Source organism: Coregonus clupeaformis, chromosome 26, assembly GCF_020615455.1.
Source record: "Coregonus clupeaformis isolate EN_2021a chromosome 26, ASM2061545v1, whole genome shotgun sequence".
Classification (NCBI taxonomy): Eukaryota; Metazoa; Chordata; class Actinopteri; order Salmoniformes; family Salmonidae; genus Coregonus; species Coregonus clupeaformis.
Window position 1 is genome coordinate 22,653,472 of NC_059217.1, and position 62,965 is coordinate 22,716,436.

General features: G+C 42.6%; 4 protein-coding genes across 16 annotated transcripts; all 4 read left to right on the forward strand.

Annotated features, from left to right (window-relative positions):
* Nucleotides 1-14,502: 14,502 nt before the first annotated feature.
* LOC121540265 (E3 ubiquitin-protein ligase RNF14) lies at nucleotides 14,503-22,158 on the forward strand. Of its 8 annotated transcripts, XM_041849013.2 has the most exons (12): nucleotides 14,503-14,866; nucleotides 15,103-15,233; nucleotides 15,346-15,885; nucleotides 16,031-16,328; nucleotides 16,693-16,865; nucleotides 16,958-16,997; nucleotides 19,696-19,888; nucleotides 20,184-20,382; nucleotides 20,641-20,772; nucleotides 20,926-21,048; nucleotides 21,486-21,574; nucleotides 21,877-22,158. In XM_041849013.2, the coding sequence occupies exons 1-7, from the start codon at nucleotides 14,716-14,718 to the stop codon at nucleotides 19,713-19,715; spliced, it is 1,353 nt and encodes a 450-aa protein (XP_041704947.1). In that variant the 5' UTR covers nucleotides 14,503-14,715; the 3' UTR covers nucleotides 19,716-19,888; nucleotides 20,184-20,382; nucleotides 20,641-20,772; nucleotides 20,926-21,048; nucleotides 21,486-21,574; nucleotides 21,877-22,158. The 8 variants fall into 8 exon arrangements, with proteins under 8 accessions (XP_041704947.1, XP_041704946.1, XP_041704944.1 ...); XM_041849012.2 differs by having other exon boundaries at nucleotides 20,184-20,426; nucleotides 20,926-21,574; XM_041849010.2 differs by having other exon boundaries at nucleotides 20,926-21,574.
* A 4,663-nt stretch (nucleotides 22,159-26,821) lies between these two features.
* Nucleotides 26,822-32,137, forward strand: LOC121539896 (leucine-rich repeat-containing protein 24-like). Its single transcript, XM_041848545.1, has 5 exons — nucleotides 26,822-26,860; nucleotides 28,945-29,137; nucleotides 29,354-29,632; nucleotides 29,849-30,017; nucleotides 30,220-32,137. The coding sequence occupies exons 2-5, from the start codon at nucleotides 28,985-28,987 to the stop codon at nucleotides 31,350-31,352; spliced, it is 1,734 nt and encodes a 577-aa protein (XP_041704479.1). The 5' UTR covers nucleotides 26,822-26,860; nucleotides 28,945-28,984; the 3' UTR covers nucleotides 31,353-32,137.
* Nucleotides 32,138-36,374: 4,237 nt separating this feature from the next.
* Nucleotides 36,375-41,937, forward strand: LOC121540264. The gene is made up of 11 exons (XM_041849006.2): nucleotides 36,375-37,531; nucleotides 37,712-37,948; nucleotides 38,126-38,446; nucleotides 38,608-38,742; nucleotides 38,855-38,898; nucleotides 39,065-39,155; nucleotides 39,227-39,441; nucleotides 39,568-39,832; nucleotides 39,934-40,079; nucleotides 40,479-40,723; nucleotides 40,946-41,937. Exons 1-11 carry the CDS (start codon nucleotides 37,433-37,435, stop codon nucleotides 41,272-41,274), a joined length of 2,127 nt encoding a protein of 708 aa, XP_041704940.1. The 5' UTR covers nucleotides 36,375-37,432; the 3' UTR covers nucleotides 41,275-41,937.
* A 3,454-nt stretch (nucleotides 41,938-45,391) lies between these two features.
* LOC121540263 (tetratricopeptide repeat protein 14-like) lies at nucleotides 45,392-57,903 on the forward strand. 6 transcript variants are annotated; one of them, XM_041849000.1, is made up of 13 exons: nucleotides 45,392-45,519; nucleotides 45,727-45,912; nucleotides 46,039-46,163; nucleotides 46,242-46,441; nucleotides 46,537-46,621; nucleotides 46,737-46,866; nucleotides 46,961-47,116; nucleotides 47,232-47,303; nucleotides 55,087-55,206; nucleotides 55,395-55,517; nucleotides 55,621-55,738; nucleotides 56,280-56,386; nucleotides 56,566-57,903. In XM_041849000.1, the coding sequence occupies exons 2-13, from the start codon at nucleotides 45,779-45,781 to the stop codon at nucleotides 57,461-57,463; spliced, it is 2,268 nt and encodes a 755-aa protein (XP_041704934.1). In that variant the 5' UTR covers nucleotides 45,392-45,519; nucleotides 45,727-45,778; the 3' UTR covers nucleotides 57,464-57,903. The 6 variants fall into 6 exon arrangements, with proteins under 6 accessions (XP_041704934.1, XP_041704936.1, XP_041704937.1 ...); XM_041849002.1 differs by having other exon boundaries at nucleotides 56,299-56,386; nucleotides 56,566-56,701; XM_041849003.1 differs by having other exon boundaries at nucleotides 56,302-56,386; nucleotides 56,566-56,701.
* The last annotated feature ends 5,062 nt before the right edge of the window (nucleotides 57,904-62,965 follow it).

Sequence of the window (62,965 nt, forward strand, 5' to 3'; positions counted from 1 at the left end):
CAAAGTATTGACTTTGCTTATGCACACAGTATGAGCCAAAGCCCATGGTTTTGATCATAGTAACCCTGTATGAGTCCTTATGCACGCTAAAGTTTTCTGTTTTTTTGTCTTATTTCTTGTTTGTTTCACAAAAAAATATATTCTGCATCTTCAAAGTGGTAGGCATGTTGTGTAAATCAAATGATACAAACCCCTCAAAAAACAATTTTAATTCCAGGTTGTAAGGCAACAAAGTAGGAAAAATGCCAAGGGGGTGAATACTTTCGCAAGCCACTGTAAACCACTGGGCTTGTTTTAGATATATAACATGTCCAACCATACCGGGGCCCCCAACCCCCACCAGCTAAGCTAAGCAGTACAACTCCCCTGTTGGTGTCTCAGTAAATGGTATTCGTTGAACATTTTCAAATTTCTCACAATGGAGGCTTATTAACAACAGAGAAATTAACATGATACAGGCCTACATTCGGAGCTCAGGCCTACATTGTCCATACAAATTAAACGTAAAAAAAGTACAAAATAAAGATTCACAATTGTCCATTCAACACGCTACAGTTCAAAAGTATCTTCAAACTTTACAGCGGCCCACTGAAGCGCACATTCCTGTCCTCTAATCGGCCGCAACCATTCATGCATTTTGGCACGGTAAATTTGTTCCGTGGCAGGAAAACGATTCAATCCTATATGTCCATGAAGTAATCCAATCTCCTTGAGAGATAGGCCTACATTATTTATTTTGTAGTGCAAAACAAACCACTTAAAACATACATCTTTTGGTATTTTTGCTCATTTTATAAGCAGCAAAGATAAAAACATAGTGAGAATGACATACAGGTAGATGTCCTTATCTTAGGTGCATATCATAGTTGTTAACAAGAACTGTATGGTCTCCATACCTGTGCATGTCTACTTCCTGGTCATCTGTGTGCCTAAGGAGGCGCAACATATGCACTCAGGCTGGCCCTGTAGTGCACAAATTAAATGGAATATACAAAGACAGACAACAACAACCACATAAGTAGGGCAAAATTGCTTATGCACACAGTATGAGCCAAAGGCCATGGTTTTGATCATAGTAACCCTGTATGAGTCCTTACTGCTTAGTGTGTCTGTACGTTTACTCAGACACCAGTTACAAAAATTTAATTACACATGTAAAGATGTCATTCATCATGCTATCAATTTACAGGGAGGAAAGTGTCCAGGCGATGGATGACTCTCTCCCCACAGCAGTGTGCAGGACACTGTAGTGGACTGGAGCATCTTAAAGCCATGCGGGGTGATTACCATGTAATTTACCCAGACACACTTGGTGTGAGAGTTTGTCTGCATTATGCATAAGCTGCTGCAGGGTCTGGCTGGCCTGTGGTTGTAGCACTGTGGTGTATACACAGCACACACCACTAGGAGTGTGTTGTTCTAGGAGAGAATGATTATCTTTTACCTGGCAAGTACTTTTATTTGAGTATTTGAATGGTTATTTGTAAAAACCAAATAGTCTACCAAGTTGTATTAGAGTATTTTCAAATACTTATTTAAAATACTATACTGAACAAAAATATAAACGCACATGTAAAGTGTTGGTCCCATGTTTCATGAGCTGAAATAAACTGTCCCAGAAATGTTCCATTCGCACAAAAAGCTTATTTCTCTCAAATGTTGTGCACAAATTTTTTTACATCCCTGTTAGTGAGCATTTCTCCTTTGCCAAGATAATCCATCCACCTGACAGGTGTGGCATATCAAGAAGCTGATTAAACAGCATGATCATTACACAGGTGCACCTTGTGCTGGGGACAATAAAAGGCCACTCTATAATGTGCAGTTTTGTCACACAACACAATGCCACAGATGTCTCAATTTGTGAGTGAGCGTACAATTGGCATGCTGACTGCAGGAATGTCCACCAGAGCTGTTGCCAGAGAATTGTATGTTCATTCCTCTACCATAAGCCGACTCCAACATCGTTTTAGAGAATTTGGCAGTACATACAACTGGTCTCACAACCGCAGACCACATGTAACCACGCCAGCCCAGGACCTCCACATCTGGCTTCTTCACTTGAGGGATCGGCTGAGACCAGCCACCTGGACAGTTGAGGAAACAGGAGTATTTCTGTTTGCAATAAAGCCCTTTTGTGGGGAAAAACTCATTCTGATTGGCTGGGTCTGGCCCCCCAGTGGGTGGACCTTGATCCCAAGTGGGTGGGCCTATGCCCTCCCAGGCCCACCCATGGCTGCGCCCCTGCCCAGTCATGTGAAATCCATAGATTAGGGCCTAATTAATGTATCTAAATTGACTAATTTCCTTATGAACTGTAACTCAGTAAAATTGTTGAAATTGTTGCATGTTGCGTTTATATTTTTGTTCAGTATATTTTTATATACCTGGGTTAAGTGCATGGGAGTGTGTTTGAGTCAGTGTGTTTGAGTATTTTCAAATACTTTCCAAGTGTATTTCCAAATACATTAAAATGTTCAACTACTTGTCTTTTCAAATATTATATATCTGAATACTTACTTCGACTGTGTGAAAGTAATTGAGATATTTGAAATTGTACAGTATTTGAACCCAAGTCTGGGAGAGACCTTTCAGTTTAGCCAGGAAAAGTGCAAGGTTTATCTCAGTCATGAATTCACCAATTAAATGATAACCATATTAGTTGCTGTGATTTTGTATCACACCTGCATTCAAACCGTCCAACACCCCTCATTACAAATTCTGTATGCAATATATGGGTAAGTAAATATTGAGTATTAGATAAGGGTTATTATGCCATGATAAGAGGAAACTACCCAAAGTAATGTTCAGTAAATTATGTTCAGTAACCCCCCACTGTAAATCTGAGTATAATATAAAGAGAAAATGTTTCAACATTAAAAACAGTAGCATTGTTACTCATTGCTTCATTTTCTGAATAATGCATGAATTTTGGGCAGTGGCATCCAAGCTTTCCTTGCATTGTAATGCTTGGATTGACCTCTCTCTTATACAATCAATCATGCCCGCCTGGGTGCCATTGTTCCACTCCTGGGTTATAAATACTTATCTGGCAGGTGAGCGGCCTGGAAGTGGGTGGAGGTCAAATCTTTAGCAGAATTATCATGCCACTTTGTTATAATGTTAACTCTGTACATTATTGATTAGTGCCAACAGTATTGGTGCATCATGAGCAGGAAGTAAGAGGAGGCTTACACATTATTGTCTGTCATTATCTTATACAGTATTTCTGCATGCAGGAAATGGTAAAGTGGCAATGACATTCAGATATTCAAAATGTATACGGGCACACACATAACCACAGTGATGCTCAACCACTGCACGTCTGCCCGTGCACGCACACGCACACACACACACACACAGTTTGAAAGTCTGAACATCCCTTCCACACTAGACTCTTCCTTCAGGGGCTATATTAGAGCTTTTAAGTGCCAACTTCAAAGAGGCTTTTAAAAATAGCCTTTGGGGTAAAAAAGTTAAGTTGCATTGAGTTTGTCTCTCTGGGCAAGGTCATGGAATGTCTGAGACTGTCTTCAACGCTCTGCCCCACTAGTACACCCCTTCCCTCTCTGTCTTTCTGGGCTATAACTCACTCATCCTATGCATTGGGGATCACACCTTTTGTAGATGCTCTGGAGATGTGAGAGTTGGCTAATATCATAATATGTTACCCTCAGTATGACCATTTTATCCCAACCAAAAATGTTGGTCACAGAAGGCCATTTATTTTTACAACCTAAGGGGGTAGACTAATCAAGTTGACCTGCTAAATTACTGTAATTGACCACTGCTTAATTCATCAAGACCACTCAATAAGGAGTTATCAGTATTCCTTTACTAACTGAAAACAAGATTTCAGCCTCCTTACAGTTACTGGGAAAATACACTACATTCCAAAATCATGGGCATTAATATGGAGTTGGTCCCCCCTTTGCTGCTATAACAGCCTCCACTCTTCTGGGAAGGCTTTCCACTAGATGTTGGAACATTGCTGCGGGGACTTGCTTCCATTCAGCTACGTGAGCATTAGTGAGGTCGGGCACTGATGTTGGGCAATTAGGCCTGGCTCGCAGTCGGCGTTCCAATTCATCCCAAAGGTGTTCGATGGGGTTGAGGTCAGGGCTCTGTGCAGGCCAGTCAAGTTCTTCCACACCAATCTCGAGAAACCATTTCTATATGGACCTCGCTTTGTCTACACGGGCATTGTCATGCTGAAACAGGAAAGGGCCTTCCCCCAAACTGTTGGAAGCACAGAATGTCATTGTATGCTGTAGCGTTAAGATTCCCCTTCACTGGAACTAAGGGGCCTAGCCCGAACCGTGAAAAACAGCCCCAGACCATTATTCCTCCTCCACCAAACTTTACAGTTGGCACTATGCAATCGGGCAGGTAGCGTTCTCCTGGCATCCGCCAAACCCAGATTTGTTCGTCAGACTGCCAGATGGTGAAGTGTTTCCACTGCTCCAGAGTCCAATGGCGGCAGGCTTTACACCACTCCAGCTGACGCTCGGCATTGCGCATGGTGATCTTAGGCTTGTGTGCGGCTGCTCGGCCATGGAAACCCATTTCATGAAGCTCCCGATGAACAGTTCTTGTGCTGACGTTGCTTCCAGAGGCAGTTTGGAACTTGGTAGTGAGTGTTGGAACCGAGGACAGGCGATTTTTACGAGCTACACGCTTCAGCACTCGGCAGTCCCGTTCTGTGAGCTTGTGTGACCTACCACTTCGTGGCTGAGCCGTTGTTGCTCCTAGATGATTCCACTTCACAATAACAGCACTTACAGTTGACCAGGGCAGCTCTAGCAGGGCAGAAATTTTATGAACTGACTTGTTAAAAAGGTGGCATCCTATGACGGTGCCACGTTGAAAGTCACTGAGCTCTTCAGTACGGGCCATTCTACTGCCAATGTTTGTCTATGGAGAATGCATGGCTGTGTGCTCGATTTTATACACCTGACAGCAACGGGTGTGGCTGAAATAGCCAAATCCACTAATTTGAAGGGGTGTCCACATAACATATAGTGTAAGACAAGAATAAGAATAGAATATTGATATGACCAACCACTGTACTGTCTTTTATAATGTTGTACAGGAGACTCCTAATGGATTCCAAGATGGCATGTGCAATACTCCTTTACTCCTGTGAACTGAGAGAAGAGAGAATAATAAGGGATGAGAGAGGAAAAGAGAATACAGTAAGAGAGTGTTGAGACAGATATTGGAAATGCCATTTCCTCCACCTTCCTCCTCCACAATCAAAGGGAATCCTCTATGACTCCTGGGAGCAGAGTCACCCGGGTAAAAACAGTTCCACTGTAAATGCAAATCTCTCTACCCCCTATATCCCTCTCCTTCCCTCTTTCTTTATTTTTCTCCATCCCCTGTTCTCTGTTATGGTTGCAGCACACTGCACAATCAATATCAGGGGAGCTGTCCAGTGATGGGAGAAGGAATTAAATTGGATAACAATTAGCCCTGAACTCCCAGGCTCCCTGTGAAGAGAAAGAAGGATATAGGATGAAGGGATGAGGAGGCGGAATATGAAGTTCTCAAGCTAACCCCTAGTTCTAGATGCAGCATTTAACAAGAAGCACTTTGAAGTAAAAGGCGAGAGTAGTGACTCCAAAACTGTTTTTACTGCATCGTCAACATCACTAAAGAGCCATCTTTTGAGCGAAGCAGATTACTTTTAAATCACATCAAAGGAGGTCTTTAAACTTTTGTCTCTTCCTCTACTGAGCAAGCCTGCAGAACATCCTGACATCCTTATCTCTCCCAACCAGACCCTGCTGCAAACACATCAGTTGGCTGCAGCGACACACACCACAGTCAGCATGATCTTTTTATTTTTTTAACTGTCTGTTTATTACATATGCAATGCGTTTTGGCATAACCAGGCTGGTTTCCAACTAACTGCAATCTCTCTTTTGACTTGGCAAGGAACAGACATGCAAATTGTTTGCTAAACATGAGATAAGTAATACAGCTCTTTGCAGGCAGAGCTCTGCATCTGATCAGGATCCATAAAACGCTCCCACAGTCCTGTGGGTTTAAGGTTTAGTATAGTATTTTATTAGGATCCCAAGCGGCTACTCTTCCTGGGGTCCAAACAGGAAACAAAACACAACAAATAAAATACATCATATACTGTACATAACACTACATAATACAATACAAAATATATCAGAATGTCTGTGTCTCTTCACAGTACCCGTCGTGCCGTAAGGTGTTCTTTAATCTGGTTTTTTAATCTGGTTTTATTGCTAGTTTGAGTTACCTGGGGTGGTAGAGAGTTCCATGTAGTCATCATGGCTTTATTTAATACTGTGTGTTTCCCATCCTCTGTTCTAGACCTGGGGACTGTGAAGAGACGTCTGGCTGCATGTCTTGTGTGGTACCGATGAGTGTCCGAACTGTATGCCAACTGCTTGGACAGACAGTTCAGTAGCTTTAACCATCAACAACTCGCACACAATTTTGAGCCAGGAGAGATTGACATGCATACCACTGACATTCACCCTATGTGTACATCTAAGTGCAACACTTGCTGCTCTGTTCTGGACCAACTGCAATTTACCTATGTCCTTCTTTGCCGCACATGACCACACAACTGGGCAGTAGTCCAGGTGCAACAAAACTAGGGCCTGTAGGACCTGTCTGGTTGATTTTAGATGTCAAGAAGGCAGAGCAACAGACCTGTTCCCGTTTTAGCAACCATTGAGTCTATATGTTTTGACCATGGCAGCTTGCTATCTAGGGTTACACCCAGCAGTTTCCTCAACTTGCTCAATCGGCACATTATTCAGCAATAGATCTAGATGAGGTTTAGGGTTGAGTGAGGGATTTGTCCCAAAAACGATGCTTTTAGTATGAAATTTAGCACCAGCCTATTGCTAGTTAACCATTCTAAAACTGACTGGACCTCTATGTTAAGGGTGTCAGCTATTTATTTTAATGTCATAGCTGACGTGTACATACATTAGTGTCAGTGTACACAGACACACAGGCTTTATTCAAGTTCAGTGGAAGGTCATTATTAAAAACAGAAAACAATAATGGCCTTAGCCGGCTGGCCTGCGGTACACCACACTCAACCGAATTTGCATTAGATAGGCTTCCATTTAAGAAAACCCCTCTGTGTTCTATTAGATAGGTAACTCTCAATCCATGATAAGAAAGAGGATGTAAATCCATAACAGCTACAATACCGGTCAAAAGTTTTAGAAGACCTACTCATTGTGGAATAATAGTGAAGACATCAAAACTATGAAATAACACACATGGAATCATGTAGTAACCAAAAAAAGTGTTAAACAAATTAAAATATTTTATATTTGAGATTCTTCAAATAGCCACCCTTTGTCTTGATGACAGCTTTGAACAATATTGGCATTCTCTCAACTAGCTTCACCAGAAATGCTTTTCCAAACAGTCTTGAAGGAGTTCCCACATATTCTGAGCACTTGTTGGCTGCTTTTCCTTCACTCTGCGGTCCGACTCATCCCAAACCATCTCAATTTGGTTGAGGTCGGGGATTGTGGAGGCCTGGTCATCTGATGCAGCACTCCATCACTCTCCTTCTTGGTAAAATAGCCCTTACACAGCCTGGAGGTGTGTTGGGTCATTGTCCTGTTGAAAAACAAATAATAGTCCCACTAAGCCAGAACCAGATGGGACGGCGTATCGCTGCAATATGCTGTGGTAGCCATGCTGGTTAAGTGTGCCTTGAATTCTAAATAAATTACAGACAGTGTCACCAGCAAAGCACCCCCACACCATAACACCTCCTCCTACATGCTTTACAGTGGGAAATACACATGCAGAGATCATCCGTTCACCCACACCGCGTCTCACAAAGATACGGCGGTTGGAACAAAAAATATCAAATTTGGACTCCAGATCAAAGGACACATTTCCACCAGTCTAATGTCCATTGCTCATGTTTCTTGTCCCAAGCAAGACTCTTCTTATTATTGGTGTCCTTTAGTAGTGGTTTCTTTGCAGCAATTCGACCATGAAGGCCTGATTCACACAGTCTCCTCTGAACAGTTGATGTTGAGATCTGTCTGTTACTTGAACTCTGTGAAGCATTTATTTGGGCTGCAATTTCTGAGGCTGATAACTCTAATGAGCTTATCCTCTGCAGCAGAGGAAACTCTGGGTCTTCCATTTTTATGGCGGTCAGTTTAATCATAGCGCTTGATGGTTTTTGCGACTGCACTTGAAGAAACTTTAAAAGTTCTTGAAATGTTCTGTATTGACTGACCTTCTTGTCTTATAGTAATGATGGACTGTCATTTCTCTTTGCTTATTTGAGCTGTTATTGGTCTTTTACCAAATAGGGCTATCTTCTGTCTACCTTGTCACAACACAACAAGATTGGCTCAAACGCATTAAGAAGGAAAGAAATTCCACAAATTAACTAAGAAGGCACACCTGTTAATTGAAATGCATTCCAGGTGTCTACCTCATGAAGATGGTTGAGAGAATGCCAAGAGTGTGCAAAGCTGTCAAGGCAAAGGGTGACTATTTGAAGAAGCTCAAATATAAAATATATTTTTATTTGTTTAACACTTTTTTGGTTACTACATGATTCCATATGTGTTATTTCCAGAGGTGTGGACTCGAGTCATGTGACTTGGACTCGAGTCAGACTCGAGTCATGAATTTGATGACTTCAGACTCGACTCGACAAAATGTACAAAGACTTGCAACTCGACTTGGACTTTAACATCAATGACTCGTGACTTGACTTGGACTTGCGCCTTATGACTCGAGAAGACTTGCTACGAGGACTTGTAATGACTTGCAAAGGCTTGCTAAGAGGACTTGAAATGACTCGAAACTAAAATGTAGGACTTTGGACTCGACTTGAGACTTGATGGCTTTGACTTTTGACTCGACTTGGGACTTGCCTCATCTTTGACTCGACTTGACTCGGGACTCGAGGGCAAAGACTTGAGACTTACTTGTGACTTGCATAACAATGACTTTGTCCCACCTCTGGTTATTTCATAGTTTATGTCTTCACTATTATTCTACAATGTCGAAAATAGTAAAAAATAAAGAAAAACCCTTGAATGAGTAGGTGTTCTAAAACTTTTGACCGACAGTGTAGGTTTTTTCAGCAATAGGTTATGATCAATGATATCAAAAGCTGCACTGAAATCTAACAAAACAGCTCCCACAATCTTATTATCAATTTTCTTCAGCCAATCATCAGTTATTTGTGTCAGTGCAGAGCATGTTGAGTGCCCTTCCCTATAAGCATGCTGTAAGTTTGTTGTTCATTTGTATTCTGTAAAATAACATTGTATTTGGTCAAACACCATTTTTTCCAAAAGTTTGCTAAGCACCGGTAACAGGCTGATTGGTCGGCTGTTTGAACTATTAAAGGGTGTTTTGCTATTCTTGGGCAGCAGAATGACCATGGCTTCCCTCCAGGCCTGAGGGCACACACCATCTTCTAGGCAAACAGGAGTAGCAATATATTCCGATACCAACTTCAGCAATTTACCATTCAGGTTGTCGGTACCTGGTGGCTTCTCCTTATTTGTAGATAGCAATTTTTTCACCTCTTCCTCACCAACTTTGCGAAACTCAGAACTACAGCACTTGTCTTTCATTATTCGGTCCATTATGCATAAATATGAAGGCTCAGCGTTTGTTGTTTGCATGTCATGCCTAAGTTTGCTAATCTTGTCAACAAAACAGTTACTAAAGTAGTTGGTAATATCAAAGAGTTTTGTTATGAACAAGCCATCTGCCTCAATGAAGGATGGAGCTGAGTTCGCTTTTTTATAATTATTAGACAATCTTTTATTTATTTTTATTTTTTTATGAATATTTAAAACATACAATCTACTTGCAGTGAAGCCGCTCAACATCTACATCACATTAGTCATCTAACAGACTCCCATCCAGAGCGACCCACAGGAGCAACCAGGGTCAACACCCTGCTCAAGGGTACGTCAACAGATCTCCCACAAGGTCAAAAACGGGGAACCGAACCAGCGACCCATCAGCCACCTGCCCAAGCTCCCAACCACCAGGTCACCAGCCCTCCAAGATCCCCCCCACAGTTCCCCAAGAGCTGCCCCTCAACCATACTTGTGTGTGTGTGTGTCCGTGTATGTGCACGTGTGTGCATTTGAATGAGAGTGTGTGTATATGCATGTGTACAAACACCTGTGGGGCATCAACCTCAGACAAACAAGCATTATCTGTAACAACACTGCCCCTCAGTGTGATTCAAACTTACTTTTTGTTATGTTTAATTTAGACTACATTTTTTTTACTTTTATCTTTGACTGTCATTCTATACCCTGCCCAGTCTCCAATTCCACATCCCCAACCCTCAGTTCGCTTTTTTTGCCTAGAATTTAATTTAAGGTACTGCAGAGCTTTTTACTGTCATTCTTTATATAATTTATCCTTGTTCCATAGTAAAGTGTCTTCTTCTTTTTGTTTAGTTGCGTGATTTCTTAATTTACTGTATGTTTGCCAATCTGCTGTGTTGTCAGACTTTTGCTATTCCCTTTGCCTCATCCCTCTCAGCCATACAGTTTTTCAATTCATTATCTATCCATGGGGATTTGGCAGTTCTAACAGTCAGTTTCTCGATGGGCGCGGATAAAGAAATTTCATAAATGCTTCAAGTGCGGCATCAGGTTGTTCCTCATTACACACATCAGACCAGGTTTTTCCGTTAGAAGAAAAAAAGGTCTGGTATTTCAGACTGTTGACACCAGCTTGTGTCCATTTGTCATGAGTGGCCGTTTGCTCCTCTATGGCTCTGTGCTTAATGCCTTGGTGTATGAGTCAGCATATCGTGAGGATGTTAGAACGCACTGCACATGCAGAAAACTGGCAAATGTTACTCATGACACACCTTCTGAATTTTGATCATTTCAAGCACCCATCTCTGTATTTGACTGTTTGTGAAATAAATGGATTTGATTTGGCTGTAATACTTCACAGTTGATGGCCAGTTGGCCACATCTCACAGGTACAGTGTTCTAGTCTAGTTTCCTGTGACGGGGCACCACAGTCATCTAGTGGGGATAGGTGGTAATACTTCTGTAGAGGCACCGCTCTCTGGTACCATTCCAGGAGAGCAGTGTCAATGTGCTGCTTGCTGTAGTCTAGAAGAGGAGGAGGAGGAGTTGCAGGGGACTGAATACATTTCCTGTGGAGAATGTGTACGTCAAAGCAGAGCCGTCAGTCCGTCCGCTGTCATTAATCAGCAAGGCTTTGTGTTGGCTAACCCCGGGGGACACCAGCCTTCCTCTCTGCTCGGGTGTTATCCTCAAACAGACACCTTACATTTCTCCTCCGAGCGTGATCTCTCTCTGCCGTGGCAGGAAGTAACACGGGCTACAATGCAGATACACAACTCTCTCTGTGAGGAGGGGGAATGATGATTATTTTTAGGCAAGGGGAATTCAGGAGGAATGTGCTATTCTCATATACCACATGCAGCACCTTTTAACAGTGCTAATGCTTCAAATATTTCACCTAACCAGTACTACTACAGGTTCGGAAAACTTTTTCAGAATTTAAGTTTTACTAAACTGACCTTTTCAGATATAGGAATAAACAGAAAGCAAAGTGAGATGTAAAGGGTGATGGTATACAGTAAGTAAATCAGTAGCATACTGTACCTTTCCAAATGTTTCTGGGATTGATTTGCGAAAGCAGTTAAACTGTTATGAATATTACAAAAATAATTTGTAATTTGAGAATTCAATTTACAAGAAAATATAATATATGGTTTAAATACATACCTATTTAGTACAGGTCTTGCACTTTTCTGCATTTCCAAATGCATCCTCTTGTGTTAATGAGAATCAGTACTACTTACAGTACCTTCCAAAAGTATTCATCCCCCTTGGCGTTTTTCCTATTTTGTTGCATTACAACCTGTAATTTAAATGGATTTTTATTTGGATTTCATGTAATGGACATACACAAAATAGTCCAAATTGGTGAAGTGAAATGAAAATAATACTGTAACTTGTTTAAAAAAATTATAAAAAATAAATAACTGAAAAGTGGTGCGTGCTATGAAGCCCTTAATTAAGATCTGGTGCAACCAATTACCTTCAGAAGTCATTAGTTAAATAAAGTCCACCTGTCTGCAATCTAAGTGTCACGTGATTTGTCACATGATCTCAGTATATACACCTGTTCTGAAAGGCCCCAGTGTCTACAACACCACTAAGCAAGGGTCACCACCAAGCAAGTGGCACCATGAAGACCAAGGAGCTCTCCAAACAGGTCAGGGACAAAGTTGTGGAGAAGTTCAGATCAGGGTTGGGTTATAAAGAATTATATCCGAAACTTTGAACATCCCACTGATGTGAATAGTTATGCACGCTCAATAGGCATGTTGTGTAAATCAAATGATACAAACTCCTAAAAAAATCAATTTTAATTCCAGGTTGTAAGGCAACAAAATAGCAAAAATGCCAAGGGGGGTGAACACTTTTGCAAGCCACTGTAAGTCGTTTTTTGGGGTATCTGTACTTTACTATTTCTATTTTTGACTACTTTTAGTTAACTACATTCCTAAAGAAAATAATGTACTTTTTACTCCATACATTTTCCCTGACACCCAAAAGTACTCGTTACATTTTTTATGCTTAGCAGGAAAGGAAAATTGTCAATTTCACGCACTTATCAATTTAACATCCCTGGTCATCTCTACGGACTCTGATCTGGCAGACTCACTAAACACAAACGCTTCGTATGTAAATAATGTCTGAGTGTTGGAGTGTGCCCCTGGCTATCCGTAAAAAAAAGTTTTTATTTTTTATTTTGCCATCTGATTAGCTTAATATAAGGAATTTTAAATGATTTGTACTTTTACTTTCGATACTTAAGTATATTTAAAACCAAATACTTTTAGACTTCTACACAAGTACTATTTTGCTGTGTGACTTTCACTTTTACTTGAGTCATTTTCTATTAAGGTATCTTAACTTTTACTCAAGTATGACAATTGGGTACTTTTTCCACCACAGAGTGTTGTTAATCCTATTTCCACAAGGCTAATCCTGCTAAAACTCTTAAAAACACGATGGGAGGCATTCATGGAGTGATCTCACTGACTGATGGGATGGGGTAGCCTCCCTTTGACCCTCTTCTTGTAACAGATCTGTAAACAGGGTTTCCCAAACGAGGGGGCGCGTTCCAATGTGGGGTCGCCTGATTTGAAAATGGGGTCGCAAGAGAAAATTAGAGCTTGGTTCATAGAACCGGGGTTAAGTCAGTAACCTCTGGTAGCTGCGGTTTATGTTTTCTTCCTACAAATGTGTCTCTATCCTTTGAATGGTTTAAGCTACAAAATAGTATGACCCCATCACTGAAAGATAAGACTCTCAGGAACAAGTACATACTAAAGGAGGCTGCTGAGGGGAGGACGGCTCATAAAAATGGCTGGAATAAAGTAAATTGAATGGTATCAACCAAATGGAAACCATGTGTTTGATTCCGATTCCATTGATTCCGTTCCAGCCATTAATATGAGCCCGTCCTCACCATATTAACGTGCCACTAACCTCCTGTGGTGCCTATGTACATACCTACTGTTTCCCTCTACTATGCCAACAAGACATTATAACCTAGTGGACAAGACCAAGCACTAAATCAGACTGTGGGAAAAATAACATAATTAATGATGATGTTCTTTTCTACACAGAAGACCATAAACCATTATTGCTTGATGATCTTCTGAACTTCCCAATACCTTTCTGATGCATTTCAGTCACTTTTTAATGTATTTATTAGGATCCCCATTAGCCGACGCCAATGGCTACAGCTAGTCTTACTGGGGTCCGACATATAACGAAAAATACATTACACTTCAAACCATACAGTCTTCAGATTGAAATACTGTCAAAATTACTGTCAGACTGATTTGTAATAGACTGTCATAGCCCAAATGTAAAAAGTAAACATTGATTACATCACTTTTTTTAATGGTGGGGTATTGATATCAAAATGGGGTCGAGGGCCAAAAAAGTTTGCGAACCCCTGCCTGTGTAACATGATCCAAGGGGGAAATCAATCAAAGTGATTGGGGTTTGTTGGCTCAATTTGCTTCGCCAACACTATTACTTGTTCTTATTCACTCTTGCATCAGGCTACTCTGTCACTTTAACGTAGAACGATAATAGTATGGGCTGCGGATCCAAGAAGTGACGCACAGGGATTCCGATTTTGTGCTGCTTTCAAGACAACTTGGAAACCCGTATACCCTCTGAGTAAAAAGTTATTTACGTTTCCTATTGGTTCCTAAAGTTTTTGGAGTACAGCTTTCTATTGATTGATTCTGATACTTTCCAAGCGGGAAACTCGGAGTACCCACTTGGGAGGTATCAGAATCAACCAATAGGAAGCTCTACGCAAATAAGTTACGTTTATTTTAACTCTGAGTTCCCGACTTTCCGACATGACATGAATGGGGCATGAGTTTCCCACTGGAAGGTATCAAAATCAACTAATAGGAAGCTCTACGTTTCCGTGTTACAAGGTTTCCTATAGGCGGGCACAACAACATTAGTGCTTCGGAGGTAATAGAAGTACATTTACGGTAGTAAAAGAGCTAAACCAACTCGAAGGAAGTATTATATCTAGTGTAGGCCTATTATTCTCATAAACGTAGCTATAATAATACGTTTAGAAAATTTAGTGAAGTGACGCTAGAGTGCTATGAACGCGGACTTGGAAGCTCAAGAGGATGAACTGCTGGCGCTCGCGAGTATCTACGGTAAGGAGTTCCGACCGGCTGTGTCAGGATTGGGTGGAGAAATCCGGGTCTCTTTGGACCTACCTCGGGACTTCAGTGTGATTGTCAAAGCAGGTTTGGATTAAAATAATAGTGATTATTTTATAATTTATGCAAATCACCTCAACTCACAATTTAGAAACCATTTTATGAGTCTTTAATTATTTTGATCTCACTACCAGTTTTATTGTAGCCTTTAATTAGCCTATGCTACAATATAAGTTGACAAAACATATATTATATACTCAGGGTATTCTGGTAAAGCAGATGAATGGTATCCAGGCTTCTTTTGTCTTTATTGTGATACCAAGGTGACAAGCACAGAGATTATGTCATATCTTACCTCCCTCCTCTGGTGCTGACCTTCGACCTACCTTTGGATTACCCCTCCACCTCATCACCCAAGTTTATACTGAGCTGTAAGTGGCTCTCCCATAGTCAGGTATGTTTAGTAAAACCTTTTGTGAGTAGATCAATAATGTATTCAATACTGTGAAGTGTATTGAGTTTTAGACATCATTTGTATGTGTAGTAATCATTTATTAACCTCTCAGCTCTCAGTAGTGTGCAAGCATTTGGATGAGATATGGCAGGACACTGTGGGCAGCGTGGTCCTCTTCTACTGGGTCCAGTTCCTCAGAGACGACCTGCTCGACTTCCTGCATATCCAGCCACCGCTGGAGATCCCTGTCAATGACCAGGGCAAGGCCACTCCATCCACTGAGGGCAGAGAGGCTGGAGAGTCTCAGGGGGCTGCAGAGGGCAGTGTTGTTGGAAGTGTAGTTGGAACATCTGATGAGGCTGCAGTTTGCCTGGACCCAAGGGCCCTCTCAATGTTAGCCACAGACACAGACCTCCTGGTGCAGCTGCTGGACTATGATGAGAGACATAGGCTGAGAGTGTTTGAGGGACAGGCATATGACTGTGGGATCTGCTTCATGAGCAAGTTAGGCTGTAGTCAGTTCAGAGAGTGTGGCCATGTTTACTGCAATGAATGCATGTCGGAGTACTTCACGGTCCAGATCAGAGACGGGAACGTCCGTGGCCTTACCTGTCCAGAGCCTGAGTGCGGCTCCACAGCTACACCCTCACAGGTAATAAAAAACAGAATTGAATAGATAATTATTTGGAGATCAAAGTTGAAATAGTTTCCTCAGTGAATATCTGAAGTTAACCTGTGTGAAACTGCTATTCTACACTATGTGGAAACTAAACCCAGAGAATGAACTGTTGTTGAAGGTGAAGCAGTTGGTTGGGGAGGAGTTATTCACCCGTTACGACCGCCTTCTGCTCCAGTCTACTCTGGACCGCATGGCTGACGTGATTTACTGCGCCCGCAAGGCCTGTGTTGCCCCAGTGGTGCTGGAACCGGACACAACCGCTGCCCTCTGCCCCTCCTGCCGTTATGCCTTCTGCACTATCTGTCGCAAGACCTACCACGGCACTTCCAACTGTAAGCTGAGGGCAAACACACTCCTGACCTCAGGCTCTGACTCAGCTGCTGAGTCATCCTATGTAGGCATACCTCAGACAGAAGGTAAGAGAAACCATATGCAACCAAATGAACCACATGGAAGTCTGTTGATCAGTCACACTTTCGGAGGCTTGGTGCTGTGTGAAAACCTACAATGAAAGTGTGTGATTGTGGAAGGTAACTTAGAAGAGAATGTTTCAATACATCTTAAATAAATAAAACACAATTTCTGTATTTGAGATGCTGTGCTTCTAAGCACTGTTGTGGCATTTAAAGTATCAAATGTTTAGCTCTGTCTGGAGTCTGGAATGCCATAACTCACTATCCACTGTTGAGTCATTGCAGTCATTCCAGATTACTTAGGTTCAATCAAACTCTTATCCCAGCTTGTGCTCCATTTTCTGTGTTTGTCTGTTTCTATCTTTAGCTGGGATCCAGGGCCTATGGGAAGACTATGCCTCAGGCAGTGAGGAGAGGAGAAAGTTCCTGGAGAAACGCTATGGGAAACACATTCTCAACACAGTGGTGGAGGAGAGCCTGAGTGAAGGCTGGAAAGGCCAGAACAGCAAAGAATGTCCATCCTGCTGTGCCAACATACAGGTAAGCCTGAGCTCTATAACCAGCCTATTGTACCTTTGGCATCCCATGGTTTGACGTCATCCTCCTGACCAGTGTGTATCCTCTCATTACAGAAGAATGGTGGCTGCAACAAGATGGCCTGTTTAACCTGTGGTCAGTACTTCTGCTGGGTGTGCCTTAGTATCCTGGACAAAAATAACCCTTACAGGCACTTTGAAAACCCTAACACTGCCTGCTTTACTGCCATATTTCACTGACAATAAGGTTGTGCTACTGTTTGATAACCCTGTGCATGTTATCTTACAGTTCAAGTTCAGATCAAATCATATTTATAGTCAATGCTGTCAGATTACTATATGAACAATCAAAAATCTGAAGCATGTAACAAAACCTGCTCAAATACCTCAACCCATTTGTTTCCTGGTTCAAGTGCAACTCAACCAAGGTTATGGATGAACACAATCATTTTCCAGTTAACGCAGGAACCATTTGACAGAAGATGTAAACAGTTATTGCATTATTTTGGTGAAGATATGCAGCAGGGGTATTCAACTCTGACCCTACGAGGTCTGGAGCCTGCTGGTTTTTAATTAATTGCACACACCTGGTGTCCCAGGTCTAAATCAGTCCCTGATTAGAGGGGAACAATGGGAAAAAATGCAGTGGCACTGGCTTCGAGGTCCGGAGTTGAGTTTGAAGGGTCTACAGTTTAGCCCTCATGGAGCAGAGTTGAGTTTGGGCGTGAAGCAAAAAGTAAAACTTTCCCTTATTTACTTGTATAAAATATAACCTCTCAGAAATGCAGGCTTTTTCAGACCCCCGAAAAGGGCTTCTTACAGTTCTTTAACACATTTAAAGCTTTCTTTAAGATTTACCCCAGTCTTTGGCCAAATATGCAGTCAATAATCAAGCTTCATGCTATGCTACAATACAGTGAACATCAGGGCTCTCCAACCCTGTTCCTGAAGAGCTACCGTCCAGTAGGTTTTCGCTACAACCCAAATCTAGCGCACTTGATTCTAATAATTAGCTGGTTGATAAGCTGAATCAGGTTAGTTACATCTGGGGTTGGAGCAAAAACCTACAGGAGGGTAGCACTCCAGGAACAGGGTTGGAGAGCTCTGGTGCACATTAATAGCTTTAACATTTATAATTTTCTCTGTGTAAAGCATCACAACAATAAATATTTTCAAATGTCTGAAACCTAATTCTTGATGGATGCTTACAGTATCTCTATGTCATTTTTCATGTACAACTTTTTTAATGTTTACTACAATTTCTCTGTAATAATACATTTTTATGAACTCTGGATTCTGGAAATGGTTAGGATTCTAAATGAATAAATTATTCATAATAATGATTAGTGAGTAGTACTTGATATGAGACTTGAATGCACAACTTACACTAGGCTAGAAGGAAATGCAGCATTTTACAGTAAGAGAAAACAAAAGGTTGATATGTGGTAAGGATGTGGTCAGACGAGAGTAATTCTCAGGTCTCTCCAGAGATGTTCGATCGGGTTCAAGTCCGGACTGTGGCTGGGCCACTCAAGGACATTGAGACTTGTCCCGAAGCCACTCTTGCGTTGTCTTGGCTGTGTGCTTAGGGTTGTTGTCCTTTTGGACGGTGAACCTTGGCCCCAGTCGGAGGTCCTGAGCACTCTGGAGCAGGTTTTCATCAAGGATCTCTGTACTTTGCTCCGTTCATCTTTCCCTAGATCCTGATTAGTCTCCCAGTCCCTGCCGCTGAAAAACATCCCCACAGCATGATGCTGCCACCACCATGCTTCACCATAGGGATGGTGCCAGGTTTCCTCCAGATGTGACACTTGGCATTCAGGCCAAAGAGTTCAATCTTGGTTTCATCAGACCAGAGAATCTTGTTTCTCATGGTCTGAGAGTCCTTTAGGTGCCTTTTGGCAAACTCCAAGCGGGCTGTCATGTGCCTTTTACTGAGGAGTGCTGCAGACATGGTTGTCTTTCTGGAAGGTTCTCCCATCTCCACAGAAGAACTCTGGAGCTCTGTAAGGGTGACCATTGGGTTCTTGGTCACCTCCCTGACCAAAGCCCTCCTCCCTCGATTGCTCAGTTTGGCCGGGCGGCCAGCTCTAGGAAGAGTCTTGGTGGTTCCAAACTTCTTCCATTTAAGAATGATGGAGGCCACTGTGTTCTTGGGAACCTTCAGCATTGCAGACATTTTTTGGTACCCTTCCCCAAATCTGTGCCTCGACACAATCCTGTCTCGAGCTCTACGGACAATTCCTTTGACCTCGTGGCTTGGTTTTTGCTCTGACATGTACTGTCAACTGTGGGACCTTATATAGTGTGTGCCTTTCCAAATCATGTCCAATCAATTGAATTTACAACAGGTGGACTCCAATCAAGTTGTAGAAACATCTCAAGGATGATCAATGGAAACAGGATGCACATGAGCTCAATTTTGAGTCTCATAGCAAAGGGTCTGAATACTTATAAAAGTATACAAGGCAAAGGGTAGCTATTTGAAGAATCTCAAATATAAAATATATTTTTGGTTACTACATGATTCCATATGTGTTATTTCATAGTTTTGATGTTGTCACTATTATTCTACAATGTAGAAAATAATAAAAATAAAGAAAAACCCTTGAATGAGTAGGTGTTCTAAAACTTTTGACCGGTAGTGTATGTTTATAAAACAATATATATGGAGGATTGGAAATTATGCAGACAATTAAATTGATAGAAGCCGCAATCTATCTGCAATATTAAAGCTGATCTACCCTCTAAAATATATATATTTTTTAATAATCAGACGAGTAATGATAGGAATGCACAGATGCCAATCATCCCTCTATTTCCTTACCACGCAGGGAGGAGGAGCTCTACCTAAACTGGATAAATAGGACATGAGACTAGATATCTCCAGACGACTTCACTGACATTGACCTTAAAGGTTTAGAAGAAAACAGACAGGATAATTGGCACGTATCAGAATGGGTTGTTACACTGCACTCATTGCTTTTCTATTTATCCTTCACACTGTGAATGGACAGACTACTACAGGTAAGTGGAGCACAAACACATACTGTAGATTAACCTTTTTTTACATAAAAATGTACAGTCAAGGACATGAATACAAAATGTAATGTTTAAATTTTAGCCACTTAGTCTTGTACTTTACACTGGTTATCCCATATCAACGTGAGAATAACACATTCCAATTCAATACTGTTGATAATAAATACGATACAAATAAATTGAATAGGCTTTCAAGTCCACTGATTTTTTTGTTGTTGCAAACATTCATCTTCTGCATGAATGGCTCCATTTCATCTTGCTGTTTGTCATCTGAGAACAGCAACTCCACCATCGAGCACTACTGATCCACCATTGAGCTCAGCAGCCCCACAGTCAAGTGGGACTCCTGCCCCACAAACGAGCTCAACTGATCCACTGTCAAGCTCAACAGCCACTTCATCCTCAACAACTTCACCATCAGATACAACAGCTTCATCAGTTGGTATAACACCCTCGTCAACAGATGTAACATTTTCTGGGTATAGTACAACTAACCCAGTTCCTCTGGTGGCTTCATTCTCAAGTAAATTTCTCTGCAATGTATCAGATAAAATACATTATTAATCAAAGTAATTTAAATATAACTACCATATACTCTAATTATTGTCCCATTATTTTAAAATGTACAATTTTTGAAAATTCAGAATAAAAGATAACCTTTTACAGAATTTACATTCAGTAGCAAGGTAAATTACACCTATCCTTTTCACACTTGTTTTTATATGTTTGCATTCTAGGGAAATGTTCTTCACATCCACCTCTGTGTTGTCTTGGACAAAACAATTCCTGTTTCAGAGGGTGCTTCTGTGATGTGGCCTGTCTACAGCTTAACGATTGCTGCCCAGACTTCCAGACTACTTGTGTGACCGGTACAGTTGGGCCGCTGTTTTATCATGTCTGTTTTTATGGAGGCCCTTGATCACTATTAATAATAGTTGTCAAATTTTGAAATTGTAGAAACTTCCAATTGTAAACATGCTATATGTGTCTGAGGTGGCATCATTTACTGTCTTTGTTTAAAGGTGTGCAGAATGGAACTTCCTTATCAGCCACGGTGTCCCCAGTCTCCAATGCAACCAATGCAACCAACGCAACCAACGCAACCAATTCCACTTCCACATCATTCCCAGTATTCTCATTTCCAGGTTCCTTTAGTTTTCTTCTCTACCACATCAAAATGTGAATTTTCTAAGTACATTTTATCAAGGCTTTACATTTAACCTTCCTGTTTAATAATGTATGTTATTCCAATCATCCTAAAGGAAATTGTTCTGCGCAGCCGGCCTTGTGCTGTAAAGGCACCAACTTGAACTGCTTCAGAGGGTGCTTCTGTGACAAGTCTTGTCGGACTCAAAATGACTGCTGTCCTGACTATGCAGATACCCTTGATCCCTCTTTTTTTTAAACATTAACAGTTAAAGCGTACATGATGTGTTTGATAGTATTTTGCTCTGTACCTGTTTTGGGTAACACCAAAAACTGGCCTGAGTTTCAATGTCACAGGACACCCAACATCGAAGAGGGATGGGCAATTATTTTTTATTTTTTTTGCCATTAATGAAAAGTATGTCATCTTTTTTAGACATTCAGACGGTGATTGGTAGTTTGAAGATATCCATTCTTGCTCCATCCAATTCAACTGATGCATCTCTTGAAGTGTCTATTCAGAAGGTAACTGCTTCTGCTTTCTCTTTGCCTATCTCAACACTCAGAAACAACAAATGCACTACTTACACATTTACATTTTAGTAATTTAGCAGACGCGCTTATCCAGAGCGACCAATGCTCTTAACCGCTAGGCTATCTGCCAGGGTGACATAGATCAGAATCAGTCATAGAATACCGGAAAGACTTGATTTGTGAATGTGCTCAAACACTTCAGAAATATGAAGTTAGGATGCATTGTTCTCTCACTTTTCACTTGTCTATCTCCCTGTCAACAACACCATCCTTCTCTACTTCCTCCTTCTCAGGCAGCATTACAGCTGCAGGTCTATCTCAAGGCAACATACAGTGAAATCAGCTCCTTCAGAATCATCAAACTAAAGAAGACCGGAAAGACTTGATTTGTAAATCTGCTCAAACACATCAGAAATATGTAATTAGGTTGCATTTTTTCTTTATCTCTCTGTGAAACTAAACATAATTGATTATATTATGATGTAAACCACTTGTAATAGATGCTTCTAATGTACACTACCAGTCAAAAGTTTGGACACACCTACTCATTCAAGGGTTTTTCTTTATTTTTACTATTATTTACATTGTCAAATAATATTGAAGACATCAAAACTATGAAATAACACATATGGATCATGTAGTAAACAAAAAAGTGTTAAACAAGTCAAAGTATATTTTATATTTGAGAATCTTCAAATAGCCACCCTTTGCCTTGATGACAGCTTTGCACACTCTTGGCATCCTCTCAACCAGCTTCCCCAGGAATGCTTTTCCAACAGTCTTGAAGGAGTTCCCACATATGCTGAGCACTTGTTGGCTGCTTTTCCTTCCCTCTGCGGTCCGACTCATACCAAACCATCTCAATTGGGTTGAGGTCGGGGGATTGTGGAGACCAGGTCATCTGTTGCAACAATCCATCACTCTCCTTCTTGGTAAAATAGCACTTACACAGCCTGGAGGTGTGTTGGGTCATTGTCCTGTTGAAAAACAAATGATAGTCCCACTAAGCCCAAACCAGATGGGATGGCGTATCGCTGTAGAATGCTGTGGTAGGCATGCTGTTTAAGTGTGCCTTGAATTCAAAATAAATCACAGACAGTGTCACCAGCAAAGCGACCCCACACCATAACACCTCCTCCTCCATGCTTTACGATGTGAAATACACATGCAGAGATCATCCGTTCACCCACACCGCGTCTCACAAAGACACAGCGGTTTGAACCAAAAATCTCCAATTTGGACTCCAGACCAAAGGACAAATTTCCACCGGTCTAATGTCCATTGCTCGTGTTTCTTGGCCCAAGCAGGTCTCTTCTTCTTATTGGTGTCCTTAGGTAATGGTTTCTTTGCAGCAATTTGACCATGAAGGCCTGATTCACACAGTCCCCTCTGAACAGTTGATGTTGAGATGTGTCTGTTACTTGGGCTTCAATTTCTGAGGCTGGTAACTCTAATGAACTTATCCTCTGCAGCAGAGTTAACACTGGGTCTTCCATTCCTGTCGTGGTCCTCATGAGAGCCAGTTTCATCATAGCGCTTGATGGTTTTTGCAACTGCACTTGAAGAAACGTTCAAAGTTCTTGAAATTGTCCGAATGGACTGATCTTCATATCTTAAAGTAATGATGGACTGTCGTTTCTCTTTGCTTATTTGAGCTGTTCTTGACATAATATGGTAAAGGCAAAAGAAACGCACACCTATTTAGGCGAGGTGCTGGCTGACGGCGTAAAACACTTAGCCGCACACTCTAGGAGCTCAGATGCAATAATTTAATATCCTAATAACCAACATTTCGACAGACAAGCTGTCTTCATCAGGGTATAATATGGACTTGGTATTTTACCAAATAGGGCTATCTTCTGTAAGCCCTATTCCTTGTCACAACACAACTGATTGGCTCAAATGCATTAAGAAGGAAAGAAATTCCACAAATGTACTTTTAAGTATTGCACTCCAGGTGACTACCTCATGAAGCTGGTTGAGAGAATGCCAAGAGTGTGCAAAGCTGTCATCAAGGCAAAGGGTGGCTATTTGAAGAATCTCAAATATAAATTATATTTTGAATTGTTTAACACTTTTTTGGTTCCTACAAGATTCCATATGTGTTATTTCATAGTTTTGATGTCTTCACTATTATTCTACAATGTAAAAAAGAAAGAAAAACCCTGGAATGAGTAGGAGTGTCCAAACTTTTGACTGGTACTGTATATCTGGTTTGACGGGTACTATGTGGGAGAACAATAATATGTTAATTGATTTGGTCGCATACACATATTTAGCAGATGTTATTGCGTGTGTAGTGAAATGCTTGTGTACAGCGAAATGCTTGTGCACGGCTGTCTGTGGATGATGTGTCTTTAATGTAATTTCTCAAATAAATTGTTAGACTTATAGGACTAAACATTGAACATGATATGAATCATACAATAATGTTCCTCCCTGAACAAGCAGGAAGCTGCCAATAGAGGTCATAGTAACACAGTTTTCCATTGCATGATGCCTTCCTTGCCTTTCTCCTGTATAGAATCAACCACCTTTCTTGATCTGGGTAGCTTCTTCAGTTTTACCAGCAGGGGTCCCCACTATACAGTAGTGGACATTTTTTATATGCCTAGAAATGGCGTCTCATCTCAATATCCTGAAACTCTAGGACACCACCAATGTCTGAATGTTAATGTTACAATTCGATAACTCAGACAGTTCAATTATTAATTTGCCTTTGTATCCAGGGATTTGTGTTGTGTTTATCTCCACTGACAGTGTCTCACATTTGCCCATTGGGCCTATGTGGACACAAACCTAATGCAATTCAACTGGTTAATTTCATTGATCACATTACACACTCATTGTATTTGTCTCTCATGAAGGAATGTAAGGATCTAGTCATGTATCATCACCTACTATCCTAAACCATAATGGTAACAATCCTCCTCCTCCTCCTCCTTAAAACAGATGAGATAATAATATTGTTATTATATTGCAATAATGGGGATAATGCTTTTAGTGATATAGACATAGACCGTTAATGTTGCCATAATGAAAGAAAGACAGGACTAACGGAAAAGTTGTGTGATGGAGACTCGCTCGCTGTCGCGCGTGATTGAGAGAAAATTAGATAGAAAGTGATATCTAAGATATTTATTTGGTAGGAAAATCGCGGAATAGATCAGATAAAACAAAAGACAAGAAGTAAACATAGCAAGTGTTTAACAATTCAACTGTAACGCTATTATGTGATCATGCATTTGAGAGAGGAGGAAGGGGGGGCTAGAGACCAGAAACGTAGTGAATTGGATGACACGGTGCGGGCGCAATAATAACAGGATGGAATTAAAGGAAAAGGAGATATTCTGATTCATCAAAATTGTTTTTTTTCTTTTTTGGAATACAAATCTGTCGGGTTGGAGCTTATATTTTCGAGGTTGGACATCTACTTTAGCCTGCACGTTTCGGACATTATCCTGTAGACTATTTCCTAGGATGCGGGGCCCTCGCTGTGCAATGATAATTGTTCCACAGTAGCCTTGGACAATGTGTTCAAAACGTCTGATGTGTCTTTTGCCGAGGCGATCCTGTTAGAATATGGCCCAATCTATAGGAAGGTGTCTGTGTGCTTCTAATCGAAATAACGCGCTCTTCCGAGCTGATCCATTCGAAATTGGGCGATTGTAATTGTATAGGGCATCTCTCCATCCTTGTCTGGTATGTGGCTACCGATGATGCCTCTTTTTCTTTAAAAAAAAACCCTGATATAATGTGGACTGGGCAGTGTGTAGCCAAATGTTTATGCATTATTATCACAGTGTAGGATGTATTAGATATCGATTTATTATGCTTGTGTGTTGTAGGCTAACTAACCGTGACAGTAATTAATTATGATAAAACAATGCATTATTATTATTTATTAATTATTATTATTTATTAGCAGTAGGCGTTGTGGTATTACTAATATTATTATTACTGTCGTTATTAGTTGTAGTACCCAAGTAATGGTGGCTGTATAGCCATTTGTCTAGGCCTAGATAGGCGTAATCTGCTAAATATGTCTGCTATGATACAGTTTTGGCATATTCTCGTTCTCTGACTTATTCCCGAGTTACAATAGGCTACAAACCCACAAAGTCAGGAGAATCAGAGCTTAGAGGCCTGGTCATGAATAGGCTACTGTTATAAAACATATAACTACTACGATTCATGCTGCATGCCACTTACCGATTCCCCTGGAGCTGCATCACAGCTCTTCATGAAAGCCTCCAGGCCCTTGCTAGGTGTCAGGCTTATTAGAGGAAAATGTATGATCACTGCCTGGTCACTGCCTGGAATTGATCTCATCTTCTCAAAGGAACTGGTCTGCTCATCTCTTAACCCAAGCTTGTACTTCCACAGCTGCCTGCAGAAGCCTATGTTCGGAGATCAGGCAATGGAATCTGCCTAATAAAGGCTCCTCAGTATTGCAGTATCTTTCTCAGGGGCGTCATGCACCCATTATTTTATAGGGGGCACGAAGTACGTGAGGTTGGAGGGGAGGGGGTGTTTTCAAAGTATTTAGCATTATTCAAACACCTGAAACAGCTATTTCCTGCAATCTAGAGCCATAATCATTATGCCTAATTCTATTCTACACATTCCAGAGGGTGTCATTGTGACTAGTAAATCACACATCTCAATATACTGCACTAACATGCCTCGGATAATACATCCAAATTACAACACAGTACATGGAGATCATAACACACATCATCAATACAGGTACATATCATGGCATCATAATTAATGCACAGATATCATGATATTATCATAAGGTGCCAGATTACATTTAAAACAAGTATTCTTCTACATGTCTAAGCATACCTCTTGAGCTGTCTATTCTCCTGACAGGTGGTTCTTAAAAAATTTTTTACTACACTGAACAAAAATATGAATGCAACATGCAACAATTTCAAAGATTTACAGTTCATACAAGGAAATCAGTCAATTGAAATAAATAAATTAGGCCCTAATCTATGGATTTCACATGACTGCGCAGGGCAGCAGCCATGGGTGGGCCTTGGAGGGCATAGGCCCACCCACTTGGCAGCCAGGCCAACCCACTGAGGAGCAAGGCTTTATTACACACGGAAATACTCCTCAGCACCTCCACCCCCCCTCAGACAATCCCGCAGGTGAAGAAGCCGGATGTGAAGGTCCTGGGCTGGCGTGGTTACACGCGTTCTGTGGTTGTGTGGCTGGTTGGACGTACTGCCAAATTCTCTAAAACGACGTTGGAAGCGGCTTATGGTAGAGAAATGAACATTTATGTCACCCCCACTTCTAAAACCAAAGTTACGCCCCTGTTATTCAGTACATTTAGTAATTGCTTGTGTTTTTAAAGTCTAGCAACCTTGACAGCAGGCATGCCAACTAAGATAGCCAAGCTACTCTAACTTGATTGATAGCCTGAAATGACTTGGTAGCTAGTTATGAGGTTGGGAGATTGGGAACCAATCTGGCTAGCTAAAGCCAACTTCATAAAATTGCTGCTAGGTGTCTAGTATTACAGAGAACCAACAAAACATTTTTGTTTTATTTATTCATCAAAAATGAATCAATAGGCTACAGAACTTGATCAAATTAATTTACAAACATACACTACATGACCAAAAGTATGTGGACAGACACCTGCTCGTCGAAAATCTCATTCCAAAATCATTGGAATTAAAATGGAGTTGGTCCCCCTTTGCTGCTATAACAGCCTCCACTCTTCTGGGAAGGCTTTCCACTAGATGTTGGAACATTGCTCCGGGGACTTGCTTCCATTCAGCCACAGGAGCATTAGTGAGGTTGGGCACTGATGTTGGGCGATTAGGCTGGCTCGCAGTAAGCATTCCAATTCATCTCAAATGTGTTCGATGGAGTTGAGGTTAGGGCTCTGTGCAGGCCAGCCAAGTTCTTCCACACCGATCTCGACAAACCATTTCTGTATGGACCTCACTTTGTGCACGGGGGCATTGTCATTCTGAAACAGGAAAGGGCCTTCCCCAAACTGTTGCCACAAAGTTGGAAGCACAGAATCGTCTAGAATGTCATTGTATGCTGTAGAGTTAAGATTTCCCTTCACTGGAACTAAGGGGCCTAGCCCCAACCCTGAAAAACAGCCCCAGACCATTATTCCTCCTCCACCAAACTTTACAGTTGGCACTATGCATTAGGGGACGTATCGTTCTCCTGGCATCCGCCGAACCCAGATTCGTCCGTCGGATTGCCAGATGGTAAAGCATGATTCATCACACTAGAGAACGTGTTTCCACTGCTCCAGAGTCCAATGGCAGTGAGCTTTACACCACTCTAGGCGACGCTTGGCATTGCGCATGGTGACCTTAGAATTGTGTGTGGCTGCTTGGCCATGGAAACCCATTTCATGAAGCTCCCGACAAACAGTTATTGTGCTGACGAGGCAGTTAGGAACTCAGTAGTGAGTGTTGCAACCGAGGACAGATTAATTTTACGCGCTACGCGCTTCAGCACTCAGCGATCCCGTTCTGTGAGCTTGTGTGGCCTACCACTTCACGGCTGAGCCGTTGTTGCTCCTAGATGTTTCCACTTCACAATAACAGCACTTACAGTTGACCGGGGCAGCTCTAGCAGGGCAGAAATTTGATGAACTGACCTGTTGGAAAGGTGGCATCCTATGGCGGTGCCACGTTGAAAGTCACTGAGCTCTTCAGTAAGGCCATTCTACTGCCAATGTTTTTCTATGGAGATTGCATGGCTGTGTGCTCGATTTTATACACCTGTCAGTAACGGGTGTGGCTGAAATAGCCGAATCCACTAATTTGAAGGGGTGTCCACATACTTTTGTATATATAGTGTACCTCATGCTAGTCCTGCCTATCATTGGCAGCTAAATTCAAATCAAACGCTGTGTGTGTGTCACTCTACACTCTCTCTCCTCCTCCACTGATGATAGGCTAATGCACGTGCACCTTGGAAGGAACCACTTAGGGTATTTTGCCCCCTCCTCAAAATACCACTGACAGATCTTTTTTTATAAACAATTATGATCAAATGTGGGCTTAAAAATGAAGTTTAGTAAATAATTTAACATCAGACATTTTTTATAACAGGACAAATTTGAGGGGGCACGTGCCCTTGGGCCCCATATGGGAAGGATGCCTCTGCTCTTGTGACACTGTATTGTAACCTCACAGTCAGGCTGGCAGCATGCAACATAAGTACTGTACTAACACTTGCATTTTGTTTATGCGCTAAGGCAGATCATTTTGAGTTTAATACAGCAGATATTGTCAACAAAGTTATATATTTATTTGTTGCTTTAACCTGTTTCCTCTTTCCTCTCTGACCCTCCATCTCTCTCTTCTCAGTCTGTCGGTCTCTCTCTAGGATCTCTGTCCTATTGGTGTGATGGCCTTCTCCTTTCTGGCTTTCCTGATCTTATCTATCCACACCCTCCCATCCATTGGCTGCCCAGTGGGATGTCGCTGCTACAGCTTGACTGTAGAGTGTGGCTCTATGGGCCTTCGGGACATCCCACCACATGTCCCACCTTCCACACAGGTTAGCCATGATGACTCAATATGTCTACCACATACATATGTTTCCCAGACCCACACACACATAGGCTCCCACCCCCCACACAATATAGCCAGTCTTGAATCATCCATACACTCAGACATACCTTATTTTCTTAGAGAGTTTACAGATGGTGTTATGCTTTCCCCTCCTCATTGTTGATCATTGTATTCTGTCCTTCTGTTCATCTATTCCATTTAGACCATCTTCCTCCAGGACAATGCTATCGGGCAGATCCATCTATCTGACCTCTCCCAGCTGGGCCGTCTGCACTGCCTGTATCTGCAAAACAACAGTATCTCAGCCCTGGAGCCTGGGGCCTTCCAGAGCCAGGGTAATCTTCTAGAGCTGGCCCTCAATGGGAACCGCATCCACCTGGTCACAGGAGACATGTTCAGGGGCCTGGAAAACCTCCGTATCCTCTACCTGGCAGGAAATGACATCACTCGCCTACAGGACTATACCTTCAGAGGCCTACAGGTCAGTTCCCATATTATCAGTCACTCATGTGAATGTTTTGCTAAATCAATACTTTTCTTTACTGTTCGCCTCCTCCCTTGTAAACAGACCATGTTTGTCCAAATAGTTGTCTAGAGTTCCACCACAACACAACAATCGACGCTTCAATGTCAATGACTTCCTCTACATTATATCACTATTCATTACTAATAATGATTACAATCCCTGTTTCCATAGCGTCTTCAAGAGCTTCACCTGCAGCAAAATAACATTGAGATGCTGGGAGACCAGGCTCTAGTTGGTCTGTCCTCTCTGGCCCTCCTTGACCTCAGCCGGAATAACCTGCACACCATCGGCCCTGCCACCCTGCGGCCCCTCGTCAGCCTGCAGGTACTGCGTGTCACAGGTAAGGGGAGCGCCAAGGGAGAGGACATAGGGTGGGGCTGTGGAACCATAAAAGAAGCATACAGTAAATATACTGCTCTTGTTCTTAAGCTAGAATGACCTCCTAACTATCTTAATTGTGTCATTGTCCTGTCACATCCTTTTTCATCCTCCTATGTTGACTTGGCCACACCCACTCATCACATGATCATTTCCTACTGTAGACAATCCGTGGCGTTGCGACTGTGCCCTGCACTGGCTGCGCAGCTGGATCGATGAGGAGGGCCAGCGCCTGCTGAGCTCGGCCGAGAGGCGCTTGGTGTGTTCCGAGCCGCCCCGCCTTTCCCACCTCAGCTTGGTGGAGGTGCCTCTCAACAGTCTGGTGTGTATCCCCCCTCTGGTGCAGCTGGAGCCACGCCGCCTGGCCGTGCGCCTGGGTGAGAGCCTACGTGTCTCCTGCCATGCCTCTGGTTACCCCCGGCCACAGGTCACCTGGAGGAAGGCGTCCCAGGGCAAGTTGCAACTCTCCCCGCGGGGGCTGGTGCAGGACCTGGGCAGTGTAGGGAGCGTGGGGGCTGAGGATGCAACACACCCAGGGCGGGTGAGACTCCATAAGGAGGATGGGGAGCGCTTCGATCCAGACACGGGCAGTGGGATGCTTTTCCTCAGCAATGTGACGGTGGCTCACGCCGGGCTGTATGAGTGCGAGGCCTGGAACGCTGGAGGGGTGGCCCATGTGACCTTTCAGCTAGGAATCAATTCCTCGTCCTCTTCCGGTTGGTCCCCCGCCTCCTACGCCCCATCCTGGCCTCGTCTGCGTTCCAATCGGCCAACATCGTCAGATGTGAGGCGAGAGCCCCTGTACGCCCTTGGCAGCATGGCCTTCAGCACGCTGGGAGCTGCTACGCAGACTGCCATCGCCATAGGGATCTCCCTGCTGGCCCTCACTGCCCTTCTCCTGGTGGCCATGATCTACAGCCGGCACCGCCAGCGGCAGAAGGACACAGATGACAAGGAGGAAAGCATACTGTATGTCAATGATTACTCAGATGGACCAACAACCTTTGCCCAGCTGGAGGAGTACCGCGATGAGCGCGGGCATGAGATGTATGTTCTTAACCGTGCTAAACCCGTCATCCCACCTTCCACCACAGCTGCTACCACTACCCTGGGGTACCAACAGCAGGAGGCGCTGTCTCCCACAAAGCCCCAGATGGAGCCCGATATACGGACAATGAGAAGGATGGCAGGGGAGGGCGGGGAGGCAGAGACGGTGACAGCCGAGTCGGAGGGCTTGTTTCTGAATCACACAGGGTTGTTCCTCGACTCACAATTTGCATATGAGATCCACTGCTGAAGGCTCCCAGGAGGACGTTCACAGTGAGCTATCCCTGAGTGCTTAATGTCACTTTTCAGATGGATGTCCCTCTGGTGACCAAACCTCCAGACTGCAGATCAGCCGTGACAATGAGGGTTCAGATTAATCATAAATCCTGATTGCTCTGGCTCTAGAGTGACAAGCTTGAGCGGCAGTGAGATATAAAGACATGCCAGGAGAGGTGCCACCGTCAACCAAAACCCCCACTGTACTGTACCTTACTGTGAGCTGAGAAAATGTGTTTTATGTCATGTTGATTAACTCCAGCTTGAAACTATAGTTACTATAGTGTGGAGAAACCATTAGTGGAGTGAGTCATGTGTAGTGGAAAGACCCTTATTATGACTCTTCTACTGTTTTACATCAACTAAACTGTGTTAGGGGCCTAAACAGGCTCCCTTGGCTGAACGCTGAGAGGTTGAGAAATTGAAGAGTAATGTGTATCGTAAGTCTATCAGAAAATACTTATTTGTGACAGAATACTGACCTACCCAGATCCTCAATTTTCTAGTCTACAGCCATTGTCTTCGGTCAGATGGCGTCATTCTAACGCAACACGCGTCAGTGCAGATGCGCTGGTGTAAGACAATGGCCTACAGCATAATGTTCCTTCCAAAGATTTCATCAGTCAAACAAGGGTATACAGTCAAACAAGCTCTCTCTCCTGCAGGTCCTGTTCATTTCATTATATTGGTGACTATACAGTTCCTTCGGAAAGTATTCAGACCCATTGACTTTTTCCACATTTTGTTACGTTACAGCACTATTCTAAAATAGATTAAATAAATGAAAAAAAGCAGCAATCTACACACAATACCCCATAATGACAAAGTGAAAACAGGTTTTTATAAACCTTTGCAATTTATATTATATTATATTTCAGATTCTTCAAATAGCCACCCTTTGCCTTGATGACAGCTTTGCACACTCTTGGCATTCCCTCAACCAGCTTCACCTGGAATGCTTTTCCAACAATCTTGAAGGAGTTCCCACATATGTTGAGCACTTGTTGGCTGCTTTTCCTTTAGTCTGTGGTCCGACTCATCCCAAACCATCTCAATTGGGTTGAGGTCGGGGGATTGTGGAGGCCAGGTCCTCTGATGCAGTGTCACGGTTTCGGCCGAGGCTGCTCCTCCTCCTGGTTCGGGCAGGCTTCGGCGGTCGTCCCCCCCGGAGTACTAGCTGCCACCGATCGATGTTTCATGTTCGTTTGGTTTTGTCTTTATGTTGTACACCTGTGTCTTGTTAGTCCTCGTTAGTGTCCTATTTAGTTCTCGTTGGTTGTGTTTGTCTTTGTGTGTGATTGCTCTTCTGTTTTCGTGTTGGAGCTACGTACTTCCCTCCAGTGTTTTGGAGAGGGTTTTCGCACATGTTAGTGCGCCGTTTGTTTGAAGCCTGTGTGCGCCGTGGTTTCGCCTTCGGGCTTATTGTGCTTATTTTCTACGTGATTATTGCACTAAAGTCTTCTGGACTGAGCTTCTGCGTCCTGCGCTTGATTCATGCACCACACCCACCTTCAGCACCCCTTGACATGCAGCAATCCATCACTCTCCTTCTTGGTAAAATAGCCCTTACACAGCCTGGAGGTGTGTTGGGTCATTGTCCTGTTGAAAAATAAATGATAGTCCCACTAAGCCAGAACCAGATGGGATGGCATATCGCTGCAGAATGCTGTGGTAGCCATGCTGGTTAAGTGTGCCTTGAATTCAAAATATATCACAGACAGTGTCACCAGCAAAGCACCCCCACACCATAACACTTCCTCCTACATGCTTTACGGTGGGAAATACACATGCAGAGATCATCTGTTCACCCATACCGTGTCTCACAGAGACACAGTGGTTGGAACCAAAAATCTCCAATTTGGACTCCAGACCAAAGGAAACATTTTAACGGTCTAATGTCGATTGCTCATGTTTCTTGGCCCAAGCAAGTCTCTTCTTATTATTGGTGTCCTTTAGTAGTGGTTTCTTTGCAGCAATTCGACCATGAAGGCCTGATTCACACAGTCCCCTCTGAACAGTTGATGTTGAGATGTGTCTGTTACTTGAACTTTGTGAAGCATTTATTTGCATTGCAATTTCTGAGGCTGGGAACTCTAATGAACTTATCCTCTGCAGCAGAGGTAACTCGGGGTCTTTTATTCCTGTGGCGGTCCTCATGAGAGACAGTTTCATCATAGTGCTTTATGGTTTTTGCAACTGCACTCGAAGAAACATTCAAAGTTCTTGACATTTTCCATATTGACTGACCTTCATGTCTTAAAGTAATGATGGACTGTCGTTTCTCTTTGCTTATTTGAGTTGTTCTTGCCATAATATGGACTTGGTATTTTACCAAATAGGGCTATCTTCTGTGTACCCCCCCTTCCTTTGTCACAACACAACTGATTGTCATTCCAGGTGACTACCTCATGAAGCTGGTTGAGAGAATGCCAAGAGTGTGCAAAGTTGTCATCAAGGCAAAGGGTGGCTATTTGAAGAATCTCAAATATAAAATATATTTTGATTTGTTTAACACTGTTTTGGTTACTACATGATTCCATATGTGTTATTTCATAGTTTTGATGTCTTCACTATTATTCCACAATGTAAAAAATAGTAAAAATAAAGAAAAACCCTGGAATGAGTAGGTGTGTCCAAACTTTTGTCTGGTACTGTAAGTATTCAGACCCTTTGCTATGAGACTCGAAATTGAGCTCAGGTGCATCCTGTTTCCATTGATCATCCTTCAGATGTTTCTACAACTTGACTGGAGTCCATCTGTGGTAAATTAAATTGATTGAACATGATTTGGAAAGGCACACACCTGTCTATATAAGGTACCACAGTTGAAAGTGCATGTCAGAGCAAAAACCAAGACATGAGGTCGAAGGAATTGTCCGTAGAGCTCTGAGACAGGATTGTGTCGAGGCAGAGCTCTGGGGAAGGGTACCAAAAAATGTCTGCGGCATTGAAGGTCCCCAAGAACACAGTGGCCTCCATCATTCTTAAATGGAAGAAGTTTGGAACCACCAAGACTCTTCCTAGAGCTGGCCGCCCGGCCAAACTGAGCAATCGGGGAAGAAAGGCCTTGGTCAGGGATGGGAACAAGAACCTGATGGTCACTCTGACAGAGCTCCAGACTTCCTCTGTGGAGATGGGAGAACCTTCCAGAAGGACAACCATCTGTGCAGCACTCCACCAATCTGGCCTTTATGGTAGAGTGGCCAGACGGAAGCCACTCCTCAGTAAAAGGCACGACAGCCCGCATGGAGTTTGCCAAAAGGCACCTAAAGACTTTCAGACCATGAGAAACAAGATTCTCTGGTCTGATGAAACCAAGATTGAACTCTTTGGCCTGAATGCCAAGCGTCACATCTGGAGTAAACCTGGCGCCATTACTACGGTGAAGCATGGTGGTTGCAGCATCATGATGTGGGGATTTATTCAGCGGCAGGGACTGGGAAACTAGTCAGGATCGAGGCAAAGATGAACGGAGCAAAGTACAGAGACATCCTTGATGAAAACCTGCTCCAGAGTGCTCAGGACCTCAGACTGCGGCGAAGGTTCACCTTCCAACAGGAAAACAACCCTAAGCACACAGCCAAGACAACGCAGGAGTGGCTTCGGGACATGTCTTTGAAAGTCCTTGAGTGGCCCAGCCAGAGCGCGGACTTGAACCCGGAGAGACCTGAAAATAGCTGTGCAGCAACGCTCCCCATCCAACTTGACAGAGCTTGAGAGGATCTGCAGAGAAGAATGGGAGAAACTCCCCAAATACAGGTGTGCCAAGCTTGTAGCGTCATACCCAAGAAGACTCAATGCTGTTATCACTGCCAAAGGTGCTTCAACAAAGTACTGAGTAATTCTAAAAACCTGTGTTTGCTTTGTCATTATGGGATATTGTGTGTAGATTGATGAGGGGAAAAACAACAACAATTTAATCCATTTCAGAATAAAGCTACGTTACAATGTAACAAAATGTGGAAAAAGGTCAAAGGGTCTGAATACTTTCCGAAGGCACTGTATATTTAAAACAAAATGTCAACATGCATGAACTGAAGATGAGGAGACCTTTTACGTTTGAGGGCATTATCAGAAATCATTCACCTACTATAACTTTAAATGAATACTTTTTTAAATCCATGAAATTAGTGTAGGGCTCAGCTTTATGATGAAAGTGTTTTTGTCGCTTGTACCTCAACATGTTTTTTAGTTGACAAAACAAGGCCTAATGTGATTCAATGTTGATTTTTTCTTAAGATAAAGTGTTCAATAGCTTTTAGCCAACTGTATTTGCAGTATAGCTCAGCATACTTAAACTTGTTTCAAAAGAGTCTGGTAAAATGACAGTGGGCAGAGAACTAACGTAACAGGTTAGTTTAAGTCGCTCTGGATAAGAGCGTCTGCTAAATGACGAAAATGTAAATGTAAATGTTAGGAGAAATGTTAAATTTAGGAAAAGGGGTTAGGCATAACTACAATGTAATAGTTGTCAACAACTGTTGTCCACGACGCGACCAGTAGATGGAGCTGTTGGCCAACGCCATCTAGCAACAACGATAGAAACGTAAACAAACCGTCTGTGGCGACAAATCATCAGTATATCATAACACTGGACATTGGCGTGTTTGAGGCAGGAACAGTGAGAAAAGCCATTTAATCTGGTATTAAAACACTGCATTGTCCTCCCCTTGTAAAACTACAGTTCAAGCTCATAATTTGATGTTTTTAATGCATTTATTTAAATATATATATATATATATATATATATATATATATATATATATATATATTTGTGGTTTATATTCATGTATTGTGTTTTATTCCTTTTCCAAATAAACAGGTTAGGAAAATGGTCTCTGTTAAAGTTTCAAATGGAACTATATTGTACTCCATTTGTCTAATTGCCCATTTGTCCAAAAATGTCCAAAATATAATGCTCCATGAAGCCTACAATTCTCAATTAAACCAATCCCACAATGCAAGGAAATAATGGAGGCCCAAAGCGTGCCATGAAATTAGGCCAGCTATTAATTTATTGAATGTAAACTGATTTTGATTTCAACGCAAGAGTAGGCCTAAATTAAGTGTTTCTTCTGCAGTGCGGGTTTGCTTGATCTGCTCCATATTGAATGGGTACATAACAGACAGTTTCCGAGCACAATTTATGACAACATAACAGGAAGTCAGCATGGTCCGGTAAACGCACGGGTGTGCCAGAAGAGCGTGGAACAAAAGACGAATAGGCTACCGAGATATTTGGATTTCATGAAGGGTCATTTGTTTGATTCGGTTCTATTTATATAGCCAACGCAAAGCGCGCCAGTAGCGAGAAGAGAGGAGGAGACGTGCACTCGGATATACTGTACCTTTATCGATTTGTATTGAACAGGATTGTGTCAATATTACGATATGCCTAGCGTCTTTCGCAAGGCATACACATCTCTTGGAACACTAACCTCGTGGTCTCCAAAGGATTGTATTTCTGAATTGTGCATTATAATAAGGCATTTTGGCTGTCTTGGGGTGTGGACTGGCTTGACTGATCATCATAAATCCTTACTCAATTTGAGTAATTATTTTCTCATTAATAGTCAGACTCACAGAATTGAGGCCTCTCACAGAATTGAATTGAATAGAATAGATAACACACAATTTAAGATAGGTAGGCATTTGTAGGCCTACTGTTGCTCTTAATTAGATTGTTTAGATTGAAAGTTATTATGTTAATAGATTTAGGCTAATTTTGAACTGGACATGTTGAGTCAAAATTAACCAATGTCCTTGCTTTCAGACATGTCTGAAGCTGAACAAGCTCTATAATAGGATGAAACGTAAATATTGATCAATCAGACCAGAGCACAAAGGTCATTTGAAAGGTTTAAGAAATTCCACTCACAAGATCAATGAGAATGGATTCAATTTAGAAGGTGATGGGTGGTGCAATGCTTGTCTTTTGTCTCTTTTCATGCAAATATAACCCTTCCCAGGAACAATCACTCAGAGCTGGAGAGGCATAAAGTGGGTGAATGCTTTGGACAAGCAACTCAGAAGGAGAGAGGATCTGTTACAGTCATGATTTTGACAGAGGACATAGAGATGGACCTGTTTGCAGTTATAGGCACGTTTGCTGTGCCAATAGCAGTAATTCCGCAAAACCAACAGGAGACAATGGTAGGTAGCGCAGCCATTGAGGCCGTTGAACAGGTACAATCAACCTCTGATCCTCTGTATAATTCAGTGTTATAGGTCAACATACTACTGAGTCTGACCATGGTTAGGTTCAGTTACATTTCAGTGTTTTTCTATTTTCATCCAGATTATGCTTACTGTGCATGTTTCTCTCTCCCATAGAGTAAACAACCTGAACACCCCCTAGTACCGCTCCCGCTGGAGGAAGAGGATATGGAACAACCTAAACAGCAGAGGGAGACTGTGACACCTGCAAAGATTGAGAAAGAATATATACCAAGGATTACAAACAACTCCTTTGAGAGCATTGAGATTGAAATGGAGGTGTTTCCACCCTCAGGCTTGACTGAAAGTGATGTGGTGGAGATCACACCAGATGACCCCTCTGTCATGTCCAGGGTAAGGACCCCGATCATTGTGTCATTTATTACCTTTAATTTGCATGCCTGCAAATAAATCAAAGGAATGTACAATTTTATTTACAATTATTTTCTATGTTTATGTCTCGGCTGATTTGTGAATCACACACTCAATTTAGAAATCTAGAGTATGATACATTTCATTCATTTTATTCAGACACCAGAACCAGTTGTCCTAGTCTCACCAGAACCAATCCGACCAAGCAAACTGAAATGGAGGAGAATCACACCAGGGAAGACTGGTTTGGTGGTTAAAGACGTGATCTGCCTGCCACAAGGCCACTACCTGGCTCAGGAGGACAGGCACAGTGTCCCCAGAGGCCAGGAGAGGGACGAGCTCGCTGCCATGGGCCTCATCGCTAGGATAACCATAGACAACTCCTGGCTCCCTCATGAAATGGAGAGCCGCCTTGCCTCTCTGTTCAAGAGCCGCTTCTTCAGTGGACGCGAACAAAGATTCACCTTCACATACCTTCAGGTGATTACAATGGAGGATCAAACACTTGGCATTCTAACTCTGATATAGCACCACTATTGATTGTGGAACGCAACTACGCAATGGTGCATCTGTACGTTAAGTACTTTTGTCTCTGTGTCCCTACCTGCATTCTGATTTAATATGTAAACTGTGTTTTTCAGTGTCTGGAGGGCTCTCGTGTGCTGTTTGTTCCAGACACCCCACCACAGTTCTCCTGGAGTGGGGAACAGGTGTTGCAGATAGCAGGGCATGGCCCCCTTTATATTCTCAGTCACTATGATTTCATGAGCTTTGAGGTAAATGGAGAATAATTCAAATAATGAATGTGATTGATATTTTATTAAATGTATTTGCTGTGCAATCATTGGAACATTTATAAAGTCTTTCTTTGTTTTTGTTATTCCATAGATACAATGTGAGTGGCCAACAAACAGCGCACCAGTAATTAACAGGTATGTAAATTACATTCTAACTGGATCTTTATCAATGTCAATGCAATTTATTTTCATGACTCAACGTGGCATTATTGTGTATAAATGATCTCAAGCGAACTCATAACAAACCACTTGACTGTTCACTTAACTAATGCTCTAATGCCCTTGAATGTTTTTAATTTAGTCACGATTTCTTGGTGGATGACAATGAGGATGATGATGATGATGAGGAGAGAAGTGTAGAGTCTCCCCTGCCTGTCACTGCGGATGAGGAGGTATGCTTGGTATAACATTTGGTAAAACATGTAGAATTCTGTATCTTTACGAGATAGTTTTTATGTTTTAGGTCATTTCAGACCTGGTCACCATCCTCCGAACATACAGAGAACAAAACTCAATGCCTGACATCCAAACACACATGTATGTGAGGCGTAGAGACATCTTCAGAAGTGCGCTCAAGGTGATGGGGAAGAAGTCATTCTCCATCAAGACAACTCCTCTCTTCCACTTCCTAGGAGAGGAAGTTGATGACTATGACGGCCCTCTGAGAGAGTTTTTCAGGTGAGTTCTTACTGCTCTCCCTTTTCATTTACACTATACAATATATATGGTTGCCCCCTTAATAATAGGAAATTATTTTGTTTTTCACTTTGACATGCCCTAATGCAATCGTTTCCACTTTTCTAGACTCATCATGTTAGAGTTGCAGGAGAGCGGTATCCTGGAGGGTCGCCCGGGGCATCTGCTGTTTGCCTACGACCAGGCTGCCCTGGAGGAGAGGAGGTACTATGCTGCAGGAGTCATGGTGGCCTGGTCCCTGCTGCATGGTGGTCCTGGACCATGCTGCCTACACCAGTCCCTCTACCAGCTCATGTGTGGCCAAAGCCCTCCCCTGGAAGACTTCAGCTGGATGGACATCTCTGATGTGGATGTACAGATGAAACTGCAGCAGGTACAACACAAGACATAATCAAATCACACCAACCTTTTCTTTCTTTTGGTGTACTCAATCCCTGTTCCTATTCTGGGTTTGTGATTGATTGTTTTTTATAGGCCAAGAATTGCACCAGCATCCAGAGATTGACTCCAAACCTGTGTGAGTGGATTGCAGGCTGTGGAATTCCTGATATTTACAGTGCTGAAATCAAAGACATGCCCTCCATCTACACCTTGGTTTTAAGGCACTACATTTATCACAGGTAGGAGATTATCTTTTTTATTGGTCATACATATGTAGGATCTTAATTTGATCACACTTTTGTTGCTGTGAATTATCCTGCACTGCAGGAATACATTCACTTAAAATCCATACTAACACACGGTTATATTAACAGTATTGCACTTTCCATGTAGCCTACTTTTTGCCAGCTGATGGCCTAACCACCGATCAAGCAACATTATGGACTAAACGTTCAAATGTTGATGCAGAATTATTCTGCTGTGCCAATATAGGTCAAATGAAGATCCTACATCTGTATGTTTTTTGAACACCTATTCAACATTTGGTCATCTTGCTTTTCATCTGCTCCTACGATCATGTGGGATGCAACTATATGTTTGGTTGATATCACAACTTGCTTTATTAATTATTTTTGCAGGGTGGCAAGCATGATCTCCCAGTTCACAGAGGGGCTGAACAGCTGTGGTGGCCTGTGGGATATCATCAAGGCCCACTCTGCAGCCTTCATGTCTGTCATGACCAGGACAGAACACCCTCTCACCCTGGAACAGTTCAAAAGTCTGTTTGAGGTGTCATGGAGTCCTCTGGAATCAACCATAGGCCTGAGACAAGCTGAGGAGACCACTGTCACCTCCTGGGAGAGATTTCTCATCATGGTCAACGGTAGGCTGGGTCTTTTCTACTTAGATACATCTGTTGCATTGTACTGAATATTTCGAGGATTAATTAATTTCCGTCAAGGTTCATACATAGATCTAGATGACTATAAACGTTTTTCACTCATTTCTGAGCATATCAATACAAGTATGTACATTAAAATGTAAGTTTAATATATTCTCAGCTTTTTGATAAAATGTTATCTGTTCTTACATCTATTCACAACAGAACACCGGACTGCCTTGTCCTTTGGGGATCTACTGGCCTTCATCACAGGGGCAGATCAGATCCCTCCTTTGGGATTCCTAAGAAATCTCTGTATCAGATTCTACGACCAGGGAATGTTCAGTGTCCGTTTACCACATGCCTCTACTTGTACTTTGGAGCTCCACCTTCCCAGAGGTGTGGCCAGTCCTGGTGGGTTGAAGGACATGCTGACAAGAGCACTGCAAGAATCTTTAGGGTTTGGAAACATTTATGCTGACAGTTCTGCTTTGAGCCAATTATCAGTCCAACGAAAAACAATGTGGGAGGAATCGAAGCTTGAAAATGTTTGATAGATGAGGTAATCAATCATGCATGGTTTACCAGTCTAGGTATTTTATTTGTTCTGCAAATTGTAATTTTCTCCATTACTAATGAGATTCTCAGCCATGGGTACGTACTGAATGAGATTGCAAGATAAGTGCTGATATGCAGTTAATTTTTATGACATTGAACTGAATCACTCAAGGCTGGAAGAACTGAAATCAGAGGAAACTGACACAAATCTATTTTCCCTATATTTATTTATATAATTAAGGGCAGGAAGCCTCATAGCAATTAATACAATAAAAACATACCTCTAATAAGTTGGATGACTGTTTCATTGTCTAGTTTAACAGAGGAGGACATATTGAATGTTGCATATGCAACATTTGTGAGGCCTGTGGAAGAGAGTAAGACAGTGAGGAACAAAATCCTAACATTTACACAAGTTTTGATACAAGTAGTGGGTATTTGGAAGCCTGTTACCAGTCTGTTGGTGCCATCATGCCACTCCTTGCCACTTCTTGTCATGTTTGGCATGTAAGGAGTGGCATGATGGCACAAACAGATCAGGGACCATGCTAGGTATTTGGGGGCTTGATTCCCAAAGCCTCCAATTATGTTATACACTGAACAAAAATATAAACGCAACATGTAAAGTGGTCCCATGTTTCATGAGCTGAAATAAAAGATGCCAGAAATGTTCCATACCCACAAAAAGCGTATTTCTCTAAAACTTATTTACATCACTGTCAGTGAGCATTTCTCCTTTGCCAAGATAATCCATCCACCTGACAGGTGTGGCATATCAAGAAGCTGATTAAACAGCATGATCATTTATAGTCCAAACACGTTAAGGCACTAACATTACATATAAAACAAAAGATAAAACAGTACATCATATATCATTATTACACCACTACATATATACAATACAAAATGTATAATCCCACCATACAACAATATTACAATATACGTGTGTGTAGAGTGCGTGTGCTAGCGTTTGTGTGCGTAGGCGTGTGTCTGTACCTCTTCACAGTCCCCGCTGTTCCATAAGTTGTATTTTTATTGATTCTACTGCTTGCATCAGTTACCTGATGTGGAATAGAGTTCCATGTACTCATGGCTCTATGTTGTACTGTGCGCCTCCCATTGTCTGTTCTGGACTTGGGGATTGTGAAGAGACTTCTGGTGGCATGTCTTGTGGGGTATGCGTGGGTGTCCGAGCTGTGTGCTAGTAGTTTAAACAGACAGCTCGGTGCATTCAGAGATTGACATGCATATCATTAATGTTAGCTCCCCGTGTACATTTAAGGGCCAGCCATGCTGCCCTGTTCTGAGCCAATTGTAATTTTCCTAAGTCCCTCTTTGTGGCACCTGACCACATGACTGAACAGTAGTCCAGGTGCATCAAAACTAGGGCCTGTAAGACCTGCCTTGCTGATAGTGATGTTAAGAAGGCAGGGCAGCGCTTTATTATTGACAGACTTCTTCCCATCTTAGCTACTGTTGTATCAATATGTTTTGACCATGACAGTTTACAATCCAGGGTTACTCATTACACAGGTGCACCTTGTGCCGGGGACAATAAAAGGCCACTCTAAAATGTGCAGTTTTGTCACACAACACAATGCTGCAGAGGTCTCAAGTTCTGTTGGAGCATGAAATTGGCATGCTGACTGCAGGAATGTCCACCAGAGCTGTTACCAGAGAATTGAATGTTCATTTTTCTACCATAAGATTTTGGCAAGTACGTCCAACCGACCTCACAACCTCAGACCACGTGTAACTATGCCAGCCCAGGACCTCCACATCCGGCTTCTTCACCTGCGGGATCGTCTGAGACCAGCCACTCGGACAGCTGATGAAACTGGGTTTAAACAACCAAAGAATTTCTGCACAAACTGTCAGAAACAGCCTCAGGGAAGCTCATCTGTGTGCTCGTCGTCCTCACCAGGGTCTCGACCTGACTGCAGTTCAGCGTAGCAACCGACTTCAGTGGCAAATGCTCACCTTTGATGGCCACTGGCACGTTGGAGAAGTGTGCTCTTCACAGATTAATCAGTTTCAACTGTACCAGGCAGATGGCAGACAGCGTGTATGGTGTTGTGTGGGCGAGCGGTTTGCTGATGTCAACATTGTGAACAGAGAGCCCCATGGTGGAGGTGGGGTTATTATATGGGCAGGCATAAGCTACGGACAACAAACACAATTGCATTTTATTGATGGCAATTTGAATGCACAGAGATACTGTGACGAGATCCTGAGGCCCATTGTCGTGCCGTTCATCCACCGCCATCACCTCATGTTTCAGCACGATAATGCACAGCCCCATGACGGAAGGATCTGTACACAATTCCTGGAAGCTGAAAATGTCCCAGTTCTTCCATGGCCTGCATATCCACCAGACATGTCAACCAATGACCATGTTTGGGATGCTCTGGATCGACGTGTACAACAGCGTGTTTCAATTCCCGCCAATATCCAGCAACTTTGCACAGCCGTTGAAGAGGAGTGGGACAACATTCCACAGGCCACAATCATTAGCCTGATCAACACTATGCGAAGGAGATGTGTCGTAATACATGAGGCAAATGGTCACACCAGGTACTAACTGGTTTTCTGATTCACGCCCCTACCCTTTTTTTTTTTAAAGGTATCTGTGACCAACAGATGCATATTTGTATTGCCAGTCATTTCTTCTTTTTTGTCATCTTATTGTCAGTCATAAAATCCATAGATTAAGGCCTAATGCATTTATTTCAATTGACTGATTTCCTTATATGAACTGTAGCTCAGTAAAATCTTTAAAATTGTTGCATGTTCCGTTTATATTTTTGTTCAGTATAATATGATTACCTACCTTGATACGGAGTAGTGTGTATTAGAACTGGATATGTTGGAGCAGTGGTTGTTGAGGCTGGAGTTGTTAGGATTTGGGTTGGCGATGACGACACTATGGTTTGGATTGATGTTGCTGTGGTTGGTGATGAAGTTAAAGTGATTGGCGATGGTGTTGCTATGGTTACGTATGATGTTTCTGTGGTTGCTGATGATGTTGCCATAAATGATGATGACTTTGTCATGGTTACTGATTATGTTTCTATAGTTGGTGATGATGTTGCTGTGGTGGGTGATGATGTTGCCATGGTTGGTAATGTTGCTGCGGTAGTTGACAATGTTACAATAGTTACCGATGATGCTTCCGTAGTTGGTGATGTTGTTGCCGTGATGGGCAATGATGTTTCTGCGGTTGGTGATGATGTTGTCATGGTTACGGATGATGTTGCCATGGTTACCGATGTTGTTTCCGTAGTTGGTGATGATGTTGCCATGGTGGGCGATGATATTTCCGTGGTTGGTGATGATGTTGCCGTGGTTGGTGATGTTGTTGCCGTGATGGGCAATGATGTTTCTGCGGTTGGTGATGATGTTGTCATGGTTGCAGGTGATGTTGCCATGGTTACCGATGGTGTTTCCGTAGCTGGTGATGATGTTGCCGTGAATGATGATGACTTTGCAATGGTTACTGATGATGCTGCCATGGTTACCAATTACGTTGCAATGGTCACCGATGATGTTTCAGTATTGATATGAGTTACCTTGTTCGAGAGAGATTTACATGGTTAATAAAACGCCACGCCAGGGTAAGCATACATAGCCCTTTTTTAAGTGTTTCTAAAATCCCCTATGGGAAAAATTAATGGTGGAGAAACGATTGGAACCATTTCCTTGTTTTACTGCTGGGTTTTATGGGTTTTCTGACACCTCCACTGTGGGGCTCTATTCACTCATACAGTATAGATAGGCTAACCAGTGTAGATTTTCTTCGTTACTTGGGGCTCTATTCACCCATACAGTGTAGATAGGCTAACCAGTGTAGATTTTCTTCGTTACCTGTTGTGTTACATACAGGAAACCCCAACCAAAACTATTTATAGAACATTTTGCTATGGATAAAAGAGGCTCTCATCAAGACGATGCAACTGTCTACTGAATGTTTTGTTTGACTGGAAGGACAGGATAAATCCAGAACTATCAACAAAATGGTGTTTACAAAATATGTCTATGGCACCCCTATGAATTAAAAAAGGTTCCTAGTAGGGTTTTGTTTCTCTTGGGACAAATAAACTGTAACACACAAAATTGAAGTTCCGGACGCTCGAGACATAAAATGCTTCCACAGACGCTTCTGTCAGATAGCTAACGGACAGCTAGCTACTAGCTATGTGAATAATTCGTGTAAATGTTTTGTACAAATCTGCAACGGCACGGTAAGCTGCTTTTTGTCCGCGGTACAGGGCAGCAGCAACTAACGTTAGCTAGCTAATTAGCGCCAGAGCCATATATTTACAGCTGGCTAGCTATGTTGCTCTCGTGGCGTTGGGCTGGTTGGCTGCGTTGAATTTAATTGTATTTGTGATTCTTCTTCGCTAGCTACTAGTTAGATATTATGCTAACATATTGTTGTTCTGTTACAGGATGTTATGCATACTAGCTAACCAGGCTAAATTCTGATGCCAATAACTGAAAATGGATAGAGATTTACTAAGGCAGACTTTGTCTCACCATGGACAAAGCCTGTTTACCCATCTCAAATGTGAACAAAGTGAAAATCCAGATTTCAAAGCTATTGAACCTGACTTGTCCAAGGCCAGCTATCAAAGGTAATTTAAATGGACAATACATACAGTATTGAATCCAAATGTAGGCTACTGGAACACCTACACCAACACTGTCAACTGCAAATTTCCAGACAGGTGCACTGATAATGTTAAAACTATAATCTACAGGAAATATGGAGGGGAGGACAATGCGGTAGTGGAGCAATTTGTTGCTAGAAAAGCTGACATCCTATTTGCACCGTCATGGAAGTCTAGTGCACCTATGGATGATGTGTTAGAGGAGGAAGGAGAAGGTAACGGTTACTGTGAAATTTAGAGGTAAACCAACATATTGTCTTGAGTGTGGACTAATGACTGTATCCTTTTCCTAGAGCCCTACGCCATCATGCCCCCTCTGGAGCAGTTTATGGAGGTGTCGTTTGAGGAACGGAGGAATCTGTTGTACAGGGACATTGAGCGAGGGGACATCGTGATAGGCAGGATCAACTCCATCAGGGAATTTGGCTTCTTTGTAACACTGATCTGCATGGGAGGTGGACTAGAGCGAGACATAGAGGATCTGGAGCTCACGGTAGAGGTTGTGGCTTCGGCCTGGTGGTCAGTGTTCTCTATTGAAGAAATGGGAGTAAGTGGTAACCTCTTTCTCTGCTTTCTTTCTCTCCTCAGGCCCTGTGTCCCCTTAGAGATGTACCTTCCAATGGCAATCATGATGATCCACTATCATACTATCAGATTAACGATTTGATAAGAGGTGAATGCACATTGCACACTAAATAATTTTGTGTTCATTTAAATAACTTATCACAAAACTGCATTATGAACATAAGTCAACGAACTGACCCATATACCATGTGCTGTGCTCTTAGCTGGAGTGAAGGACATTGACCGATACCATGAGAAGATAACCATTTCACTTCAGCCCTCCTCCCTCGCCCCAAATCTGATGAACCTAAAGCTTGGAGTTTTTAGTAGAGATGATCTGCCACTTCAATACAGGTAAGACCGATGTATTCTAGTTGGCAGAAAAATAGGTATGCTAGAACTTAGGCTAAATCTTTGCTCATTGTGTTGTTTTCATTGTTTTACCCAGTCGCAGTGTGAGGGTTGCAAACGACCACACTGAAACCTATGAGAGGGTTTTAGAGGGTACTCTTGGCTACTCTAACCCATCTAACGTGGAATATCTCCTGGGGAAGATTGGGGTCAGTGACACACAGCCTCCCTCCCTCATGAGAGGGCTACAGAGGTGAGAAGACAAACTTGTTGTTTTGCCATTCTTCAGCAGACACGCTTGCCAGAAATTGATATCCGTAGCCCCATTTTATCAGCACTTGACTGTATGTTGGGACTCTTCTTTACAGCAAACATTTCCTTGAGGAGGACTTTGCCAAAACTATCCGAAAGAAGCAGTCTGCATCCTGGGCCCTTAAATGGTATTCCTGACATTTTAACTATTTTTGCATGTTGGTGCCAGAGGGGATGGCTGCCGTTTTATGGGTTCTTAACCAGCCGTGCTATTGTTTGTTTTTTCCCCATTGTTTGTAACTTATTTTGTACATGATGTTGCTGCTACCGTCTCTTGTGACCGAAAAGAGCTTCTGGACATCAGAACAGCGATTACTCACCTTGAACTCGACAAATAATTTGTATTTAATGAGTAGGACGAGAGGGATTGGCTCTAGACACCCGACAGGGCCCTCAACCCTGTCATTCACAGTAGAAAGAGACAAAGATATCGTGGAAGGAGATCGGGGTGCCTTGTAACGAGCCGGCGACGAGTGGCTAATCTGCCTTTGCCATCTGTACTATTGGCCAATGTACAATCGCTTGATAATAAAGTGGACGAACTACAAGCACGTATATCCTACCAAAGGGACATTAAAAACTGTAATATCTTATGTTTCACCGAGTCGTGGCTGAACGACGACATGAATAACATACAGCTGGCGGGTTATACACTGTATCGGCAGGATAGAACAGCAGCCTCTGGTAAGATAAGGGGTGGCGGTCTATGTATATTTGTAACAGCTGGTGCGCGATATCTAAGGAAGTCTCGAGGTTTTGCTCGCCTGAGATAGTGTGGTCTACAGCTTATCATGAGATCCTCTATCTACCAAGAGTTTTCATCTATATTCTTCGTAGTTGTCTATTTACAACCACAAACTGATGCTGGCACTAAGACCGCACTCAATAAGCTCTATACGGCCATAAGCAAACAGGAAAACGCTCATCCAGAGGCGGCACTCCTAGTGGCCGGGGACTTTAATGCAGGGAAACTTACAGTATCTCACAAAAGTGAGTACACCCCTCACATTTTTGTAAATATTTGAGTATATCTTTTCATGTGACAACACTGAAGAAATTACACTTTGCTACAATGTAAAGTAGTGAGTGTACAGCTTGTATAACAGTGTCCCCTCAAAATAACTCAACACACAGCCATTAATGTCTATACCGCTGGCAACAAAAGTGAGTACACCCCTAAGTGAAAATGTCCAAATTGGGCCCAAAGTGTCAATATTTTGTGTGGCCGCCACCATTTTCCAGCACTGCCTTAACCCTCTTGGGCATGGAGTTCACCAGAGCTTCACAGGTTGCCACTGGAGTCCTCTTCCACTCCTCCATGACGACATCACGGAGCTGGTGGATGTTAGAGACCTTGCACTCCTCCACCTTCCGTTTGAGGATGCCCCACAGATGCTCAATAGGGTTTAGGTCTGGAGACATGCTTGGCCAGTCCATCACCTTTACCCTCAGCTTCTTTAGCAAGGCAGTGGTGGTCTTGGAGGTGTGTTTGGGGTCGTTATCATGTTGGAATACTGCCCTGCGGCCCAGTCTCCGAAGGGAGGGGATCATCCTCTGCTTCAGTATGTCACAGTACATGTTGGCATTCATGGTTCCCTCAATGAACTGTAGCTCCCCAGTGTCGGAAGCACTCATGCAGCCCCAGACTATGACACTCCCACCACCATGCTTGACTGTAGGCAAGACACACTTGTCTTTGTACTCCTCACCTGGTTGCCGCCACACACGCTTGACACCATCTGAATCAAATACGTTTATCTTGGTCTCATCAGACCACAGGACATGGTTCCAGTAATCCATGTCCTTAGTCTGCTTGTCTTCAGCAAACTGTTTGCGGGATTTCTTGTGCATCATCTTTAGAAGAGGCTTCCTTCTGGGACGGCAGCCATGCAGACCAATTTGATGCGGCGTATGGTCCCCCCCACCCCTTCAACCTCTGCAGCAATGCTGGCAGCACTCATACATCTATTTCCCAAAGACAACCTCTGGATATGACGCTGAGCACGTGCACTCATCTTCTTTGGTCGACCATGGCGAGGCCTGTTCTGAGTGGAACCTGTCTTGTTAAACCGCTGTATGGTCTTGGCCACCATGCTGCAGCTCAGTTTCAGGGTCTTGGCAATCTTATAGCCCAGGCAATCTTTATGTAGAGCAACAATTCTTTTTTCAGATCCTCAGAGTTCTTTGCCATGAGGTGCCATGTTGAACTTCCAGTGACCAGTGTGAGAGCGACGACACCAGATCTAAAACACCTGCTCCCCATTCACACCTGAGACCTTGTAACACTAACGAGTCACATAACACCAGGGACGGAAAATGGCTAAATGGGCCCAATTTTGACATTTTCTCTTAGGGGTGTACTCACTTTTGTTGCCAGCGGTTTAGACATTAATGGCTGTGTGAGTTATTTTGAGGGGACAGCAAATGTACACTGTTATACAAGCTGTACACTCACTACTTTACATTGTAGCAAATTGTCATTTCTTCAGTGTTGTCACATGAAAAGATATACTCAAATATTTACAAAAATGTGAGGGGTGTACTCACTTTTGTGAGATACTGTAAATCCGTTTTACCTAATTTCTACCAGCATGTTAAATGTGCAACCAGAGGGAAAAAAACTCTAGACCACCTTTACTCCGCATACAAAGCGTTCCCTCGCCCTCCATTTGGCAAATTTGACAATAATTCTATCCTGCTGATTCCTGCTTACAAGCAAAAACTAAAGCAGGAAGCACCAGTGACTCGTCAATAAAAAAGTGGTCAGATGAAGCAGATGCTAAGCTACAGGACTGTTTTGCTAGCACAGACTGGAATATGTTCCAGGATTCTTCCGATGGCATTGAGGAGTACACCACATCAGTCACTGGCTTCATCAATAAGTGCATCGATGACGTCATCCCCACAGTGACTGTACGTACATACCCCAACCAGAAGCCATGGATTACAGGCAACATCCGCACTGATCTAAAGGGCAGAGCTGCCGCTTTCAAAGAGCGTAACTCTAACCCGGAAGCTTATAAGAAATCCTGCTATGCCCTCCGATGAACCATCAAACAGGCAAAGCGTCAATACAGGACTAAGATCGAATCGTACTACACTGGCTCCGACGCTCGTCGGATGTGGCAGGGCTTGCAAACTATTACAGACTACAAAGGGAAGCACAGCCGCGACAGTGCCCAGTGACACGAGCCTACCAGATGAGCTAAATTACTTCTATGCTCGCTTCGAGGCAAGTAACACTGAAACATGCATGACAGCATCAGCTGTTCCGGACGACTGTGTGATCACGCTCTCCGTAGCCGATGTGAGTAAGACCTTTTAAACAGGTCAACATTCACAAGGCCGCAGTGCTCGACGGATTACCAGGACGTGTACTCCGACCATGCGCTGACCAACTGGCAAGTGTCTTCACTGACATTTCCAACCTCTCCCTGTCTGAGTCTGTAATACCAACATGTTTCAAGCAGACCACCATAGTCCCTGGGCCCAAGAACACTAAGGTAACCTGCCTAAATGATTACCGACCCGTAGCAGTCACCTCTGTAGTTATGAAGTCCTTTGAAAGGCTGGTCATGGCTCACATCAACACCATTATCCCAGAAACCCTAGACCCACCACAATTTGCATACCGCCCCAACATATCCACATATTACGCAATCTCTATTGCGCTCCACACTGCCCTTTCACACCTGGATAAGACTAATCACTAAGCTAAGGACCCTGGGACTAAACACCTCACTCTGCAACTGGATCCTGGACTTCCTGACGGGCCGGCCCCAGGTGGTAAGGGTAGGTAACAACACATCCGCCATGCTGATCCTCAACACTGGGGCCCCTCGGGTGCGTGCTCAGTCCCCTCCTGTACTTCCTGTTCACTCATGACTGCATGGCCAGGTACGACTCCAACACCATCATTAAGTTTGCCGACGACACAACAGTGGTTGGCCTGATCACCGACAACGACGAGACAGCCTATAGGGAGGAGGTCAGAGACCTGGCCGTGTGGTGCCAGGACAACAACCTCTCCCTCAACGTGATCAAGACAAAGGAGATGATTGTGAGGACTGAGCACGCCCCAATTCTCATCGACAGGGCTGTAGTGCAGCAAGTTGAGCGCGTCAAGTTTCTTGGTGTCCACATCACCAACAAACTAACATGGTCCAAACACACCAAGACAGTTAAGAGGGCACGACAAAACCTATTCCCCCTTAGGAGACTGAAAAGATTTGGCATGGGTCCTCAGATCCTCAAAAGGTTCTACAGCTGCACCATCGAGAGCATCCTGACTGGTTGCATCACTGCCTGGTATGGCAACTGCTCATCCTCCGACCGCAAGGCACTACAGAGGGTAGTGCGTACGGCCCAGTACATCACTGGGGCCAAGCTTCCTGCCATCCAGGACCTCTATACCAGGCAGTGTCAGAAGGCCCTAAAAATGGTCAGACTCCATCCACCCTAGTCATAGACTGTTCTCTCTGCTGCCCCACGGCAAGCGGTACTGGAGCGCCAAGTATAGGTCCAAAAGGCTTCTAAACCGCTTCTACCCCCAAGCCATAAGACTCCTGAACATCTAATAAATAGCTACCCCCCTTCTCTTTTACGCTGCTGCTACTCTCTGTTAATTATCTATGCATAGTCACTTTAATAACTCTACCTACATGTACACTAACGTTCAAAAGTTTGGGGTCACTTAGAAATGTCCTTGTTTTCCATGAAAACATGCATGAAATGAGTTTGAATAGGAAATGTAGTCATTGACAAGGTTAGAAATAATTATTTTTGTGTCCTTCAAACTTTGCTTTCGTCAAAGAATCCTCCATTTGCAGCAATTACAGCCTTGCAGACCTTTGGCATTCTAGTTGTCAATTTGTTGAGGTCATCTGAAGAGATTTCACCCCATGCTTCCTGAAGCACCTCCCACAAGTTGGGTTGGCTTGATGGGCACTTCTTACGTACCATACGGTCAAGCTGCTCTCACAACAGCTCAATAGGGTTGAGATCCGGTGACTGTGCTGGCCACTCCATTATAGACCAAATACCAGCTGACTGCTTCTTCCCTAAATAGTTCTTGCCCAGTTTGGAGCTGTGCTTTGGGTCATTGTCCTGTTGTAGGAGGAAATTGACTCCAATCAAGAGCCGTCCACAGGGTATGGCATGGCGTTGCAAAATGGAGTGATAGCCTTCCTTCTTCAAGATCCCTTTTACCCTGTACAAATCTCCCACTTTACCACCACCAAAGAACCCCCAGACCATCACATTGCCTCCACCACGCTTGACAGATGGCATCAAGCACTCCTCCAGCATCTTTTCATTTGGTCTGCGTCTCACAAATGTTCTTCTTTGTGATCCGAACACCTCAAACTTCGATTTGTCTGTCCATAACACTTTGTTTCTCCCAATCTTCCTCTGTCCAGTGTCTGTGTTCTTTTGCCCATCTTAATCTTTTATTTTTATTGGCCAGTCTGAGATATGGCTTTTTCTTTGCAACTCTGCCTAGAAGGTCAGCATCCCAGAGTCACCTCTTCACTGTTGACGTTGAGACTGGTGTTTTGGGGGTACTATTTAATGAAGCTGCCAATTTGAGGACCTGTGAGGTGTCTGTTTCTCAAGCTAGAGACACTAATGTATTTGTCCTCTTGCTCAGTTGTGCACCGGGGCCTCCCACTCCTCTTTCTATTCTGGTTAGAGCCAGTTTGCGCTGTTCTGTGAAGGGAGTAGTACACAGCGTTGTACGAGATCTTCAGTTTCTTGGCAATTTCACGCATGGAATAGCCTTCAGAAGAAAGTTATTTGTTTCTGGCCATTTTGAGCCTGTAATCGAACCCACAATAGCCATTTACAACATTAACAATGTCTACCCTGTATTTCTGATCAATTTGATGTTATTTTAATGGACAAAGAAATTGCTTATCTTTCGAAAACAAGGACATTTTTTGAACGGTAGTGTACATACAGTGGGGAAAAAAAGTATTTAGTCAGCCACCAATTGTGCAAGTTCTCCCACTTAAAAAGATGAGAGAGGCCTGTAATTTTCATCATAGGTACACGTCAACTATGACAGACAAATTGAGGAAAAAAAATCCAGAAAATCACATTGTAGGATTTTTAATGAATTTAATTGCAAATGATGGTGGAAAATAAGTATTTGGTCACCTACAAACAAGCAAGATTTCTGGCTCTCACAGACCTGTAACTTCTTCTTTAAGAGGCTCCTCTGTCCTCCACTCGTTACCTGTATTAATGGCACCTGTTTGAACTTGTTATCAGTATAAAAGACACCTGTCCACAACCTCAAACAGTCACACTACAAACTCCACTATGGCCAAGACCAAAGAGCTGTCAAAGGACACCAGAAACAAAATTGTAGACCTGCACCAGTCTGGGAAGACTGAATCTGCAATAGGTAAGCAGCTTGGTTTGAATAAATCAACTGTGGGAGCAATTATTAGGAAATGGAAGACATACAAGACCACTGATAATCTCCCTCGATCTGGGGGCGCCACGCAAGATCTCACCCGTGGGGTCAAAATGATCACAAGAACGGTGAGCAAAAATCCCAGAACCACACGGGGGGACCTAGTGAATGACCTGCAGAGAGCTGGGACCAAAGTAACAAAGCCTACCATCAGTAACACACTACGCCGCCAGGGACTCAAATCCTGCAGTGCAGACGTGTCCCCCTGCTTAAGCCAGTACATGTCCAGGCCCATCTGAAGTTTGCTAGAGTGCATTTGGATGATCCAGAAGAGGATTGGGGAGAATGTCATATGGTCAGATGAAACCAAAATATAACTTTTTGGTAAAAACTCAACTTGTCGTGTTTGGAGGATAAAGAATGCTGAGTTGCATCCATACCTACTGTGATGCATGGGGGTGGAAACATCATGCTTTGGGGCTGTTTTTCTGCAAAGGGACCAGGACGACTGATCCGTGTAAATGAAAGAATGAATGGGGCCATGTATCGTGAGATTTTGAGTGAAAACCTCCTTCCATCAGCAAGGGCATTGAAGATGAAACGTGGCTGGGTCTTTCAGCATGACAATGATCCCAAACACACCGCCCGGGCAACGAATGAGTGGCTTCGTAAGAAGCATTTCAAGGTCCTGGAGTGGCCTAGCCAGTCTCCAGATCTCAACCCCATAGAAAATCTTTGGAGGGAGTTGAAAGTCTGTGTTGCCCAGCGACAGCCCCAAAACATCACTGCTCTAGAGGAGATCTGCATGGAGGAATGGGCCAAAATACCAGCAACAGTGTGTGAAAACCTTGTGAAGACTTACAGAAAACGTTTGACCTGTGTCATTGCCAACAAAGGGTATATAACAAAGTATTGAGAAACTTTTGTTATTGACCAAATACTTATTTTCCACCATAATTTGCAAATAAATTCATAAGAAATCCTACAATGTGATTTTCTGGATTTTTTTTTCTCATTTTGTCTGTCATAGTTGACGTGTACCTCTGAGGAAAATTACAGGCCTCTCTCATCTTTTTAAGTGGGAGAACTTGCACAACTGGTGGCTGACTAAATACTTTTTTTCCCCACTGTATTACCTCAATTACCTCGACTAACCGGTGCCCCCGCACATTGACTCGGTATCGGTACCCCCTGTATATAGCCTTGCTATTGTTATTTTACTGCTGCTCTTGAGTTATTTGTTACTTCTGCTTTTTTTGTTGTTGTTGTTGGTATTCTTTCTTAAACTGCGTTGTTGGTTAAGGGCTTGTAAGTAAGCATTTCACTGTGAGGTCTACACCTGTTGTATTCGGCGCATGTGACAAATAAGATTTGATGTTGACATTTGGAGAAAATGCAGCAGCATGTCACTAAATCTGTGCTAGCCTAATGTTTACAGAATTAATGAACTGCTCCTGATCTTTCTTTGTTTTGTCAAAATGTCTGCGCTACAGTGTAAGGGTTGGTGTGGACCACTTCAAATCTGGCCGCCATGTCGAAGCAATGAATGAATATAACAAGGCCTTAGAGATCGACACTAATAATGTGGAAGCACTTGTGGCACGTGGTGCACTGTGAGTAGCCATCTTATTTTATTGATAATGTGGTCGATTATTAACAATTTAATAGTCAGCACTCCCAGCCACTCTGCTAGGTATTTCTGTTGACCACAGGTTTTTGAAACGGGATGTTGTTGAATTGTCGCATAAAATGTAGTTGTGGTCCTACAGCTAATATAAACTTGCCATTTGATATTTCCCAGGTATGCTAACAAAGGGAGTTTGCTGAAGGCAATAACTGACTTTGAGCTGGCATTGGAAAGCTGCCCAACCCACAGAAATGCAAAGAAATACCTATGCCAAACCCTGGTTGAGCGAGGTGGCCAGTAAGTAGGAATGTTTCCCTACTTCCTGCATTATCCTGTGTGCACTGAAGTGATTTCTAAGAGACAACCCTTCCTCTGAAAAAAACTTTTTTAATTCTGTTAGACTGGAGGAGGAAGAAAAGCTAGTCACAGCTGAAGGCCTTTACAGAAAAGCCCTGACCTTAGACGACTCCTTCCAGGATGCCAAGGAAGCATTGCAAAAAATAGAGCTGCTTATCCAGGTGAGCTGGAACATTCCATGGGAATGCCAACTATTCCTCATATGACTGATCATTGAACATTGTGAACTATGAACATTTTGGGGAAAAGGGCCAGTGAAAATTTCAGTTCTGTGTCGTTTGTGTGTTTGGAGTAACACACAGGGACCTTGTAATACTGATTTAAGTGTTTTGTGTGCTTCTCTGATCTGGGATCCTGCCCTTTGACTCTACCCAACTGCCTTGATTGTCGCTTGTCTATTGGGGGAACAAACAACCTTACAACTGGAATGAAAATGGTTGCTACGCTGGACCTGGTCTCAATGCGGTAAATGTAAACCCTTTTTGTCCACCTGGAAAAATTTACATTTTGTTCTCTGCTTGTAATTGTGAATTCTGGATCATGCTATGGTTAACATGTCTGTGTATATGCCATTTTCCCATTGTCCTTATCCATTCAAATTAATTGATGGAATGCTTTTCACATTCCTGGTTTCCTCCCTTATACTTTTCTAATCTCTTGAAAACTGGTAAAATTTTACTGTGAAAATGGACTGCTTTAAAGAAATCCCTCAAACTGAGAGAAGAGGCAGCTGCAAAGGAAGTGGAAAAAGCTAAGAACGTGGAGACAAGTGCAGAAAAATTGCGTAAGATCTTAAAAGAAGAAAAAAGGTACATCCCATACCAATCTGTCAGAAAGGTAACCTGGTAAACTGTCAACTCCATCGGTTGTCTTATAAAACAAAATACATACACGTAATTTAATTTGCCGAAATATTATAATTCATCATTTAAGTTGATCACCTATTTCATATGTAGCTACATAGTTTGTCTGCTATAACTCCCTCTAGAATGAAAAAGAAACGGAAGAGATCCTCCTCATCAACGTCATCTTCCTCCTCCTCTTCTTCCGACCGATCCTCCTCGGGTCGCAGGAAGTCAAAGAAAAAGAATCGTAAACACAGACGGTCATCTCGAGGGAAGAAACACCAGCAGAGGGTTTCATCCAGGGACAACAGGAGTGTGGCTGATGAAGAGGAGGAGTGGTACCCTGCCCCGCCCAACACCTCCGCCTCCTTCCTGGATCAGAAATCTAGTGTCGTCAGGCCGTTTGAGGGGCCAGAGAGGACTGAAGAGTACAGTCAGCCCCGCAGCAAGGGCAGGAACCACTCGTACCACTCTTTATCATCAGTGTCCACTGACGCTCCGGACAACAGCAGGTTTGAAGATGACCCTTTTGACGCCTCTCCTCAGCGAGCTGAGGGCAGCAAGGGAAAAGGTGTCTGTGGTGAGAAGACCAGTGATGGAGATGTGAATGAGAGGGAGAGGGAAGGCTCCAGGGGCCAGAGGAAGAGCCAGGGCCAGGAGCTTCAAAGTGGCCCACAAGACGTTCCCAGCTCATTGGGGAAAGTCAAACACAGAAGAATGTCCTCCTCATCTGCCGGCTCAGAGCATTCCCGCAAATCTGACCAGTACGCCAACGACCTCCCATCACAGTCCCACATATCCACTTCCAGGCGATCAGATAGTGGGAAGTATGGTAGCACCGAGCGAGGTGATAAGAAAGGGCTGAATAGGGGCACCCGAAGGTCTGATGGAGATTACAGGTCTTCCACTGACACCACTCGGAATGGTAATGGATCATCCGCAGAAGGAAATCAGAAAAAAGAGCTGCCAACTAATCTCCTAGATCTCTTCAGCCAGATAGCCCAGTTTGAGAAGGAGAAATGTGTCAAGCCGAAAAAGTGAATTCAGCTTTTCCAAGTTGCTTTTATCTTATGTCATAAAAACGATAAACTAATGTTGGACAAAGTTCTAGTGACCAAAGCTGTCATAATTTAGCGTTGGCAATATCAAACTACTGCCTTAATATTATGAGATTACATTTTCTATGAAAGGACATGGTTTTTTTTTATGTGGCAGAAAGCAAATGAAATACCAGTTAAGATGTCAGCTTTTGGCTTGCAGCTTGAAAATGTATTTCCTTTGAATAATTGTATATTTTCCTCTTAGTACAATGAACTCTGTATTACCAAGTACCATCAGGAAACTCATAAATCAGATCTATTGAGAAAGAAATGTGCCATTATTTTCTATTTGCTGGTAGTAGATTGGAAGATGTCATTTAATGACTGAAATGTCACATTTCCATGTGTGTATCTTTTTCAATAAATCTCCTATGAGCTTTGCCCAAAATGTCCAAGCCTGATTTGTTTGGTTTAAGCATCAACGTGGTTATTTTGTGTTAGTCCAACTTAGTATCAGAAGTTTGCTTATAACATTTTGTGCTATGGCTAATGCTCTTCAAGATACTGTTGTATTAGCCTTGTCTGGATCTCTTACTGTTAAATTTCTTCTCTCACTTCAGTGTTGAGATATTGAACTTAAACCCAATGGCTGCTTGGTAAGCTATTTTATGTCAAATTGCATGATTTAACTAGACACAGCATCCTTGCAAAGAGCACAACTTTAATGCAAACAGCCAAAGTGGGTTATTTACAGCTTAATTTAAATGTCTTCCTCCATCATACTGCACATCAGTTAAATGTTTTTAGTTCATCTTGTTACAAGTGATTACTCACTAATTCACAGGCATAGCTATTTAGTCTGTCAAATCTGTCACTCTTAAATGCTTTAGTATGTCTTAATAAACTGGTCCCTTTAACACTAATCACGTTATCCACTGTTTACTCTGAGGTGTTAAAAAAAAAAAAATCTATGCTGGGTGGACTTCTCTTTTATTCCAATAGGGTGCACTCCTTTGATCAGAATAACATATTATGTGTATGCAGGGTCCTGGCAGTTGCCCACACCTATTTTCTCCCCAATCCCATTGTGTTAAATGTCATAACCTTTTATCTCACATTACTGTTTTCCAGTGGTGTAAAGTACTTAAGTAGTACTTTAAAGTATTTTTACTTAAGTAGTTTTTTGGGGTACAGTGAGGGGAAAAAGTATTTGATCCCCTGCTGATTTTGTACATTTGCCCACTGACAAAGAAATGACCAGTCTATAATTTTATTGGTAGGTTTATTTGAACAGTGAGAGACAGAATAACAACAACAAAATCCAGAAAAACGCATGTTATTAATTGATTTGCATTTTAATGAGGGAAATAAGTATTTGACCCCCTCTCAATCAGAAAGATTTCTGGCTCCCAGGTGTCTTTTATACAGGTAACGAGCTGAGATTAGGAGCACACTCTTAAAGGGAGTGCTCCTAATCTCAGTTTGTTACCTGTATAAAAGACACCTGTCCACAGAAGCAATCAATCAATCAGATTCCAAACTCTCCACCATGGCCAAGACCAAAGAGCTCTCCAAGGATGTCAGGGACAAGATTGTAGACCTACACAAGGCTGGAATGGGCTACAAGACCATCGCCAAGCAGCTTGGTGAGAAGGTGACAACAGTAGGTGTGATTATTCGCAAATGGAAGAAACACAAAATAACTGTCAATCTCCCTCGGCCTGGGGCTCCATGCAAGATCTCACCTCGTGGAGTTGCAATGATCATGAGAACGGTGAGGAATCAGCCCAGAACTTCATGGGAGGATATTGTCAATGATCTCAAGGCAGCTGGGACCATAGTCACCAACAAAACAATTGGTAACACACTACGCTGTGAAGGATTGAAATCCTGCAGTGCCCGCAAGGTCCCCCTGCTCAAGAAAGCACATATACATGCCTGTCTGAAATTTGCCAATGAACATCTGAATGATTCAGAGGAGAACTGGGTGGAAGTGTTGTGGTCAGATGCGACCAAAATCGAGGTCTTTGGCATCAAATCAACTCGCCGTGTTTGGAGGAGGAGGAATGCTGCCTATGACCCCAAGAACATCATCCCCACCGTCAAACATGGAGGTGGAAACATTATGCTTTGGGGGTGTTTTTCTGTTAAGGGGACAGGACAACTTCACTGCATCAAAGGGACGATGGACGGGGCCATGTACTGTCAAATCTTGGGTGAGAACCTCCTTCCCTCAGCCAGGGCATTGAAAATGGGTCGTGGATGGGTATTCCAGCATGACGATGACCCGAAACACACGGCCAAGGCAACAAAGGAGTGGCTCAAGAAGAAGCACATTAAGGTCATGGAGTGTCCTAGCCAGTCTCCAGACCTTAATCCCATAGAAAATCTGTGGAGGGAGCTGAAAGTTGGAGTTGCCAAACGTCAGCCTCGAAACCTTAATGACTTGGAGAAGATCTGCAAAGAGGAGTGGGACAAAATCCCTCCTGAGATGTGTGCAAACCTGGTGGCCAACTACAAGAAACGTCTGACCTCTGTGATTGCCAACAAGGGTTTTGCCACCAAGTACTAAGTCATGTTTTGCAGAGGGGTAAAATACTTATTTCCCTCATTAAAATGCAAATCAATTTATAACATTTTTGACATGTGTTTTTCTGGATTTTTTTGTTGTTATTCTGTCTCTCACTGTTCAAATAAACCTACCATTAAAATTATAGACTGATAATTTCTTTGTCAGTGGGAAAACGTACAAAATCAGCAGGGGATCAAATACTTTTTTCCCTCACTGTATCTGTACTTTACTATTTTATGTTTGACTACTTTTACTTCACTACATTCCTAAAGAAGAGAATGTACTTTTTACTCCATACATTTTCCCTGACACCCAAAAGTACTATATTATATTATATTTTGAATGCTTAACAGGACAAGAAAATTGTCAAATTCACGCACTTATCAAGAGAACATCCCTGCTCATCCCTACTGCCTCTGATTTGGCGGGCTCACAAACACAAATGCTTCATTTGTAACTTATGTCTGAGTGTTGGAGTGTGCCCCTGACTATCCGCAAATTTAAAAAAGAAAATTGTGCCGTCTGGTTTGGCTAATATAAGGAATTTGAAATTATTTATACTTTTGATACTTAAGTATATTTTTTAAATTACTTTTACTTTTGATACCTAAGTATATTGAAAATCAAATACTTTTAAACTTTTACTCAACTTTTTCTTGGTGACTTTTACTTGAGTCATTTTCTGTTAAGGTGTCTTTACTTTTACTCAAGTATGACAATTGGTTACTTTTTCCACCACTGCTATTTTCATGTTTTTACCTGATGATTGTATGAAATACAGATGTAATATAACCTAGTGCCGAGTGCAACTGGAAACATGCATTTTTTATACTTTCCACTGGAGGGCAGTACAACACTAACTCTGCATGCAGGTTTTTTGAAGTACTGTATGGCCAATTATGATGGTGAAAGAACAAAATTATTTTGGCATTGTTTTTCCTCTCCTCCACAGTTCAATTGCATCAATCTTAACTTCACATTCACACTTGTCTAATCCTAATATCAAAAATAGATTGAAAATGATTATTTTATGAGAGGTGTCTTCTAGTTATGACAAAATGTATGTATTCTCCACAATCAATCAGAGAACGCAATAAATATTTTAAGCACTTCATTCATTCACCTTTCTTTGAAAACACTGGGTTTCATAGGCTACATTTACACAGGTAGCCCAATTCAAAACGTTTGCCCAATTAGGGGCAAAAGACCAACGAGTGAAACATATTGGAATTGGGCTGTCTGTAAACGCAGCCTTAGGGGTCTAATAAGTAATAGTCAGCAGTAACCTTGATTGCACGCTTCAGAAACTCACATCCTCTCTACATGGTCCCACAATAGCAATATTGCCTATTTAAGAAAGAGGTAGGGGTAGAAAGCATATTGTGAGGTGTGGGCATTGTGCCAATCAATGGGCTATGTTCAAATTAAAATGAAATTTCACCTAGCACTCCATTGGTCCAGTCTCAGTGGAGGGAAGGTAAAAGCATGTCTCTCTATGGGCACTTTAGATGCTGGAGATTTGCATGCATGGCAGTGAACTCTGCCTGGTTCATCTCTCTGAAAAACTCACAAAGGCCTTTTCATTGCATCACGCCAGTGTGAACACATTCACTGGCTCTCTGCTAATGTAGGGCCACAGTCCATGGTGGTCATGTATTGCCCCCACCACTCTCCAAACGTGTACTGCTCTGCACAGCTGAGGAGCAAAGGTCACCTCTTGTCTTGCATCAACTGACAACAACTAGCAAACATTTTTGGGCTAATTAGTTTGATAGACAGACGGGTGACGTTTCTTCATTTGGCGTGCTTATATTTTGAATTAATCGTTCCTTTCAGGTCATTTGATTTACTAAGCATTTTTCTCTGTTTCCCTTGGGAATAAACAGGTTAAGCCTTTTTGTCTGAAGGACCTTAAGTCCTTGGATGAGTCTCAGGGATGGCACGAGGCTCTGGCTTAAGGGCAGGCCTGACTGCGTTTGATGAAACTGCAGATTTTTGCATTTGAGTCATTCATTCCGTTTCTTTGACTCATAGATGGAAGAACCAGTGTTCCTTTTCAAAAGGGGGATTCTATTTCTATGAAGTCATTCTTTCATGGGGCAATCAGACAGTTGAGCATGCAGAGATGAGACGTTTTAAATTAATGTCAGAAAAAAATATGTATTTCCATTTAAAAAAAGTATTACATTGAATTCTTAGAGCATGGCAATATGGTGGTTTGAAAATGAAACGTAAATGGAAGTGTTAACTTTAAGTTCTTGGATAATTACAAATGTATAACTTTTCAACCCCAGCATATCAACCTCAGGCAGGTGTTCAAGCAAACCAACACTGCAACAGCCCTACCACTGCATAGGCCTTTAACTAGTCCTGTGTAGCTCAGTTGGTAGAGCATGGCGTTTGCAACGCCAGGGTTGTGGGTTCGATTCCTCACTAACTGTAAGTTGCTCTGGATAAGAGCGTCTGCTAAATGACTAAAATGTCAAATGTAACTATGTATCCAAAGGAAATGTACAGCTTGTACCACCCAAGGCTAACTTGAGTTGATCTTTTTTTTCTAATAGAAAAATATTTCAATGGAATTCTTGTAAAAGCACTCTGAATCTGCCCTCATTCCAACACTTATTATTTCCCTAACAAGTTGTTGTTTTCCTCACAGCACAGCTACAAGCATTCCAGGTTCCCTTTTAGATTGGTATTTTTCAACCATTTGAGGTTTTGCTATTGTCTCCTGCAAAAGCTGGGGACAGGTTGTACAGCAAAAGGAAATATGAATCCAGCGACAAATACATTTGAAGTCGGAAGTTTACATACACTTAGGTTGGAGTCATTAAAACTTGTTTTTCAACCACTCCACAAATTTCTTGTTAACAATCTATAGTTTTGCTGTCACGGTTTCGGCCGAGGCTGCCTCTCTTCCTTGCTCGGGCA

Bases quoted from the DNA above. Each gene is read 5' to 3' on its own strand.
- LOC121539896 (XM_041848545.1), top strand. From the start codon at position 28,985: ATGGCCTTCTCCTTTCTGGCTTTCCTGATCTTATCTATCCACACCCTC. The intron at 29,633-29,848 runs GTCAGTTCCCAT...CTGTTTCCATAG, and splicing joins ATACCTTCAGAGGCCTACAG to CGTCTTCAAGAGCTTCACCT. The intron at 30,018-30,219 runs GTAAGGGGAGCG...TTCCTACTGTAG, and splicing joins GCAGGTACTGCGTGTCACAG to ACAATCCGTGGCGTTGCGAC.
- LOC121540264 (XM_041849006.2), top strand. From the start codon at position 37,433: ATGATTTTGACAGAGGACATAGAGATGGACCTGTTTGCAGTTATAGGC. The intron at 37,532-37,711 runs GTAGGTAGCGCA...TCTCTCCCATAG, and splicing joins AAAACCAACAGGAGACAATG to AGTAAACAACCTGAACACCC. The intron at 40,080-40,478 runs GTAGGAGATTAT...TTATTTTTGCAG, and splicing joins AGGCACTACATTTATCACAG to GGTGGCAAGCATGATCTCCC.
- LOC121540263 (XM_041849000.1), top strand. From the start codon at position 45,779: ATGGATAGAGATTTACTAAGGCAGACTTTGTCTCACCATGGACAAAGC. The intron at 45,913-46,038 runs GTAATTTAAATG...TATAATCTACAG, and splicing joins TCCAAGGCCAGCTATCAAAG to GAAATATGGAGGGGAGGACA. The intron at 55,207-55,394 runs GTGAGTAGCCAT...GATATTTCCCAG, and splicing joins CTTGTGGCACGTGGTGCACT to GTATGCTAACAAAGGGAGTT.
- LOC121540265 (XM_041849008.1), top strand. From the start codon at position 14,716: ATGAACGCGGACTTGGAAGCTCAAGAGGATGAACTGCTGGCGCTCGCG. The intron at 14,867-15,102 runs GTTTGGATTAAA...TGTGATACCAAG, and splicing joins CAGTGTGATTGTCAAAGCAG to GTGACAAGCACAGAGATTAT. The intron at 15,886-16,030 runs GTAATAAAAAAC...CTGTTGTTGAAG, and splicing joins CCACAGCTACACCCTCACAG to GTGAAGCAGTTGGTTGGGGA.